This window comes from Dipteris shenzhenensis, chromosome 18, assembly GCF_047967505.1.
Source record: "Dipteris shenzhenensis isolate YYH24624 ecotype China chromosome 18, Dip_SZ_1.0, whole genome shotgun sequence".
Lineage (NCBI taxonomy): Eukaryota > Viridiplantae > Streptophyta > Polypodiopsida > Gleicheniales > Dipteridaceae > Dipteris > Dipteris shenzhenensis.
In genome coordinates, this window is record NC_141613.1 from 43,689,645 (window position 1) to 43,761,733 (window position 72,089).

The window sequence follows — 72,089 nt, forward strand, 5'->3', positions numbered from 1 at the left end:
GAGTAGCCAAGCACTTCTTTGTGGCATTGCAGGTTGGGGCACATGAGCCAGAAGGGAATGAAACTCTTATGCCGTTTGGGTTATGTACCGCATTTGAGTTTCTCTGATTTTGAATTTTGTGAGCATTGTCTCTATGGGAAGCAGACTAAATCAGCCCATAAAAGAAGGGGAAAGAAAGAGTCTGAAATGCTTGATTTGGTGCATTCAGACGTATGTGGTCCCATGCCTACACGGTCATTAGGCGGGGCTGAATACTATGTGACATTAATTGATGATGCAACTAGGAAAATGTGGGCTTATGCTATAGCTCGAAAGAGTGATGTGTTCCAGGTATTTCAGAAATGGCTGGCCTGGGTTGAGAATCAATCAGGTAGAATGCTTAAATGCCTACAGACTGACAATGGTGGAGAGTATCTCTCTCATGACTTTCAGCATTTCTATGATACACGTGGGATTAAGAGGGAGCTCACATCCCCTTGTACTCTAGAGCAAAATCCAGTTGCGGAAAAGATGAACCATACCATTCAAGAAAAGTTGCAATGCATGCTTTCCAATGCAAGTCTTTCTGGTGGTTTTTGGGCTGAGGCAATGAAGACTGTAGTGCATGTGATCAATAGATCACCTAGTAAGAGTTTGGATGGTGGTATTCCTGAAGAGGTATAGAGTAGCAAGAAGCCCTCTTACTCTCATTTGCGTATATTTGGGTGTGCGGCATATACACATGTGCCGAAAGAGCTTCGAAGGAAGCTAGATCCTAAGTCTAGGAAATGCATCTTTCTGGGTTATGGTGAAAGTGGAGAGATGGGCTATCGTCTCTGGGATCCAGAAGCAAAGAAGATCATACACAGCCATGATGTAGTCTTCAATGAGAAGAAGATGCATAAGGCACCCATGAGGGATGTGGAAATGAGGAGAATCACTTTCCAGGATGTGAATCCACCTGCATATGTTGATAGACAGCAAGGTGTCCATGCACCAAATGTGCAAGAAATGGTACCACCAAGTACTCCCACAGGTATACAATCAAGGCTAGATGATGGATCATCTATTGGTGGAAATGATGAGCCAAATGTGGCTGATATGCAAATGGGACAGCAAGCTGAAATTCCCTTGAGAAGATATTCTAGAGTGTCTAGACCGACTGATAGGTTTGTTCCAGGGGTAGACTATGTGATGCTTACTGATTGCGGGGAGCCTTCTTGTACAAAGAGGCTGTACAAAGAGGCTATGATGCGTGAGGATCAATGCAAGTGGGAGTATGCTATATGCAATCAGAGATGAGTTCACTTATGAAGAATAAGACTTGGGACTTGGTTTCTTTGCCACATGAAAAGAAAGCATTGCCATGTAAATGGGTCGACAAGATGAAGGTCACAGGTGATGATGTGCCTAGGTACAAGGCCCATTTGGTTGCTAAAGGGTTCAAGCAAGAGAAGGGTGTGGACTTTGATGAGATCTTCTCTCTGGTTGTGAAGATGACCACACTTAGATGCATGCTTGGACTAGTGGCAGTAGAGGATATGGAGCTTATGCAGATGGATGTCAAGACAGCTTTCTTGCATGGGGATTTGCATGAGGAAATTTACATGGTGCAGCCGGAAGGCTTTGAAGAAAAAGGCAAAGAGCATTTAGTTTGCAAGCTAAAGAAGAGTCTCTATGGTCTTAAGCAAGCACCTAGAGAACGGTATCAGAAGTTTGATGCTTTCATTCGGTCCCAGGATTTTAGAAGGAGTGAAATTGATCACTGCCTCTATACTAAAAGGGCTAAGGATAATAGCCTGATAATCCTGGTACTATATGTGGATGATATGCTATTGGCTAGCAAGAATACTTATGAGCTAGATGCATTAAAGGCCAAGTTGCATGAGGCCTTTGATATGAAGGATTTGGGACTTGCAGGTCATATTCTTGGTATGCGCATCACACGTGATCGGAGTAGGAAACTCCTTTGGCTTTCACAAAAAGAGTATATTACAAAAGTATTCCAGTGTTTCAATATGGAGGGGGGGAAGGCAGTGAGTACTCCATTGCCTCCATATGTGAAATTGAGTCATATAGATAGTCCCACATCAGATGAGGAAAGGGCCATGATGGCCAAGGTTCCTTATGCATCAGCAGTTGGGAGTCTTATGTATGCTATGATAGCTACTAGACCAGACATTGCATTTGCAGTGGGAGTTGTTAGCCGGTATATGGCTAATCTAGGAAAGAGGTATTGGGAGGCAGTTAAGTGCATCATGAGGTACATGAAGGGTACCAAGGAGATGTGCATCTGCTTTGGTAGAGGAGACATGCGTGTACTTGGGTACACAGATTCAGACTATGCAGGGCATGTGGATAGTAGGAGATCCACTTCTGGTTATGTGTTCACCTTTGCAGGTGGCAGTGTCATGGATGTCTCGCACACAGAAGTGCATTGCTTTGTCTACCACAGAGGCTGAGTATGTTGCAACCATAGAGGGTTGCAAGGAGGCTATATGGCTTGATCAGCTAGTGGGAGATTTGGGGATTCATACAGGTGTACCGACATTGCATAGTGATTTCATGAGTGCTATTCAGCTAGCACGAAATCCGGTCTTTCATGCAAAGACCAAACACATTGAGGTCAGGTACCATTTCATCAGGGAGGTACTTGAGGACAAGCGCATAGAGTTTGTCAAGGTTCATACAGATGATAACCCTGCAGATATGCTGACGAAGAGTCTACCTAGTCAGTGGTTTGAGTATTATCATGTATTGATGGGCATTGGATAGTATGCTCACTGGTTGTTCTCCCTTAAAGGCACATTGTCCTTTAAGTGGGAGGTTGTGGGGGTTAAAGGTCACTGTGCCTTTACCCCGGTTATGTACAATACTCAAACACATATATAAATGAATGAAAAAGAAGATTAGGGTGGTTCTGCACCCACCAAAACTTGTATGGCTCTCTGTCTCTCTGTTTCTCTCTCTCCTTCTTCTGTTCTTGCTTCCATTGAGAGCACTCTCAATTACTAAGCTATAACCTACATAAAAGACATATGTAAGAAGGTGAATGATGATCTTTGCAAGATATCCACTCTTAATGCTATGAAAGCTAGCTTAAGAAGAAAAATAGGAGGCATACATGCAAGCTCACATGGATGCAAAAACTAAAGGGAACTACTATTTACAAGCTCACATGCATATACAATTTACAATGGCAAATTGGATGATCAAAATGTAGGGCTTTATGCCCCTATTACGAATAAATTATAAATCTTAGTGAATACACACAAGTCTTCATATGCACTCAAAATTATAGTCTTTTGTTGATTACCATGACAAACTTTTGTTGATTACCATAATGACCACGACAACCTTGTGGAGAATTTGCATGCAAGATATATGAAGAAGAATATACAAGCAAGACTGAAAATGTTAGTAGATCTTCGGCATTGGTATGTCTTGCTTCTATTTCTAGAAACAAACTAATTCATAATGTCTTCTCTCTCACTCAATCCCCAAGAACAGACACAAGAAGCAATAGTCAAGCTATAGTTTGTAATATATCATTTTTATAAGCTATAGCATTCCTTTTATTCAATTGCACTGCATGCCTCCAAGCTTCAAATTACCCCACTTTCAACAATCACCCAAACAATATGCCACACTGTGACATTAGCTTAACAAGGCATGCTCTCTACTATTTCTATAACCTCATTGAATTGGCTTGCATAGCCAACAAGATCAGCTATGCAAGTGTGGTGTCATTGGAGAGATGGCATAATATTTGCTTAGGGCCTTAAAGTACCTTTGGCCCTTCATCACTAGTCTCCCATGATTGCATATAACAAGAGATGTTGAGAGAGAACTCAAAGAGATGAGCAATGAGTGCTATAGATTCATTAGAGCAAGAGAAGTGGTAAAGGATGAGAACACGACCCTTGCTGCCCCAAAAATGTACCCTATAGAGGACCCCATAGCAAAGATCTAGTTTGTAGACTGGCTGATGAAACCCGATCAACCTTTGATTGACATTAGTTCTCTCTACCCCTGGCCTCCATCGAATCAATGCCAGAGGTTCAACTCTTTTGATCCTCCTTCACAAAGACCATCATCTTCTTGACCTCCCGCCATTGATGAAGCTAGGCCATCCTCTACACTAGGTCCATCTGTTGCCCCTCCCCATCATCAAAGACACAATCCCATACGGTGACCCTGGAGTTTCAACCTATGTGCCTCAGCCTTTGAATAGAGGCTGGTGCCAGATAATCCTGAACTATGAGGACCCCAGTTAAATGAAGTAGATGCAAGATGTTCACCCTTGGGTTAGGCCAACACAGGAGTGAGTACGAGTGGGTGACTAGACAACAATAGTCAACAGTGTGTTTGTTAATTTTTCATCAACAACAAGAATCATTGACCCTGAGTTTGAAGCAGAGGTTACTAGAAATTAAGGGAAGTACACCAATGGTACCAGTAGTGGTCCAATGATTTGAGTGCAGAAACTATGGAAGGCAACTCTATAGTAGACTTAGAAAAAGTGTTGTAATAGGCAAGAGGGAGAGCGAGTGACGATCTACTTCATGCTCTCCCTCTCACCTAGCTTGCTAGGTTAGGAAGTTTGCTATCGACGAGTGTACACTCCAAGCTGAGGCAGCTTAGTTGTAATAGATTCTTTAATATACAAGTGTAGTTTTCCTTCCATTTGTATATGTTGTGTATGCCCACTTTGGCGCTATACTTTCTAACCATGTGTATCCCTCGTCATCACATGGTTTTCCCTTAAACAACAACCCCAACCTCCGAGTTATCTTGTTGACATATATTTTTTCACTCATGAGCATGCACAATCAGCACTTAAGGATTGCAAGAGCAAGCATCTTCACCTGAGCAATACATAGGATTGGGGTCTAGTCACGAGCACCGAGCATCTCTGAGTTAACCCATCAAGAGTGAGCCAACAAGAGCATCAACACCAACTATGTGGAAAATTGGAGGGTTAGCAAATTGATGCTTGCCTCATTACTTTCCTTATTGTAACATATTATATGCATGATTGGAATTCACACACCTTTTACTTATGCTATCATGGGGTGCCATCCACCACAAGGAAGTGTGGGAATAAGAGAGGTTTGCCACCTCACTCTAGCTTCCCAATTGCAATCCTATGTGCTTGAGCTTTGCACACCTCCTACTTTATGCCATTATGGAGCCATGCAAATTGGAAGGTTGGGCATAAAGGTAAGCTTTGCCACCTAAACAATAGACCATATGACCTCTCATTTTAAATAAAAGATTTCACTTCATTACCTATTTATCCATACTAGATGGATCAATGAAGTGTTAGGTGGACGGATTAGTAGTGTCCAAGACATGAGGTGCTAAATGCTAAAAAGGAAGTCCAAACATACCTATGGCTAGAGTAGGCAGTCATGCTCTTTGGGCACTTTGTTATTGGTAACACAATTAGTTAGTCGTGGTGGCCGAGCACTTGGTTGAGCACTTGGTTAATGGCAATTAAACTTACAATTGGTTGTCAATTTCTTTTAATTCTGCTTTGGCTTCCCCAAGTGTTTCTCTCACATCCATTCTTTGTTCTCTCTCCCTCTTACCAAGTCCTAGTTGTGCTCTCTCTCTCTCTCTCTCTCTCTCTCTCTCTCTCTCTCTCTCTCTCTCTCTCTCTCTCGCTCTCATTTTGTGCTCTCACTCTTGATCTCTCCTATCGTCTCCTCTCTTTCCTGAGCTCTTTCACCAATGATCTCTCTCATTGTCTCTCCACCTCTCCTCAAGTAATGTGTATAAATTCAATATAAAATTAATGTCTAATCCTCCATGGTCCAACAATTTGATGTTGTTTTGTTTTCCCTCAATTTTATTAAAACAATCAAGAGTGAGTTAGTCAACCAATCCAATGTATGATCCATGCTTTCTATGCGTAAATGTAGACAGAATGATGCAATAGAGAGAGAGGGGGGGGAGAGAGAGAGAGAGAGAGAGAGAGGGGGGGGGAGAGAGAGAGAGAGAGAGGGAGAGGGAGGGAGAGGGAGGGAGGGAGAGGGAGAGGGAGGGAGAGAGAGGGGGGGAGAGAGAGAGAGAGAGAGAGAGAGAGAGAGAGAGAGAGAGAGAGAGAGAGAGAGAGAGAGAGAGAGAGAGAGATGACATTGGAAGAGAGAGTGGAGTTTGAAGATTATTGGTGAGAGTGGACAGCCCTGCTTCACTCCAATTGTGCTCTCAACCCAATCACAGAGAGAGAGAGAGAGAGAGAGAGAGAGAGAGAGAGAGGGAGGGAGAGAGAGAGATAATAATGGAAGTGAGAGTGGGAGAGAGAGAGGAGTGCACACGATATAGTTACCTATATACTAAGTTGTATTGAACATGAGCACGAAGATATACATCTGAAACCCTTAGGGTTAGGGTTTGGCCCTAACGCCCCTCTTAAATTGCAATAGGTAAGTAGAGGGCACATGTACAATATATTTTTGTGGATTTCATTTAGTGCACATATAGCATCCAAAGATGAAAAGAAATTAGAGCAGTATATGCATGCGTGAGCACAGTGACTTTGTAGTAGAAGTATGTACAATGAGTACAACTTACGATCCTATACATAACATGGACTTCCCCCTCTTAAGTTGTGGGTCATCCTTGATGACTCACCTTGGACTATGTAACTGCTTTGTAGAAGAGGCATTTGGATGTGAGGCTAGTTGATGTAGCGATGGAGATGTGATCCGGTAGGTTGTGACAACACTTATTTCATTAATTTTGGACTCATATGTCTACTTTTGGAGTATTCCTTAAAATCCTTCCCAAATGAAAAGTTTACTTTATGAAAATGTCATTCGAGAATCAAAAGTTTACTTTCTGGCACTATCATTTTCACATAATACATTTCAAAATATCTCTCTACAATGTTGTACAAATAATGCAAAAACTACTATTAAATCCTAAATTTGTATTTCTTGTTTATAAGAATCATATTCTTAAAATAAAAAATCCGAGTTATTAGTTTAAATCCATGAAAAACCATGCTATTGAGGATTCACAACATTTTAAAAATGTATACATAAGAGACCTGTAAGACTCTTTTTACTTTCAATGCAGAAAACTATAACACTCTTGAATATTCAAGAAATTAAAAGGTTTATATAGACATGAGACATGATGGAAGCCTCTTTTGTACTCCAAAAAATAGCAATAGCTATGCTTGCAATTTTACATTATCATATCATAAGTTTTACAACAAATATTGCTCTGGATGAGTCTTTGTACAAGATCTCCTGTGGCCTTTTCAATAATTTAATTTTTCCTTTACAATGAGTTTAGTACAAATGGGCAATCCAAACATTTGCTTGTTTGAATGTCCTTTTCTATCATGATCACAGAAATGAGCGATCAAAACATTTGCTTGTTCAGAATGTCCTTTCTGTCATCACTTGTCGCTTGGGTGCCATCTTCATTCACTCTCATCTGACTACCACCACCACCTTCACTCTTTCTCGATATTTGAATGGTGTTATCATAGGCATTCTTCATTTGCGCTATCTCCTTCTATTTCCTCCTGGGCAAGCATCTTTATGAACTCTGTAATGTGCGTAATAATTGGTTGCGGTAATTTTATTTTGTCTTCTACATCATACCCCATGTGCTTCTTTGTTTTCTTTGACCTTGATTTCCAGGATACTATGACTGTCTCTGTGGAAAGTCTTGAAATTGCATCATGGTTTGGGACCCATTCCTTTTTCAGACAACTACTATACAATGTACTGTTATCTTGGTTCTCCTTCCTACCCCTTGGCTCATACCATATCGCTGTAAATGTTGTAGCTCTCCCCCGATCATCCATGCTCATGTCAACTACTTTCGCAACCCAAAACTTTACATTCTCATGTTCATCATCCGATGGTTGACCTGTAACAAAATAATGGACGTCTATGTCTATTTGTGGCATAAACTCTCTCTTCTTGGGTCCATAATATGGACGTTCATTTTCAAAGAGACCACATGCTGGATGCAAGTCATTACCAACATTTGGCCAAAATAAAGGCCGTTTTGCCTTTATATCATCTTCTCGCATTTTTGCAAGGTCCTTTGTCAATTGGTAGTCTTGCTAATTACAACAGTAGTGTGTTCCTTCCAAGAGGGCTTCCAATCAGGAAATCTCCGAAGCATTTCCTCTTTGTATGTAATAAAAGCTTTTAAGCCTTCTATTTCACCTTTGGATTTCTCGCTGAATTCTTTTATAGGAGCCCATGTTGGATGCATTTCTTTGCTCGGGATTGAAGTTAAGAGAGAGTTAGGTTCTTCAAGTTTCCATTTCATATCAAGAGAATAGTGTTTCCATTGCATCACTGGTTTTTCATCCTTTAAGAAAAAGCGAAAATAGTGTGGAGCGCTATGACCTATCAGGGCATCACCACCTTTTTGTATGAAAGGTAGAATAAAGCTCTTCCAATCATACATCCTCTCAACCATTGAGCATATTGTTCCTTCCTTACGGCCACCAACTTGCCTCCCACATTTTCTTATCAAGTCATCCATCATCTCCATGTCCTTGTGTTTTAGTTCTCTTGAAACCGTGCTAAATACTTGATTGATATCCTCATGTGTGTGCCCAACCAACAAAAACCCAACTTTAATCTCATTGAATATTCTATGAGCGATTAGCATTGAGCAAAATGCAAAGAAGAGTATATTCTTATTGTCTCATCTGCAATTGTCTACTTGTACTCTCAAAGTTGCTGATAGGCGACCTTTTTCTGCATGTACATTGTGAATTGCCTTCATAACGGATGTTACAACTTGATTACTATCATGTAGATGCAAGGAATCAATCCATATGTCTGCAAAAAACTTAAATCCGTGCACTAACACTCCACATAGATCTGTCTTTAAAAAGTATTTTCCTTGTAGCTTAGGTGGAGTGTTAACGAATTGAGGTAATGTTGTTGTATTTTGATCCATACCATCTACAATAACGCACACGTACTCATTTGGGTGAGAAATAGCTTGCTCCTTCCAAAATGCATATTTTATTCTAGAATGTCGAACAAGTCCATGATGAAATTCTCTCTTTTTTTTGTAAGCTTCTTTTTGTTCTGGAGATGTTGCACTCTCAAGTGCTCGCTTTAGATCATCACAGTCGTTGCACTTTGACATTTTTTGCCTCTTTGGGATTTTGACATGTCCAAAGCTTTTTTTCCAAAGAGTATACAAAGTATGAAAAGATGCAGGTGCATGCCCTCTTTGCCTCCGTGTTTCTCCAATAGAGTTAAATACTTCTTTTTTGGTCAAACCTATTAGAAGATGCATTTTTGATAGATGGGGTTGCGGTAAAGCATTTTCATAAATGTAATCTTTCAAAATTACTATTGCCACAACCGTTGAGGCTCTTGTTTTGGGCCTTCCTATGTTTCCATGAATGTTAAATTTAACTCCATACTTTGCTTTATTAGCCAAATTCCAATATGTGCCATGTGATAATCCTATAATAATGCGATATGCATTATTGCAAATACTTTTTCCATTTATAAGAGGCCTTATCTGTTGTCCTGAACTTCGCCTTCTCTTATCATTTACAAGAAAGCAAGACAATCTCGTCAGTAGGTATTCATTTCTTCTGCTTCCTTTCCTTTGCCAGACATGTTCTCTACAACCCTTGATGTCATGTAAGTTAATGGATCGCATACATATACGGTTACAACATGTAGATCGCATTGCTTTTAGCATAACATCTTCATTCATTACTCTTATTCTCTTTGGTTGCTTTTCTGGATCTGCATGGACTCGTTGTCTTTTCATGCATTTGTATGTCCGTTTTGGGACCTTTTGTACATTCTTATTTGGAACTAAAGTGGAAGTGGATAATCTTGTTGACTTCTACACATGCTTGAGTGCCATTGTACCAAGGGGAAAGCAGGAAAGAGTAGGGGTGATTACAAGCTTTAAGACAGTAAGGGATAGGTATCAAGATTACACAAGCATACTTTTCCATAGTGATGAAGTTTTTCATCAGATCAAAGATGTGTGTCTTGCATGTGAGAAGGGAGATGTCACATATGAGGCTCCATCATTGATTAAAGACAAGGCAAAGAAGATTGAGAAAAAAGAGATGACAGCTCGGATGTGGAGGACTCTAAGAAACTTACCAGACAAATACACAAGTCTTGCTACAGAGAAATTAATGTCCAAAGAATGGTTTTTTAACAAAAAGGATAAAGATCATTGCATGGAAGATTGCATCATCCAACAGGTCAAGCGTGATGCAGTAAAGAGTGCAATTGAATATTTGTTGGCAGAAAAAAATATTCCAATTAGACAATGTAAAATTGATCGTAGCATTGTGAGGCAAATGGCATCAGCTTTACCGTCGGCTAAACAGAAGGCTTGGGTGCATAAATGGGTGAAGGTAGAAGATGATGGATATGAAATTACTCCTTCTATGACAAGTGACATTCCAGAAAATGTGTATGCATATACACAAAAAGTCATCAATAAGCACACTCTCAGAAAAGAAAAAACTTTGAACAAGGGCTTATGAAATCATTTTAGAGTCTAGAAAGAGTGTTGAGTGCAAGGGAGTTTCATTGAATGATTTTTTGTCCGACAACACTGCTTGGGAGAGGCCTCAGCTTTTCTTTGTCTATGAAATATCACCAGATGACATTCGTCAACTCCTTGACAGAATATTACATACCACCATTGGTAGAGTGGGACTATGTAACAGTCATATTTGCTGATAAAGATGACAAGGAAAAAATGTCTGCTACCCTAGAAAAACAATATGGCAATGAGCTTTAGATTTACAATGGTATATACTCAAGAAAAAGGGACAAGAGAGAATGCGGTCTCAAGATATAGAGTCTTGAAACCTTTTTCTTGTGCATGAAGAGCCCTTACAATGATCACTCCTTACAGAACAACATAAGAGGGAATGCAAAGAGATTGCAACTACTGCTGGAAGAGCATGAAGCTCCAAGTCCCCTCCATCGCAACGCAAATCACTATGAAAGGCTAGCAAAAATTGTTGATCTTTTAATTAGTATGATGGAATTTCTGCTGCCGTCTAGATGGGAAGTCACATTGTGTCAAATGGGACATGTTTTTGAAGCTCTTATCAGAAAAGGACACCATGTAAATATTATTGAGAGCCCTGCTTGCTTGGAATACCTTGATACTGTGGCTTCTCTCACAATAAAGTATGGTAAGAAAGGTCCGATCTCACATGAAGAGGATGCTGACATAGAGATGGCCATGTATGACGAGAGCAAGAAAGATGATGAAAATGCTAAAAGCTCTGGATATGATAATGAGGACACCAATGATAGTAAGGAAGCTGAAGAAGATGGATATGACACTGACCTCAGAAGGTTACATAAAAAGACCACGAAGATATCTAGAGGTATGAAAACTTATGTTTAATTTTCTTTATTCATTTAAAGGCCTTTTTAAATTTATAATTAATTTAAAATTTTGAATCTCATAATTATTTTATCCTTTTATAGGAGAAGGGGAAGGAGGAGGATGAGGAGGACATAGCTGGAGTAGAGGATACAGAAAGCTCATCTCAAGAAAGCAAAGCTGCTTTGGCTATCCATCGGATGACTCTAGAAAATAATCATACCTTGTAACAAATGGAGAAGTCATTTCAAGTTAGGTTTCAAGTTCGAGAACAACCTCTTACTTTTCTATTCGATGAAGAGGACATTTCAATCCTTATAAACTTCAAGAAAGAGGTTAATGACAAGGTCATAATAGCCATCCTCAGGTTTGACACAAACTTTTTATTGACTTTATGCTTTTGTATTTCCATTGGATCAAATGAACTAATATTCTTTTCTTTTTATTGCAGTATGGTTTTAGAATAGCTGCCCCTATATATACAGAGATGTGCATATATGGTCGATCCTCTTGTTTCTAGTGTACTTAGCAATAAGTAGAAGACCATAGATGATGTTTTTAAGTGGTTGCAACCTGTTGATTTGACTGCGGCGTGAGTTATCTTTACTGCATATCATGAGGAGTGAGTATCAATCCCTACTTAGCTTATCTCTTACATTGTGGAGGATTATATCAAATAATAATTATTCTTGATTGATAATGCAGCTCGCATTGGAGCTTGGTGATTGTGGACATCTTAGCCAAGCAATGTTTCTTTGTCAATTCAATAGCATCTATCCATGCCAGTGTGTTAGAGTAAGTATAACCTACTTGTGTCATAATTACGTCAATGAGATGCATCCTATGCAATGCACACATTCATTTATGTTTTCTATTTTGATGTGTAGATCGGCACGAAAGTTAGTAGGTGCTATAGATGCACTTATGCAAATGGAAGGTGACTTAGAAGATCAAATAGAGTATGTAACATGCCCTGCAGATGATGACCACAGTTGTGGGTGGAGAGTCGGATATAACTGCTTTTTGCTCCTTGCTCTAATTTTTAATTTCAGTGGCGGTGAAACCTCATTGTCGACATATATAGACTTGCATCTATATGCATTTATTTCATCTATCATTAAGGCATTTATTGATAACGTGGTGGAGCATCCAGAGGAAACATCGGTTGCTACGCCCATAAGTTGTCCTAATGTAACCGTTGTATTGGACGAAATGGGGAGCGCTTTTGAGGTTAGGGTTATCATTAGCAAGCAATCTCGTGTTTTGACATTTGGTAGCGAGGAAGTTACAATCCTCTCCGACCCTTTGAAAGAGGCTAATGACAAAGTCATGATGGCTATCCTCAGGTTTGATATGAACATCTCTTGGCTTGATACTTCAATCATTTGATTCAATCTGCTTCTAACATTTGTTTATTTATTGCTGTAGTACAGTTATATCTCACTTTCCTAGATCAGTACAGAATCGTGTGTGTATGCTTGATTCTCTCCTTTCAGCTGTACTTAGTGATACCAAGAAGACAGTAGATGATGTTTGTTCAATGCTACAACCTTTAGACTTGGACGGCATGCTAGTTGTCTTTATGCCGTATTATGAGAAGTAAGTATCGTCTCAATCTTTCTTTTACTCTTTTATTTGTAATGTTGTGTCAATTAATACTTAATATTGTGATAAATCTTATCGCTCTTTATTGGTGATGTAGCTCACATTGGAGCCTGATGGTATGGGATCTTGATGACAACCATTGTTGGTTTGTCAATTCATTTACAAGCTTTCACGGGGTGTTCAAGTAAGTGTTCTTTTATCATATCATTATGAACATGCATCTTACTATTTACTACACAAATTCACTTTGTCATATGTCATGATGGACAGGTCTGCAAACAAGTTAGTATCTGCGATTATGAAAATCAGGGAGCATTAAGACCAACCAAATTTCCAGACATGCCTCGTAGTGGAGCAGAAAGACAAGTTTAGTAGTGGGTGGAGAATTGCCTACAACTTCATGTTGTTCCTTAATGAAATTTTTGAACATGTCTCAATAGAAGCATATACAAAGCTCGAGCTACAAGATTTTATGGCTAAGACTGTTCACTACCTAATTGCTACCATTGGGAAACAACATGATGGACTCAATGAAGAACCTGAGGAAGCCAAAGAAAAACAAGAGACAATTCAGTCTCCTTCTGCATCACAGCCTCAAGTAGAAGCATTACAGTCTCCACTTGAATTAGAGACTCAATGCATTCTTCCTACACAAGAAGTAGAGACTCAATGTGCATCTACAACATCACATCTTGCAAAGGAGGAAGAGATTGAGTCTATCCTGATTGCATCAGAAGTAGAATCTCAATGTACACCATCCACACAAGAAGTAGAGACTCAATGTACTCTTAGAGAATCACAGCCTCAAGAGGACTCATCAGACTCTATTCAGTTGTAAAACATGTAGAAAGAAACACAAGTCCTTGAATATTTTTATCTTGTTTGTATTGACTAATGATAGTGTTTTTTTAACTTATGTTAAATGTTACAATACATTAGGATATTTACTTATGATATTTATTCAATTTGTATTATTATTTTATTAGCAATTCTAAAAAAATAAATTGTATTAGCAATTCTAATATAATCTACTCAGCCCTACCAAACTTGTTGCAGAGAATACAAAACTATTACAAGCCATAGAGGCCAAGATCACACTAGAAGATCTCATAATTAGTATCTCTTATCTTCTCAACAATCCAATCTTCCACAGACTCCATGTCCATATCCTCAACATAATTACAATGAAGGAAGAAATTCAAGCAATCATGATGGACAGGCTGCAGACTCCACATCAATATCCTCAATATAATTTCAATGAAGAAATTCAAGCAATCATGATGGACATGCCACAGAGGCCAAGATCACACTAGAAGATCTCATCATTAGTATCTCTTATCTTCTCAACAATCCAATCTTCCACGGACTCCACTTCTGTATCGTCAACATAATTACAATGAAGGAAGAAATTCAAACAGTCACTGGATAGGCCACAGAGGCCAAGATCACACTAGAAGATCTCATCATTAGTATCTCTTATCTTCTCAACAATCCAATCTTCCACGGGCTCCACTTCCGTATCGTCAACATAATTACAATGAAGGAAGAAATTCAAACAGCCACAGATTGTTTCTTTATAATCTCTTTGGGAGGCCTTTATTGTTCTTTCAGCATCCCAATCAAATCGGCCATACCGAGTGCTTCGATAACGTAGGTTGCTTAAGAAGTCCAAGAGATCTTGTCGTGCTTTTATAATACATTATAAAAGTCTTTCGCTCTCTACTATCTTCTGAGTCTCCTCCCTCTCTGTCCGCCTCTGTGCATCGAATTCCTCTCTCTCCATCCGTGTGAGTGAAGAGCCTTGTCGAATTCTTGCATCTCTCCTTGCTCCTTGGTCAGCAACCCATTGTTTGAGACTGTCGATTCCAGACTCCACATCTCCGACGATGCCAAGGACATCCATGGTGGGTGGAGAGATGATAAATTAAGAGTGATAAATGAAGAATGTGCTTGTAGAAGGACTAGGATGGACAAAAGAAGGGAGTCTAATTATATTATTCTTGTCTTCAATCACTTTATTTCATAGATTTAGACCGATTCAAAATCTATCATCTCATGTGTCTCTCACATTTACGATCTTTTATTTTTTACTTCACTCAATGAACAACTCACCTCTCTAAATTTATTAAATTGGTTTTACTTTTTTGAAAGTCTAATTTATTATATACAATAAATATCTTATGATGAGAATCTAATAATTATATCATTCTTATGTTCCATCACTTTATTTTATAGATTTCAATGTACTCAAAATCTATCATCTCACATGTCTCGCATTACGGTCTTGCATCAGCAAGTCTAACTTATATTATATTAAAAAAATATCTCATGATGAGATTCTAATAATTATATCATTCTTGTGTTCCATCATTTTATTTTATAGATTTCAATGTACTGATCACTGTCTTACATGTCTCAAATGTCTCGCATTACGGTCTTGCATCCCATCATTTTATTTTATAGATTTCAATGTACTCACTATCTTACATGTCTCACATGTCTCGCATTATGGTCTTGCATCTGTTACTTCAGATAATCTAGTCATCTCAGCCTCTACTGATTCTTTATTCTAAATCTTTCATCTCACATTATGAGTCTGTAGTTCTATAAATCCCCTAGTAGTCGTTTGTCTTCTATATCTCACCCGCAGCAAACACTTCTTCCACTTTGCTCTTCTTACCTTACTCCTCTCCTCAAGCTTTCTCCTTCCATCTTGCCCGCAGCCTTACCTCCTCTTCTCAAGCATACTCCTTTCATCTTGCCTTACCTCCTCTAGTTACCTTCTTCACTCTCGTTACCTTCCTCCTCTCGTTCGTCTTCTATATCTCACCTGCAGCAAACACTTCTTCCACTTTGCTCTTCTTACCTTACTCCTCTCCTCAAGCTTGCTGCTTTCATCTTGCCCGTAGCCTTACCTCCTCTTCTCAAGCATACTCCTTTCATCTTGCCTTACCTCCTCTAGTTACCTTCCTCACTCTCGTTACCTTCCTCCTCTCGTTTTTATGGATCTTTTTAAGGTAATCGATTCTGTCGAGCAAGCCATTAGCAACATCAAAGTATGGATTGCCGAGAACCAAGGAAAGAGAGAGGAGAGAAAGCGAAATCCAGCTCCATTAACCCAGTACGAGAAGGATGACTTTGCTTGTCAGAAGGGCTTAGAGAAGGAAGAGAAAAGAAAAATAAGTATGGCTACTACTAAAATAGATAAATTGCAGTCATATAGGAGAGAGCTGATAGACTTTCAAAGTGAGATATCTTCGCGTGTGGCTCGTTATGGAAGATTTCCACCCTAGGAAGTGCAAGCCATTTGGAATAAACAAAGTGTTATGCAGGAGAAAATTCATCAATCCTTACTTCTCTTCTATAATTTTAACTACATTGATGAGGATGAGATGAGCTCAGCTCTTGAATGGGTTGAATTTAGGCTAAAGTCTTGAAAATAGAAAATTAATCAATTCTTACTTCTCTTCTATAATTTTAACTACATCGATGAGGATGAGATGAGCTCAGCTCTTAAATGGGTTGAATTTAGGCTACAGTCTTGAAAATAGATTTGCCTTCCAATGAGAGGCTTATTGTAACTTTTGGTGTTTTTCAACACCTTTATAAATATTATGAGAGTTTGCTACTTCCACTTTTAACTTTTGAAAGTGTTTCCTAAACACTACTATAAATATTAAGAGAGTTTACAATTATTGAACCTTATTTTTTTGTGTAACTTATCTCAGGCTTATTGTAACTTTTGGTGTTTGTCAAATTCTATTATAAATATGGTGAGAGTTTCTTTAATACTGTAACTTTTGAAGGTGTTTATTAACACCATTAAATATTAAGAGAGTTTACAACTACTGAATCTTATTTTTAAATGTAATTTATCTAGGCTGTGTTAAATTTTATAATTTTAGTTTCATGTCCTTAAAAAATATATTTAAAAAAGCTTGTTTTTATGTTTTTATATGTGCTTTGAAGATTGGGTTTTTCTTAAATTTTATCTGAAAACTAGTCCAAAAGTATATGTAAAAATGAATTTGTACATTGACAAGTCCAAAATTAATGAAGTAAGTGTTTGACATAAAAGAGTGTCACCAACCCAAAAGGACTGACAACAATGTGTGAGGTATGCTATAGTAAAACTATAATCTCTATTGAATGATGTGGGGTCAAAGAAGACCGGATAGTTGGTGTGGACAGAGTGATCTAGGGGTTAAAAATCTAGGCAGAAGGTGTGAGTGTGATACTTTGCATTGCTGATGAAGAGGCCCATAAAGCTGACAAGATATGGTAACCTATCAGACTTGTATGCTCAACTATCATGAGGTGAAGGTCATCTGTTGTGTGCATGGCTAAACATCCATTGGCATGGGATGTAGCATCTATCAAAGGCTCAAGGTGGAGCTAACAATATAAAGGCCTAGAAGCCTGAAATACAATGGATAATGCATAAGGGCATAAGAGGTGCCGAATGCTAATGAAGGGACTGATTTGAAGTTGTGGATCCAACCACTAATCTGCATCAAGTAAGGAATGTATATAATAGCCATAAGTGCATGATGAAATGCTGAGTCTCCCCAGGTTACAGTATGGCTAAACCTGATAAAGTCCACTACAGTGGGGCAGGACTGTACTAATGCATAAGTATCCTCGTGTTGAGGAATGATCGGTCCATCTGAGGTGGTGGTGATCATTGGATCCAAGGGCGGTGCAATGCGACATGGCTGAGCCGATGTTGGAATGTCCTAAAGACTAATCTGCTGATTTGAACTACTAGTAGGAACCGTGTCCATGGTATGCTCCATGTCAGAGGTGAAAGCATTAGGGATCGATGCTGAAATGAATTCTCCTAAAGTGTTGAATGCATTGTGGCATGTATCTCTGCATGTGGCTAGAGAGGTGAGTGCCTCATACTAAGGACTTACTTGTTGAATAACTGCATGATTACTAGTAAACTCCTGCTGAGTATCTGCATCTGATGTGATAGTAGATGGAGTTGGATCCATGCATGAATGTGATGGCTGTACATCACTGGAACTAGTCTGTGCTGATGTAGATGGGACTGCCTCATACTGAGGGCTTATCATTAAATGTTCCTTGTGTTGAGGGCTTATTATCGAATATTGGCTTTGTCTTTTTGGACCTTCCTCATCAACTATTCCATTTGCTTTTCCAATTTGGATGTGTCTGCCCACTTTTCTTTCTTGCTCTTCTCTTCCTTCATCTTCTAATGCTTTTTCTTGGATTTTGAGGAGGTGTCAAGTCATCGTTGAAATCGATCTCTTCCTCCTCTTCAAATCTAATTGCCTTGGACTCACGATTATAGATGCTTTCATTGGAGAAATCATGCTTCTTCTTCTTCTTTGCATTTGGTTTGTCGATTTTTCATTCAACCACTCTAGCATGAGTCATCAAAGTTTACAAAGGTTAATGCCTTGAAGTCCACTATAGATAGTGCACTTTGGTAAAGCTTTGTGGTGTAGGCCACTCATGAACCACCCATACTAGACTCTAAGGATCGTTGCTTGGTCAGCAATCTATTCCAAAGAATGGTGAGCTTTGTCACATACTTGCTGACTCTCAGCTTCTTTTGATTGAGAGAATGCATCTCATCATTGATCTGTCGGGCCATCTTGGTGGTAGGAAACTCTGGTAGAATGCTTTTGAAGGTAATTCTACCTGGCAAGAATGAGTATAACCACCATAATAGGACACCCAATGTAAGAAGGTTTTGCCGCCTTAAAGGCTATTGCCAAATGTATCTCTCTTCTCTTCATCAAGATTGATGCCTTACTGCCTTCGAATCAGTGAAAGTTGTGTAGGCTGGGAGCTTATTGAGCCATGTGAAGTGTGTGGGCAATGGGAGGGTGGGATGGCATGATCGCAGAGTCTCCGATGTTGCTAGGTTTGCAAATGCCTCTCCTCTAAATGCATTTGTGGGAGTGTTGAGGGTAGCTACCTAGTGCTTTGCATGAGGTGTTTTGTCAGCGTGCACAATGTGAAGACTAAATTATGGGAGGCACTTACAAACATTGTTTCTCTACGAAAGTCATCGTCCGTGCTATTGGTTTCTTTCCTCTTATTGGGTTGTTCTTCTCGCCTATGCGCTATGAAGTGGTGTAGGAGGAGGTGATAAAGTGTGAGTCAGTGCTTATAACCACAAGTGGTCAACTTATTCTATGCAATGCCAAAGATTACGAAGAGACAGAGCCCTCAAAATTTCCCAATTTGTACTTTGTGTTTGGTAACCTGGCACCACAATGCACAAAGGGTTGGCTATTACAAAGGGCCCCACGTGAACATTACTTGTTATATAGAGTATGTAATGCAAAGTTTTATGATATAAATAGAAACCCACTCTCTCACTTACTCTCATATGCTCAATGTCTAGAGAAGGTAACCATGTGTTACTGAAGAATAACAAAGTACAAGGAGAGAAGCACTGTAAGCTCATAGGAAAAGGCAACTCTAAATCTAACCGAACCAAAATATACAACCAAAGGGATGAAGGATTTCTAGAAATAGCCTATCGGCATGTTCAAGAGTTCAATATATTATCCTTGAGAAATATTATCATGCTGCCTTATATAGTAGTGCTCTATTAGTGACCATTGTTGGGGGCTTTGCCTTCCCCATACTAGTTGGCACTCCTCTTCATTCCCCTTAATGGCTTCTATTGTACTTTCTGGTTGTGCCTAACTACCTTCTTGATTGGGTCCTGGCTTGTTTGGTAGCTTTGACGCCTCATAGGCATTTGTTCCCACAAACTATTATGAAGATATCTTCATTTCATGGCTATTAAAGTGATGCTAGTTATGAGGATGATGATGCCTCTATTTGCAATTGTGAACTGATGAGTCTTTTGCCAATGTGAAACAAATTGTTGGTTTATTAACTTTGTCTTCCTATGTGTTTGGGAAAAAGAAGTTCAAAAATGTAATAATTGTCTATGTAGATAGATTTTGGAACCTGATAGAGCAGCTGCAGATCCCAAAATCTTGCCAATTAAATAGATGAGAAGATTGTTGCCTAATGGTATTGTAAAATTTATGCTCGAGGAAAGGCACTGTAAGACAATTAGAAGAAATGTCATGCAACACTTTGCTAACAACAATCAAGTTGATATCAATGTAATTCAAGAGGCACTAGATGAGAGTGGTATCAATAAAAAAGGATATACCTTCATTTTCAAAGCTGTGCGCACTAAAATTGAAAGATAAGAAAATAAGGAGTGTGCTGATCAAGAAAGAAAACAAAGGGTGTCGCCAAAACGTAATGGCAAAACTTTTTTACAATGTACATTGCCTAGATTCTCCCTTTTTTTTGTGGTACTTGTGTTAATAGCCATGGAGCATGTTAAGGTAGACATAAAGCATATTAAGAAATTTAGACTATCCAAACCCTACGGGTTTTAAGCCACAAATGGCTCAATGAGAAATTTTGTTGCAAACAATATTATATGTTAACCTCTCTTACATATAATATTTGTACTACTAGAGAACCTTCTTAAAGTGAAAGTATTCCTATCAAATCGTGGAGACAATTTCCATGGTGAGTAGCAGTTTGAAAGAGCCAAATTTTCTTTATAGTTTACCCATGAAAGTCTATCCCTCGTGCAATTCAAACTTGTGATAATAATCCTATCTCACCTTGCAAATAGACCAAGGTTAAGATGCATGGATGATAGAACAGATAATTGACTCAATTTAAGCAACAAGTCCCATACTAGCATATGATAGACTACATAAGCTTATATTTGTGGCCACCCATCCAATTAAACTAAAGGAGTCACGCCAAGGATAGCATGTTGGTAACATTAATAACCCATGGAATGGTATGAGCAAGGAAAATCTAAAGAGCTCCTTGGCCGAGCCGGAGAAACTGAACCCCATGGATAAATACGAAAAGTACTGCATATAGTCAAACAATGTAGCAGTTTCTGCTTCAGTGGTTCAGAGAATTAGTCAGTCTATCAACTCTCTACATTCCCACTCCATGTGGTTTCAAGCTTACAATTTCACAAAAATTAACCTCCTCACTAGCTTGTGAGAGTCAACACTCGCATTCTATGTGGTTTCAAGCTTAAAATTTCACAAAAATTTACCTCCTCACTAGCTTGTGAGACTCTTATTAGAGGAAGGCTCCTGTGTAAACGAGAAGGTGATACCACAGCTCAGGAGTGTATGCAAAGATTTATGCTTACCCTTGCTTGGGGGGATGTACACTTGCCTAATTTTGTGCATAGGGTTCAAGTACACAGACAGAGGTTAGCCTTCAAATCTCAATTCCTGCGTGTATGGGCATGCTGGGCCAGATTAAACGTTCTCGTGACACCCCCAAAATGCGTAGTATAAACAAGGAAAGCAAGAAAATTAATTTGAATCACTTCCATACTTATGCAATCAAGGCCACAATGTTAGCCCTTCCCGATATTGTGACTGAAACGTATGATGAGGTTGGAAAGACACCTTAACTTTGGCTCTTCATGACAATGAATGCACATAAGAACCTGGAACTGGAAGGCTGCATTACAGTTATTATTTGACCAATGCGCATGCAATAAAAAGTGACAGAAATCATGATCAATGCCTTGATGCTGCTCTTTGCCATCTTCCTCTGCAGCTAGTGAGAGTAACTTAAGGTCTGTTTTTTCTCCCAAAACAAGGCCATAAGTCAAAAAGTACAATGTCCTCACGACGACTCCTGCCTTGGTTGCACACATATTTGGCCTGACAGGCCCAGCAACCTGAGGGGGGGAATACCCTTGATTCGGTGTCCTGAGATCATCATTGTGTTATGAAGCACATTTTTCATGTCTTTGATTGATCAATCTGATTTTTATTACAAGCCACAAAGGGGATGATTCAACATGCTCGGTCTGGATAACAATGAAATAGAGCTCATCTCAGTTGTTGGTACAGAGAAGCCTTAGCAGCAAGCTTGCTCTAGCTTCCCCGAACACATCACAATTCTTTTACCCAGCTGCAGTTCCTTAGCATGTTTGTCCCCCTAAACATTTTGATTGAATCTCCTTTTATATCAAGGTACCGAACATTGTTTGCTGGCATGAATTGTGTATCCCCATTTTGAAATGAGAAAGAAGGGTTTGTATATAATACCACATCACCAAACATCTGTCATGCTACTATGTCATGATCACAAAGCAACACTCTAGACTGTGCTTACAAAATTTGTCATGCGCCTGAGGAACGTACCTCTCCATCCCTGAGTTTCCAAAGTACAGCAAGACTTCTATCTACAGGACATTGGAAACCTCTCAGTGGTTGAAGTTGTCACGGGAATGACAAGGTTATATCTGAATTCCCACCACCAAGCGAGAACCATAATTTATTTCCAGTGGCTTATCTTCTGTTTCTGGGCCTGACACTGTGGAATGGCTTTTGACAATGAAGCAGCTTATCGGTTCCTTTAGGTCCACTCTCTGTATCATGAATAGTAGTCTTCCAGTCCAAAAACCTTGCAATAGCTTGAAATTTGAGAACGCTTTCTTTTCCATCTCGTATAAGAGCAAAGCCCCCTGGTCTTAACAGTCGATCCATTTCCAACACTATGTCACCCATATTGCACCTGCTTTCATATCAGGCATTTATTTCCAGCATTACTGTGGTGTTTTCAAAAAGATAAACGTACCCGAAAGTCATCTGTCAATTGTACCGCATGATAGTAACCTGATTGCCTAAGAACTAACTTGTGGGTTCACAGCTTTTAAAAGCACTTCCCAGATTTCAGATTAGCATGCTTTCCTAACCTCACATATTTCTACCCATTTTTGCATTGGCATAAATAAGCGAATTCCCAGCTTCTGTCCCAAGATCAATTTGAAAAACAAGATCCTGAAAAGACATAAGAAGACAGAATGATGTAAACCATAAATACAACTAAAGATTACAATGCCCATACCTATGATCTGCTGAAAACAGACCAGATGCATGTAGCAAGTCAAATGTTCTTGGATATACATCTAAAGCTTTGCACCTGCAAAAGATAAGAAAGTAAGCCTTTTGTACGTCTGTCTTGTCTACTGTTTCATTCTTTCTTCTTGTGCAACTCATTAAAAAATTCCTTCCCACTTGCCCACACGATATAAGTAGCCAGATCAAATGAGCATAAGCTTTTGAAGGCTTGAACTCACCAATCATGGTAGACTCCAAGAAGCCCACGATCAAATATAACAGGGAGGCGATCTGGCCCAGAGATCGGGATAACATTTAATACCCACCAGTGTTCAGATATACTCTCTAAAGATAAAGCTGCTGCAAAACTGTACACAGACCAAAGTTATGAAGCAGTAATATCTCTCTCTCTCTCTCTCTCTCTCTACATACATATACATATATGTGTGTGTGTGTCTCTCTCCTCCACGTCTGCACTCATACATCCCATTGATTTCACCCATTTTTGAAATCAATAACTTACATAGCCAGGGATTTTTAAAGGTTTGTCTCGACATTTTCAGTCAAGAAGGGGCTTCCTGAGCAAGCCACACTAGATACCAAACAAAGAATATCAACTCAGATTATCATATAGAAGTATGTTGGTGGAGGCTGGTACCATCTTGTGCATGCAGGGTAGCCATGTACCATTGTAAAAGATTTGACCTAAAGCCAGTAAACAAATTTGATCGAAGTAGAAAGCAGATGCACGATGATCAAAGAGAATTACCTGCCATACCCAGCATTCATGTCGATAACATTTCGAATATCTTTGGTCCTTGAATTACCAAAAGATAGCAAGTAAAAGGATGTTAAATATTTCCAATAATTAAGATCAGCCACATAAGCTTCCTCTTTAGCTGTTTGAATGCTTGCCGCTGGTACATATTTCAACCGTATGGGTGGAGCTGTTAGGCGGAGAGGCCAGCTTTTTACAATGGCCTCAATTCGTTCTGTTGCATCTACCAGGCAATGAGTCAACGAAACATTCCTGCCAAAGCCACAACTTACGTTGCTTGTTATACATGTTCAAAACAATCAATTAAGAACAAACTCCCTACAATTTATATTGATATAGCAGACTGTTTTGAATTTAACAGCACTACTTTCTTTGTATATGCAATGTATGCCAGCAAGAATTTTGGAGCGAAACTCTTATATTACATATAAATGATCCAGCATATCAAGAAAGTAAGATCGCATGTGAAGGGGATAGGAATGAAACAAACAGTTTGAAAGAGCACACAGAGGGCAAGCAGGATAGGCTCACTTTATAGACAAAGTGGCAGGGGATGCATACTCACGAGGAGGAGGGGTGTGCATGGCATGAGGTAAAGGAAGGGAGCATGGGGATATACATTCAATAATGGGTGGGATGTACAATGAGCAAGGGGAATTTAAAGGGGGAGGGAGAGAGTGAAGGAGGATAACGAGAGAGGAAAGGGGGGACTCCATAGGGAAGAATTGAGGAGGTCGTAAGCTTAGTGCATTGAAGCTAAGAGGGTATACAAAATGTAGTGAAGTGAGGGTTGCATCAGGCTAGAGTCCCCATTTTATAACAAATTCTCCATCAATGACTTGGCTTCTCACATGCACAAGGTGGGTTGGGGGGTTTTCATGAGCATATGGGCTAAATCCTTTCAATCGGGTGTGACAACCCTTAGCCTCGTTTTCCCATATAAAATCAAGCCCAGCATCATATATAAAGATTGGGTGACTCATATGCATGAACCCTTCCTCAATATTAAAATCCACGAACACCACCTAGGTGGACAAGTGGAGGGTTGGCACAAAGATTGTTGCCATCTCATCCACTCTTTGCCCTTATAATATACTACATGCATGAAATATGCACACTCACCAACTCATGGAACCATCCACATTGGTACGGTGGTCACATGAGAAACCTCAACCATGGGCCATATGCCCTCTTATTCTATATCACTCATGACACAACACACTACACACATTGAAATTAATCGCAATAACATTGGTCATCTTTATCATTCACATTTCCCTCACCCCAAGTATAGGATGCAAAGCATACCTTTGCTGGGTCAATACTGTTCACAAAGAAACTTGAGATTATGTCTATCGAAGATCTTCCTTCCACGTGGTTTTTGGAGTTCTCGGGTCTCAACAAAGCCATTTCCCTATCCTTCCACACCTTTATATCGACCGGTCTATGGTAGCAGGAAGTTCTTGTCTCGCTTGTGAACGCCGGCTGTCAAAGCACATGGCCAGACGTTCTTCATTGAACTGTCGCCCCCAACCTTTGTGAATTTGGGCATCCAAATTGCGTTGTGACGTTGTTAATAGTTATTGGGATTCCATGTAAAGAAGGGCTAGCCTCCTCGTCTCATCTAGCCCTTCTAACTGCATCAACTTACCATTCACTAACGCTGTCACTACTCTGTCTTGTTGCTTTGATACTAGCCTCAAGGCAGGTATTTTAATCTCCATAGGTAGCACCACCTCTGTATCATATACCAACTCAAAGAAAATCTATCCCGTGCAGTCTTGTGTGTGGGGTTGAATGCTCAAAATGCTTTTGAAAACTTTATAGATCCCACTGGCTAGGGTGACTTGCCACAAGCTTCCAAATAGATTTACACAAGATGTCATATGTTCTTTCAACTTGCCACATTGGCAACATGGTAATAGATGCTTGAGATCCTATGTTTGATGCACATATGTTTCATCCACAATTCTGCAACCTCATTACAAAAATGAGAACCATGATCCGACATACTTTCTGAGAACGCACCACAATGAGTGCAAATCGATTTGAAGATGAAATCACTCACCACCTTTTCATCTGGTCCTAGAACAGCCATAGCTTCCACTCATTTAGTTATGTTCTGTGACAATTAAATACTTCTTCTTTCTAGTATTCATAGGAACTGGACCAACAAAACGCACCCCCACTTTTGAAAGCGATGTACAAAAACTATTGGGTCATGTCTGCCTAGGTCAAGATCCTTTTTGCCAAAGAACTAACAAAAATCACATGTTTTATAATAGACCACCACCTTCTTGAAAAGTGTAGGCCAAAAGTAACCAACATGGAATAGTGTAATCGGCTGCATAGTGTCCTCCACAGAATCTATCATGACAATGGCCATGATATGCAACGTGCTGGACTTCATCTGCATCAATAGCCTGCCTTAAAACTCGATCCTCCATGTCCATGTAATGCATGTTATCTTTTCTATTCTTCTTCTAGTCCTGGATGAAACATTTAGAAGGGGGAGAGACAAGTGGTCAAGAACTAAAGTATCCCCCCATACCATGGATTATCAATTGTTATAACCAACAAGACGTTCCCTTTTGGGTCCTCTTCTCAATCGATAAATTCAAAAGTGAAGTCATACTCTTGCAAAATGTTCAACTATTTGGCTAATCATTCCATAGGATTAGGACATTCAAAACTTGTTTGGTGTGACTATTACTAGTGATTATCACAAAAGATCGGCCCATGACATAGTACTTAAATTTTACAATGTAAAATACCAAAAAGAGAGTGTATGCTTATCAGTTTCAGGGTATTGCATCTCAGATCTAGCGTCCTCCTGGAGGCAAAATTGATAGGATACATGAACATTTCTTCACCTTGTTTTCCTGCAAGAGTCCCAAAATTGGGACTGACATAGTAAGTCTTGATCAATCTAGATTCCAAAGAATAGGGGAAGAAGAAAGAGCATCCTTTTTCCTTACTCAAAAGTGTTGTCATTGAAATAGCCATCATGGCATACTAGTCGCTGAACCGCCTACAATATCCTACAAGATTGACGAAGGACAAAACTTGGCACTTGGTGATTGGATTAGGAAGGTTGAAATTGCTTCAGCCTTCTCAGGGTTTAGGTGAATTCATTTGGCTGAAACAATGTCCCAAGAGGCCTTCTTGTGTGGCTCCAATTATACACTATTTGGCTTGATACTTCCTTATGGTTCATCAATCTTTTGAAATGACATTTTGATGTTTGACACTGTTTGCTTAGGGTGGAATAGATGCATTGATCATCGACGAAGACTTCAAGGAATTTAGCTGGAGTTTGCATGAATTCTAAGGAATGTCTACATGGCATTGATGAGACCAAATAGTGTTCTAAGGTGCCCTAAAGGGTTGTAGAAGTAATCTTCATGACATTTTCATCAACAAATCTTATTTGATAGAACTCGGAGTAGCCATCTTCTAGTCAAGCTCGAAAGATTGCACTTGTTTCGAATATAAGCTAACGGCGTAATGCCTTAAACTCATCATTGTATCAGCTATTGTAGGGGACTGAGCCAATAGGTGGTAGATAGGTGGTGTGTATGGTTTGAAGAAGGGTGTGGAAGGCAGTAACATGAAGGAAGTGGGTGTCGGGGTGATCAAAGCAACTCGATCCTCCGAACATGGGATGTCCTCAAGATCTTAGAGCAAGGTAGAGAGGCGGGCGGCATACTCAAGGGATAAACTATGGTCTAAGTGTATATCATGGTATGTGGATTTGTGGATGGTGCCGCGTGTGCTATGTGATGGGGGATGGATAAGCTGAAGAAAAGAAAAGATAAGTAAGATCGGCTCCAAGAGGTGGGGCGGAAAAACGGAGAAGTCAATGATGTGTGAGGTGAAGGCAGGTGATGCCATGAGATAGTAAAACACACTAGAGCCAAACAAGTGGATTCATCGGAGGAAGGCCATCAGTCCAGACCATTATAGATGATGAGGTCATGTATCTTGCCCATGTCCAAGAAGAGTACCCATACATATTGATTGAGCCTCGCCTATTCATAGATACTCGAGATAGCCCAGCCTCATCCAAATTAATATCAAGTAGCAAAATATAATATCTAGAAAGTCAACGAGTGGTACTAGACACCAGATGAGCAATAGTCCTCGAATTGAAGTCCCTAACAAAAGGTCTTCTCCATGGCTCGAAAAATCCGTGATTTTGGATATAGGGTTGTGTATGGGCAGGACTTGGTTCCCTCATGGAGATCCCTAGAGACAAGTGAGATCTCAGGAGGAAAGTTTATACCTTTGTAAGACTAGAATAAGTCCAATCATACAAATTTAGATTTTTTGTTGTTCTAAAGATCAAAAATCTACAAAGAATATAAAAGAGAAAATGAAAGAGAAGAAAAAAGAGGTAAACAAAAACTTTTATGAAAAACAAAAGGAAGACATACTTAGCAAGCAAAGCAACACTTATGTCATCGTCAGTGCCCAAGCATAAGCAGCTATACTAGGTTTCTAAAGACCCGCAGAGTCTCTTGGGCAAACCCAGTGCTTACTAAAATATCAAATAAACAAAAGAGAATGAAAACAAGAAATAAAGAAGAAACGAAGCAGGTGACTACAAAGAATATAAAAGAGAAAATGAAAGAGAAGAAAAAAGAGGTAAACAAAAACTTTTATGAAAAACAAAAGGAAGACATACTTAGCAAGCAAGGCAACACTTATGTCATCCTCAATGCCCAAGCATAAGCAGCTATACTGGGTTTCTAAAGATCCGCGGAGTCTCTTGGACGAACCCAGTGCTTACTAAAATACGTCAAAATAAACAAAAGAGAATGAAAACAAGAAATAAAGATAAAACGAAGCAAGTGACTAAGCAAAAATAAACAAGCAAGTCAAGAAACAAAATCTTCCAAAAAACTAGAAACTCTCTCAGGAGGAAAGTAGCTACACTATAATAAAAAGATCTTGCAGAGATGCACTGTATCTAAATCCAAAGAAACCTGACATGTGTGTCACGCCTCTTATCAAGATTATCCCAATAAGAGATGATCTATATAAAATGGCCACTCCTCCCGATCCATGAACTCTGTGTGCCTCTCTAGTCTCATCACGATATATTGACTCCCACGTGCACCCACTAACGAAGGGCAAAGCACTCTAGAATTTGATGAGCCACTGTGTAAAAAACAATATCTCGTCCTGTGTATGACTCTGAGAAGCTCCCTAGGTCTGACTGTAAGGAACCATTGTAGTTCCAAAACAGTGCAGGTTAGGGTCTCGGTCGTTTGAGTCTCATAGGGCCAATCCCCCTACGCAAGGGTGCCACAGGATGTCCACTTTGGTCATATTAAGAGACACCCATCTCGGACTAATGCTCACTTCCCCTCCCTCTAGGGGACATCAAACTGTTGTAGGAGGGGATGTCTCTCCTCTAATTGCAAAGGTGTGACATCCTCATCCATGTATATCTGCATAGTGTCCCAACGCGGGCATGGGTGTCTCTGAAATGTGTGACCAATGGTTCAGTCCGAGTCGGATCGCAACCTATGCGGCAAGCTCCCTCAATGCCATATTCTTGGATCCCCAAGGTCGATATCACAAAACTAGTGGCATCCGAATCAGCTAAGGAGGTGGTGGAAGTGTGTGGGATCCCCAGGACTCTTATGGTTCTCTGTTGTGCTCAAGTACAATGGCTGAAACGATGGCATTCGTAGGCTCCTGTTTCGTAACATCCACCCACCTAGTGATCTCCTCAATAGCCAACTGCGATTAACATTCAGTCCGGTTGCAAGGATGGCAACCGTAAGAGCAGTCATTGCTATGGCTGCATCAAAGGGATGGTGTTTACATCAGATGGATGTAAAGAATGCCTTCTTGCATGGTGATTTACAAGAAGAGGTCTATATTGAGCAGCCACCAGGTTATGTTCATGCTGTTCATCCTGAGTTTGTTTATAGGTTGAAGATAGCCTTGTATGGCTTGAAGCAAGCACCCAGAGCATGGTCTGACAAGATAGGACATTATCTTGTCACTATTGGCTTTCAAATTTCCAAGGCAGATTTCTCACTTTATGTGAGAAAAACAGAGAAAGGTATTCTGATGCTTGTCATTTATGTTGATGATTTGATCATCACAGTGATAGTGATGAAGATATCCTTCATGTGAAAATGTTATTGAAGCAGAAGTTTGAGATGAAAGTCAGTCTGGAGCCACACATCGTGTCTTCCTATTATTTAGATTGTCAATGGCATCCTGCTGTCCTTTTATATAGGCTTGGTCTCCTTCACTATGTTTTGCTTTCCCTCTAATCCTTTGTCTTTTGCACTCATTTTCTTATCTATTTTGCCTCTTGTCAGCTTCATTGGTGCACGGGGGGGGGGAGCCTTGGGCCCTTCATTTTAACAGCTAGGAAGTGGAAAAGAAGAAGGGGGTAGAGAAACAAGACGGGAAGCAAGGCGGCAGAGAAAGGGGACAGGGAGACAGGGAGCAGGGAGGAGGTAGGGAGTGGGGAGGCATGGAAGCTAGAAGGATATACAAAATGTGACAAAGTGAGGGTAAACATATGTCACATCAAGCTAGAGTTCCCATTTGATAGCCAATTCTCCATCAATTAATTGGCTTCCCACATGCACAAAGTGGGTGGGGGAGTCCTCCATGTGACCATATGGCCCAAAGCCTTTCAATTAGGTGTGACAATTCTATCCTCCTCTTCCATCTAAAATCAAGCCCAACATACTATGTCAAGATTGGGTGACTCATACGCATGAACCCTTCTCAATAAATATTTAGATGCACGAACACCACCTAGGTGGACAAGTGAAGGCTTGGCACAAAGATGCTTGCCATCTCATCCAACTTTCCCTTGTAGTATACTACATGAATGAACTATGCAAAATTACCAGCTTAATGCACGCAAGGTGCCATCCACATAGCAGGCTGGTCACAGTTTGCCACCTCAACCATGGGCCACATGCCTTCTTATTCTATGTTATTCATGACACGCCATACTACACATTCAAATTAACCATAATAACATGGGTGATCCTTTACCGCTTGCAGTACCCATATCATCAAAGATTCGGTTTGCAAAAGCATGCGAAAATGCATACTAAAATCAATTAATCAACCTGAATAAGTCCTACCTTTATAATTGTAGAGTACTATGCTTTCTTTTCTGTATAGATAGGACATAGGCCCCTAGCTCCATGCTCCAATTTTTGCAGATATTTCATCTTACTTGGTCAAGACATGTGATGCTCATATTTTTAATGAGTTATTCCCCATTATTCAAAGTTGTAAACTTCATATCAAGTCATACAATCAGTATTGTTCGTTTCAGTATCAGCATCCAAACTGACAGTCAAACAATAATTTAGAGTTTTGTTCCAATAAGATACCAATACAACTCATTTTAATAAAGATAATCCTAAAGAAAAACAATATACCTAGATGAATCCAGGAACATTCCCAAACTCATCCTCTAAAAACACAACATAGTGCAGCTTCAATCTCACGATAGTCACTCATAAGATTGAAAACCATAAACTCCATCACGCATAGCAGGGACTAGCTACTATGACATCCCCACTGACATCATCAGCGCCCAACAATGGGTGCAGACCATAGTATAAAGATATGCTCTCACACATACAAATCCATACACCCACACATACTTGAGCATCCATTTATACAAAGTCTTTGTGCTGAGTTTCCATCGGCACTCCCGAGGTGAAGGGCAGACTTAGCCATGACGAAGGCTAGCACTAAAGGAGAAGGCTAATCAAAAAGTAGTCCAAAATAAAAACAAAACAAAAAAATGAAAAACAAAATTTCTGGCATTACTAGAGAAGTACAGTTGAAGCAATGTACTTCTGGATTAGAAAGGAAGAGTTTCGCCTTCAATTTTAAACTCTATAAAAATCTCATTGCAGGTATTTTACCAGGCCGAATTGGAAGGAGCAAAATTGTCACATGCATCACGATTAATTGCAGGATGCAATGAATGGCATGTTTTATGCAAAGATTTTTGCCATATTATCAGATTTGCTTGTGTTGTGAGTAACTCCCAGCACATGGCAGAAGTAAGCCTCACAATGCCTGAGAAAACCACAAAGCATGCAAAAAATGGTTTTCAGAAAAGCTATACATTGTCACAAATATAACAAAAACCAATGAAGATTTGGAATTGTCTTAGATTTAAAGGATGAACTACAAACCCGTCTGATATTGTTCATTGGTTGACGTGTTTATAATAATCACAAAACCCCCTGCTCTCACCAGCCGATCAGCCTCAAGCAAAAGCAAACCTCCTGAAATTGGAAAATTAGTTAACAAGGGAGAATATAGTGTTCAAGGTGACTTATCTCAAGTTTAAAACGTTGAAAGTCTACATTTCCAAGGTAAAAACAGATACAGAAAGCATAGTTCCTGTACTTTCAGGCGTCTTCTGTTTTCACATCTATGCTGAGATTGGAATAAGGCACAGAATATTCTTGGTAAGTGGCGCACCATTGTCAAGCCAAGGAATTGAACAATCAGCACAGTGCAATAGATCAAATGCTTGGTCAGGATAAGGCAGACGGTGAGTACGAAGTGTCTGTACAAGGCCTGGAAGTCCTCGCTCGAGTACCAACTGTATTCCATTCTCTGCCGATTCTCTATCTGTGATTGTCATTGTAAGCACTCCTCTTTTATACAATGCAGCACTCAGACTTCCGGTTCCACCTCCAATATCAAGCACAAGTCTTGTTTGTTTTCCAAATTCCAAGGATGGAGCAAGCTGTTGCCATATAATTGCTTAGTTCATGTATAAACTTTCTGATCATTGTCGGAAATGATTCACATCATTTCACCATATTAAAAAATCTTAAACCTGGTCAAATTTTGAACAGTAAAACATACATGACAGCCATTACATACTCTATTTATACATTATTCTTTGTCCTGTACCAAAACAAGCAATAGTAAGGAGCAACACAAAAAGGGAGGTGTATATATAGGAGAAAAAAATCAGGATGATAAAAGAAGGGAAAAGGAGTTGGGCTTTTGGAGTTATCAGGTCCAACATAGGACATGAACTGAAGTACAAAAGGTGCCTCTCACAGATGATCCCGTGTACAGCAAAGTGCTGCTCCACCAATATCAAAGCTGAGGGCAAATGTCTGCCACCCTACTGCTGCACTTTCTTCCTGCATGCTTCACTGTGAAGGTGTCTGGCTTTAGAAGGAAGCCCTAGTGTTCAGCCTATACCAGCCTTGCTGCTGAACTGCAGAGCCATCTGGATGCTCAAAGTTGATTGCCTCAAATAAGGCCTGGGCTTCCCTTTTATAGGAAGGAATCCCCTTATCTGATGGCCAACTGAGAATCGTAGAAACTCCCTTCTTATTGACTGACTGGAGCTGGTGGGGGCCAACCAGATCTGGTCAACCTGAAACAGGCTGACCAGCCTGGTTGGGGGCCGATAAAACCTTCCAATCTACCAGTCCTTTAGCTGTGGGCCTATGACATGATAGAGAACCCTCCTCTCCTGCTATGTGGAAACATGTGCAGCCCGTGTGTGGGCCTATGACATGATAGAGAACCCTCCTCTCCTGCTATGTGGAAACATGTGCAGCCCGTGTGTGGGCACCATGGCCATGTCATGTAGACTGGTCAGGCTTGCAGGGTGTGTAAAAATTAACCATGAACTGTGCGCGGTCTGTACAGACAATTTGCTCAATCTAGAGTTCTAATGTGTGATCTCCTAGGCAATTCAATTTTCCACTGCGTGTTCTACCATGGTACCAAAGGCTAGAACTTGAGCTAGAGGCACATGTTCAGATATTTTCCAACACTTATTACAATAGAATTTATCTACCTACACACACACACACACACACACACACACACACACACGCACGCACAAAGGCTAGAACTTGAGCTAGACGTACATGTTCAGATGTTTTCCAACACTTATTACAATAGAATTATCTACCTATCTATGTATATATATATATATATATATATATATATATATATATAACTTGAGCTAGACGTACATGTTCAGATATTTTCCAACACTTGTTACAATATAATTAATCTACCTATCTATGTGTATATATATATAATATACATAGTCGGTGGCATCAAAGTGTCACTTGGATGAATGTTAATTCACCTATAGTTGGTGAGCACGTTAGCCGTCCTAGTAGAGGGTTGTCACAGTGATGGAATGTAATTTTGCATCTTTGTAGAAAGCGATACATAAGTGTAAGGGATCCATTAGTTTTTTATGTTTTAAGAGAGAAAGAGAGAGAGAGAGAGATCTTTTTCTTGTTTTCTTTCTCTTTTGTTTATTTGACGTATTTTAGTACGCACTGGGTTTGCCCAAACCCAGTATAGCTGCTTATGCTTGGGCACTGATGACGACATAACTATTGCTTTGCTTGCTAAGTATATGTTCCTTTTGTTTTTCAAAAAAGTTTTTGTTACCTCTTTTTTTTTCTCTTTCGTTTTCTCTTATTTTCTGTGTAGATTTTTGGACTTTAGAACAACAAAAAATCTAAATTTGTATGATTGGACATATTCTAGTCTTACAAAGGGGGGAGGTGTGTGTGTGTGTCTCTCTCTCTCCCTCTCTATATATATATATACTCTCTCTCTCTCTCTCTCTCTATATATATATATATATTCAATTTTCCACTGCGTGCTCTACCTTTTGGATTAAAGGCTAGAACTTGAGCTAGATGTACATGTTCAGAAATTTTCCAACACTTATTACATTAGAATTCATCTACATTCTTATAATGTGTAAACCACTATATTCAGGTTGTTCACGTTTATCATATATATCAACCTCTGATCCTACCGTATACCTAGATGAATCCAAGAACATTCCCAAACTCATCCTCTAAAAACACAACATAGTGCAGATTCAATCTCACGATAGTCACTCATAAGATTGAAAACCATAAACTCCATCACACATAGCAGGGACTAGCTACTATGACATCCCCATTATGTCATCAATGCCCAACAGTGGGGGTAGACCGTAGTATAAAAATATGCTCTCAGACATCCAAATCCACACACCCATACATACTTGAGCATCCATTTATACAAAGTCGTCGTACTGAGTTTCAATCAGCCCTTCGGAGGTGAAGGGCAGACTCAGCCATGATGAAGGCTAGCACTAAAGGAGAAGGCTAATAAAAAAGTAGTCCAAAATCTCTTCATTCAAGCTACAGCTGCTTGTGAAGCCTAAACGATTTCGTTTTAGTCTCTCCCAAACAAGCATCTAAATCTAGTTGATAGGGCAACGCACCATTTAAGATAGAAAGAATTATCGCAATACCAGCAAGCCGCAACTTGGACGAAAACTTCACACGTGAAATTTGCATGTCCGCTAATACGGCAGAAGCATATACCTAGATCAAATCCAAGAACATTCCCAAACTCATCCTCTAAAAACACAACATAATGCAGTTTTAATCTCACGATAGTCACTCATAAGATTGAAAACCATAAACTCCATCACGCATAGCAGGGACTAGCTACTACGACATCCCCATTGACATCATCAGCGCCCAACAGTGGGGGTAGACCATAGTATAAAAATATTCTCTCACACATACAAATCCACACACCCACACTTACTTGAGCATCCATTTATACAAAGTCTTCTTACTGAGTTTCTGTCGGCACTCCGGAGGTGAAGGGCAGACTCAGCCATGACGAAGGCTAGCACTAAAGGAGAAGGCTAATCAAAAAGTAGTCCAAAATCTCTTCATTCAAGCTACAACTGCTTGTGAAGTATAAACGATTTCATTTTAGTCTCTCCCAAATGAGCATCTAAATCTAAGATTGACAAAGTCTCTCCCAGACGTAGATTGACAAAGTCTAAGATCTAAGAAAACACAAGAATCCCCTCTTGAAGTGCAGTTCAGTTCACAAGAGTCACGAGGATAGATTCCTTCTCCAAAATCACAAGCGTCTTTGTACATAAAGTCTTGAATGAGCAGCTTTGCCCCCTTCACAGTTACCACACTGGTAACAAATGACTCAAAGCCTAATCTGCTCCTTCCTCCTCCTGCTGCGCGCCTCTGTTGAGGACTTCAGTGGCTATGGGAGGAGCCCAAAAACTCCATCAGCTTCCCTTCTCTACCTCCGTGGTCTGCTCATCACCTAAGCTCCTCATATGTTAGAGTCTGCTACTGCTAGTACCTCTGCTGTACCCTGCAAATACCTGTGTCCACTTTCTCTCGTGTCTTGGAGCAAATTCTGAAGGCTGAAGTGGAAGGTTGATTCTCCGCCTTGTTGTTGCTGCCTTGTACTGCCTCCTCTAGTGTTTGCAAAACACTTCTGAGGTCTGGAATACAGTCTGGTGAAGGACTGGCTGAATGAATGTGTCCCTCAATGGCAGGCTTATATAGGGCAGCAGGCCCCTTAATCTGCTGAACCAGTCTGCACATCTGACTGACTGGGTCTGCTGGCTGACCGACCAGACCAGCACTTGTGGGCCTATAAAATCCCCTTCTGGCTGGGTGCTAGCCCAATCCTGCAAATGGGCTCTTTGCTGAGCCTCGTGTCAGCCCTTGTGCTCTCCCTCCAGGCCCATGAGCAGCCCCAAATAAGGGCAGCTCCATGGCAGTCTCACATGGACTAGTCAACCTCTTGTGGAGGGTACAAACAAACCTAAGAAGGATGACTGCATGCTCTCCGTGTGGCAGCCTGTGTGCCCACATGGCAGCCTCTCTCTCCATATTCCCCCTTCCATGCTATAGGTGTCGCTCCCCCATGCTCTCCTCATTTAGGGGCATACAAATGGGGAGTTGGCCCTAATTTTCTCCTTGGGAAGAGCGCTAAGGAACACATTGAAGGTGTCTTCTGTGTCTGACCCAAACTCTCGTAGATCAAACATCAACATCTGCTATCTAAAGGCATGGTCCATGTCATCTGGAAACCACTCCGCATCATCCATACTCCACCTGCGTCATACTTGGAAACTAGTCCATCATGTCTCCCTCGAAGTGGTAGCGATCATCTCACAAATTCTTCATGGAAATATACATCCAGAGCTCTTCCTGTCTCCGGATCAATGCTCCTTGTGAGAAATCCTCAGGTTCGGATCCGGAGTCTTCCAAGATCACATACATACTCTCTTTTTGCTCTCCTATCTCTACATGAAGTCTTTAACAGAGTCTGCTCTATAACCCTCCAGCATCATGCACCTGAAACCTTTTGGGAAGGCTTCTTTGACAATTGACCTTGACAGCACCGTGTCCTCCACAAGAAGTCCACATCACCACCTTTCTTACTCCTCCAAGAAGTCTAGCATGCCTCTGCTTTGAAACTACCCCCTCTGGCTGTCCGGCAGGTCTCGTCCTGTTGAGAACTCCAAACCAACCAAATATTCCATAGCATCATTAAAAAATAGTGAGAATACATACCCTGGATGAATATACGTGTTTTGCCTGCTTTTGCAGCAAACAGGCACCTATCTTGAGTGCCACGGTCATGTGAGTCTAGTGTCGATGGCCTTGTCCTCAATCTGAGCCCCCCAGCTGTCCTCCCAATCATAATCTAAATTGGTGCACCAGCACTCAATATCTGACATCATGACAGACAACACCCTGCTGGCAAATAATGTCTCAGGGATGCTTAGGGCAATCTTTTTTTCAATTTGCAATCCTTGGCAATGTGTCCAGGCTTTTCTTTGTTTATGTTTCTTGCCTCCATTTTTCGATGAGTCCCCTGCCTCCTTTGAGTCACCGTCCGCCTTGGGCTTACCGTGTCCAGGCTTAACCTTGTTGTTCGTAGTAGCTTCAATCGCTCTGTAATGGTTAGTGTCGTGACCAAACTCCAAAAGTTCTTGGGAAGCATACTGAGCACCATAGTTCTTTCCATACATTTCCATACGACATACGCATACGGGTATGGAAGTATGGACTGAGTATGGAAAAATGCCCCTGGCTGAACCAAAATTTTCATACTTTCAAAACATAAGGCATAGCAAATTTTATTAACAAGTTCAAGTTTCAACTACTTAAGCATTCAAAAAATATAAATTAAACCATAAACACTTATAGAAATTAAAGACTTGTCACTTCATGATTCATTAGTCACCAAATACGTCAATGATCAAGGATTGAAGAGTCATGTGGCTTAAGACTTTAAAAGACAAGTGTAGGAAAAATTTCCAAGTTCCAACTTTCAACTTTCAAGCATCACAGCTGAAAACTCTGAAAGCCTAGGCAAAAAGAAATGAGACTGCAAAAAAGGAATGAGGCTACCAAAGTCAAGACTCAAGCTTTAGTGTGCTAGCTCTAGCTCAAAGGTCAACTTCTTCCTTTTCATCTCCTTTATCATGATCATCAAAAACTTTTTATTTTTTTTAAAAACTTTGGGCTCATGTATGAAATTCCATTTCATGTCTCTTTTTCAGATGTTTGAAAACATTTGGTATCCATACCATACACATACGGAAAAAACCATGTTGAGCACTAACAATGCAGGTTTTTGATCTGTGTCAACAACTGCCAGCTGATCCCTAACAACAAATGCTCACTTACCAAATCTCCTTCCTCTATCTTCATTGTACACAACTGATTCTAGAGTGTAAGAATATGGCCAGTGTTGTTTGTCTATGTACAAGTCTTTCAGGATGGTCCAGGTCTCCTCTGAAGTATCCGTCATCAATTGAATGTGTGGAATTATTGCAGTTGACGCCATGGTAATGATCGGAGTATCTGGGCCAACATATTTCACTAAACTAGCTTCTCCAGTTTCAGTTCTTCGCCTATAGCAACCTTCCAAATCTTTCTAGCCCCCATGTGGCTCCTTATCTTCACCCTTCTAGATTGGGTAGTTGCTCCCGTCTAGCCTACCATTGTCCCAAGTTGGGTGATGGCATCTTTGAAGTCATCGGATCCTGAAAGATATTGGAATGTAAAGTGACAGATAGCAAACTGTGCTTACCTTTTCCTTTCATTATACACAGCCTCTGAGGTGATCTGATCCACTCCTGTGTCGGGGGTCCTTGGAGCTCAATTTGGGCTCTTACACTCTGAATTGTGAATTGGCTCTGATACCATGTTGAAACATATATGATCATGTACGTCTAGCTCGAGTCCTAGCGTTTGGTACCACGTTAGAACATGCAGCGGCAATTGAATCGCCCATGAGATCAAACCTGAAAACTCTAGATCCTCCTCGGGATGTGCACACATACATGTAAATGCCAACCACTTTCAGATCTGGAATAGAGAGCACGACATGACAACCAATACTTGAATAAGAACGTCCAAGAAAGGACCCAAAAATTGTGCACTCACAAACCATACTATGTGCTCAGCGGTGCTGCCCACTAGGGCTGGATCTAAGGCCACTACAATGTTGCCCTAATCTGCCTGCTCTCTCTTTCAGCTGTGCACCTCTCTTCAGGACTTCAGTGGGTATGAGAGGAGCTCAAAAATATACCTTTGTAAGACTAGAATATATCCAATCATACAAATTTAGATTTTTTGTTGTTCTAAAGTCCAAAAATCTACACAGAAAATAAAAAGAGAAAACGAAAGAGAAGAAAAAAGAGGAAACAAAAACTTTTTGAAAAACAAAAAGAAGGCATACTTAGCAAGCAAAGCAACACTTATGTTGTCAATCAGTGGGTATGAGAGGACCTCAAAAACTCTATTAGATTCTCTTCTGCACCTCTGTGGTCTGCTCACCCCCTGAGCTCCTCACAGTGCTAGGGTATACTGCTGCTGCTGTTGCACCCCGCAAATACCTTTGTCCACATTCTCTAGTGTCTGGGAAGGATTTGCTGCTGCTGCTGCTGCTACTAGTGCCTCAGCTGCACCCTGCAAATACCTTTGTCCACCTCTAATTCATTATGAAATACCTTTGTTCCACCTTCTCTGATGATCACATCTGAAGGCTGGAGTGAAGGAGGGCTGGAATACAGTCTGCAGAAGGACTGGCTGAATGAATGTGTGGCCCCCCAGATGGGGGATTTATATGGGGCAGGAAGCCCCTCTAACCAGCTACTGGGGGGCCTATTAAACCTGCTTCTGGCTGGATGTTTGCCCAGTCCTGCAACCCACATAATGGGCTCTTTGTTGAGCCTTGTCCTAGCCTGTGTGCTCTTCCTCCAGGCCCATGAGCAGCCGCAAAGAAGGGCACCTTCATGGCACTCCCACATGGACTGTTCACGTTGTGGAGAGTACAAACAAACCTTCAAGGTATTCTTAGCTTATGGCAAGACTTTTGAGCGTGCAATTAGCATTGGAGGATACCTTCTACCCTTTCTAGAGTGCTCTTCTCAGGCAGCATCTGGACATCTCATTCAACACATGGACATTGGCTCGCATTGGGTCATTGACAAGGGGTTGATAGACGCCCATATGACAAGGACAAAGAGGCTTAACACTTTGGGATTTATTGGTGCATATGATCTGCCAAATGGCAATCATGGCTACTACTATATGGACAGATGCACGCCGCAATCGAATAGGAGAACACATGCCCATGGTGGAATGTGTAGATCCATAGTAGGGTTCGATGGAGCACATGCCCATGGAAGGGTCGTGCATGCTTGTCATACTTTTTAGCAACTATAGTAGTAGTACCAAGAACATCCAAAAACGAGTTCATACTAACAGCACTCTCTTATCCAAAAGCTTTCAACAAGCTTGCATTGAAGCTTAAAATGACTCATATATTCCCCACAATTGGATGGGCATCGTGGAAAATGAAAGCCCAAGGTGTTGCACACAATTGAATAGGTTCGAATAAAATGCCTAAGAGGAAGGGGGGGAGGGGCAGCTGGCTATTAAATGGGCCTGCGTTGATGCAATAGGTATGGCCACTCTGTTAGAAAATAGGAGGGAATGAATCACTCAAACCTCCACCCAAGATCTCTCCAACTCTTACACACTCAACTCAGATAGATGATCACAGATGCAAGTAACACACACTCAGAAATAAATGTAGATGGAGAGAGAGAGAGTATATTCATCCACCGGATGGTGGGCAGAAAATAGCTCCAAGGGAGCAGTACAAAACACAGCAGAGTGCTGGAGAAAACTGATGGACTCTCTCTCTCAAAAACTGCCCCAGATCTGAGTGCTGAACACAGCCTTGGAGAGGGGCATTCAGTTTCGCACTGGATGCTGGGCTGAATGGAGAAGTGGCCCTTTTATAGGCTCTGCCCAGGCCCCTTCAGATGACCGACCAGCAGGGTTGGTACCCTGTCTGGTGGCTATTACGCTCTCTCCTATTCTAGCCTCTACTGCAGATCACGGGAGCAGCACCATGAATCACCTCCCAGCCAATTCTTGCTAAGGCTGACGAGCAGACAGAGATCTACGTTAAAATCTCATGAATCATTATCTTCTCTTCTCTCTCTAGCCTTAGCAAACCCCAATTCCCTAGATAGATCTAGATGCCACATGTCATCTATATAGGGCCTTCCTAATGCAACATTTCACCCCTCTCTTGGGATGCATTTAATTCCTTACCCCTAGGCACAATCTTAGCACTAGGCCCTTGGTCTTAGATCTATCTAGTCTGGTGCTATCAGCCCTCACCTAGGACCTTGACATTAAATCCCTCCCGATCATTTACATGAAGCGCAAACACATATATTACAGTGATAGATCCTATAAGGGAAATGTCGACTGATTCTTCCGAGGTCATGCTACCTCGGCTAGAGCGTAACATTCCTTCCCTCTTCAGACATCAGCGTCCTCGATGATAAAGTCTGGGAACATTCTTCGCAACTGATATACGGATTCCCAGGTAGCTTCGGATAGAGGCTGACCATGCCATGCAACCAACACCGTGGGTATCTTTCGATTTCGTATTTCCATTGTTCCTCGGTCCAGGATTCTTGTTGGTTTGCGCCTTGCAATATCCTCTATCTCCTGAAACAAAACCACACCTTCGATTAGTGAGTCACCTGTATGTAAAAATTTCTTTAAGCGTGAAACATGAAAAACCGGGTGCACCTTACACCCCTGTGGCAATTCTAATTTATAGGCTACACTGCCTATTCTCTTTAGAATTAACCACGGCCCACAGTATCGAGGTGATAACTTAGCACACTCTCCTGAAGTCAACGACTTCGAGTGCGAAGGAATTCTGAGAAAAACTTTTTCTCCTTCTTCAAATACTCTTATAGACCGATTTTCATCCGCATACACCTTGGCTCTATCCATAGCCTGGCGGATATTAGCTCTCGCAAGTGCTAGCATCTCCCGCATCTGAACTACAAAGTTCGCGGCACTAGGCACTTTCTGAGGTACTCCAACTATAGTTGGATTAGCTGGTCTATAACCATAGAGTTTTATGTCGATGTGGATCATGATACTCTGAAACATTTTTGTAAACAGCCTGACTTGAGGGGCCGCCAAGCTAGGTGGGTAGAGCTCATGCAGGAGTTTAATCTAACGATTCGGTACCGAAGAGGAAAAGACAATAAGGTTGCTGATGCGTTGTCTCGCATTATGCACAACCTGAGTTTCACGGTATTAGAGAGTGTTCTAATGACCGAGATTAGAGAAACTCAAAAGGTGGACGAGTTTGTCCAAAGCTTATGGCCTAAGGCTCATGTGTTAAAACCCGGGGAAAATGAAAAGGATGACCTGGCATCCAGAAAAGGCCAAACTTATGCAAGATATACCATAAGGGATGGTATGCTAGTTAGAAATGGCAAGGTTGTAGTACCTGGTCAGAATGATCTCAGGCAGAGAGTCATTCGACAATGCCATGATAGCCCGTGTGCGGGACATCCAGGAGTCGAGAAGACATATGATCTCGTGAAGCGAGATTTCTTTTGGCCAAAGATGAAAAAGCATATTCATGAATATGTGACACGGTGTTTTTCGTGTCAGGTAAGTAAGGCCGAGCGGGTGAAGCCACCCGGACTTTTACAGCCCTTGGAAATACCACTAAGTAAGTGGGAGAGCATTTCCATGGACGTTATTGTAGGGCTACCTGCAACACAAGGAGGATATAATTCTATCCTTGTGGTGGTTGATCGTCTAACCAAGATGGCTCACTTCATTCCGACTAGAGAGTCTGTTAGTGCCCCGCAAGTGGCGGATTTGTTCATTAGACATATATTTCGTCTGCATGGATTACCTAGATCCATAGTGTCAGACCGAGATGTTAGATTTACCGGTCATTTCTGGACAGCGGTATTCGAGACATTGAGGACTGAGTTAGGAATGAGTAGTGGGGATCATCCTGAGACGGATGGTCAGACGGAGAGAGTCAACCAAACTTTAGAAGATATGCTGAGGGCATATGTGTCATTGAGGCAACATACATGGGACAAGTGGTTGCCATTGTTGGAGTTTGCCTACAATGATAGGAAACATTCATCTACTGGGTTCAGTCCGTTTGAACTGACTAACCAAGTCATCCCTTAAGACCCTTGCAGGGCCAAAAACCCATTAAAAATTTAGAAATATCATACAGTCTGACACAATTCCCTATACTAGGGAATTCTTGCAATCCCACATTCACACTGATCAAGCATTTAATACAGGCATATATCACAGATGGCGCTTTTCCCTATACTAGGGAAATTCCTGCAATCTAACTCCGACTGAAGCACACAGGCATATCCTCAAGCATAATCTGTCCTTGCTATAGCATCATAAACTGCGACCTCTGCTAAAACCACAAAAGTCTAACTGCTTCTGACAAAACAGGAATAACGAAAACCAAAAGGGAAAATAGATAAAGTGCTCCCTGGAAACTCCCCGCAATTCGAGTCCCCGCAGCTTGCAGCCTGCACTCAGATCTCGATCGTCAACCTGTCGCCTAGCCTCATAGTCTCACAAGTCATCCGTAATCTCTGACTGTACATGCGCCAGGGAAGCAGTCGACAGCTGTTACCAACAGCTCTCCACGGGCTTCTCTATGCACCGAATAGCCTTCCGCAAGGTCACCTCGACACAGCAACGACACCTCCTACCAACGACCAACGAACAACAAACAGCTGTCGAAGACCTTCGTCACACGAACCTCTGTTAGGCCCGATCATTTACTATGATCAGTGCGGGAGGGCTACGCTCAGACACGTCGTCAAAGTCCACTACGTCCATCGCATGGAGGTCATAAGTAGCAGGACCCTCCTGCGCTCTTCATCCCTCGTTTCGTCGAGTCACGTTACGAGACCCCTCCGCTCCAGCAACAGCACAGACACCTGCGTGTCCCATTCCACGCACGTCACATTTCCGTGTCAGGCTTTCCGTTGATCCGCGGTCAATCACAGACTGCCCACGTCGAAAGACCTGCCTAATTCCGAGTTCCAGCTATGGTTCGTCAACAGTCCTCTTTTCATTTGTGGAACACCTCGCAGATCATCGGCTGTCGACCCGTCACGTACGCTCCCGCCTATCGTTCGTCGTCACGACAGCTCCACTCTCTACGTCCTTTCCACTTCGTAGCCTCGGCTCTGATACCAATTATTACGCTCTCTCCTATTCTAGCCTCTACTGCAGATCACGGGAGCAGCACCATGAATCACCTCCCAGCCAATTCTTGCTAAGGCTGACGAGCAGACAGAGATCTACGTTAAAATCTCATGAATCATTATCTTCTCTTCTCTCTCTAGCCTTAGCAAACCCCAATTCCCTAGATAGATCTAGATGCCACATGTCATCTATATAGGGCCTTCCTAATGCAACATTTCACCCCTCTCTTGGGATGCATTTAATTCCTTGCCCCTAGGCACAATCTTAGCACTAGGCCCTTGGTCTTAGATCTATCTAGTCTGGTGCTATCAGCCCTCACCTAGGACCTTGACATAAATCCCTCCCGATCATTTACATGAAGCGCAAACACATATATTACAGTGATAGATCCTATAAGGGAAATGTCGACTGATTCTTCCGAGGTCATGCTACCTCGGCTAGAGCGTAACAGTGGCCGACCACATGGGCCTCATAAACCGACCAGGGTTGGCCCTGGTTGGGCCGACTTGGCCAGCCACAGGACCTTATATAAGGTCGCCCTAGGCGGCCAGTCAGTGCTGCTCCTGGTGCCTCCATGTGAGGCCTAGAGCCCCTTTTATTCCTGCTGTTGCAGACTGCGACCAGCCCATGTGCTGGTCGCCTATATTTGCCATGGTATCCTCCCTCCGGTTCTGCCTGAGTCTCTCTCCCAGCCCTCCTAGCTCTCACTGCCCCTTGTCCCCTCAAATCGGGGGCTCACAGGTGGGCACAGTGAGAATCTAACACCCCCCCTCAATGTCACAACTGTGGGCCAATCCCCATACGTCTGATGAGGTACTCCATCTATTCTCGAGGGAGTGCCTTCGTGAAGAGGTCGGACAAGTTGTCAGCGGTCGGGCAGTACATGAGCTCGATCACGTCATCGATGATGAGTTCTCAAACAAAGTGGTAATGAACTTCAATGTGCTTGGTCCGCGCATGGTACACTCGATTCTTGGCAATGGCTATGCAACTCTGATTGTCGCACATCAACACTGCTGCGGTCTCCTAACACGCATCCATGTCCTCCAAAATCCACCTCAACCACAGTGTCTCACAAGCTGCTGTACACGCGGCTCTGTACTCTGCCTCTGTAGATGAAAGGGCCACTGTGGGTTGCTTCTTACTTAGCCAAGAGATGGCACCAGATGCAAGTAAGAAGCAATATCCTGTTGTTGATCTTCTGGTGTCAACATCACCCGCCCAATCACTGACACAAAACCCACCTAGTTCGATGCCTTTGGTATAGGTGATCCCATAGGTGCAAGTACCCTTTAGATACCTCAGCACCCGTAAACCTGCATCACAATGACTCTTCCTGGGAGAAGCAGAGAACTGGCATAATAGTCCAACTGCATAACAAATATCAGGTCGAGTATTGGTAAGGTTAAGCAAACTTCCTACCAATCGTCGGTACAAAGGAGTATCGACCGGCTGGGATGTGTCATGAACACTTAGCTTGAGCCCAACCTCCATGGGAGTTACTGCTATCCTGCAATCCTCCATCTGGAATCTCTTCAGAAGTTCTCTGCAATATTTCTCCTGTGAAATGAAGATCCTGTCTTTGGCATGCTTTACTTCTATCCCAAGGAAGTAGTGTAATAACCCAAGGTCAGTCATCTCAAACTCAGACATGAGTAGCTCCTTGACCTGAAAAATCTTCTTGACATGGTCACCTGATCATCAACATAGAGGATGAGTACCAATCGCAACCCCTTCTCAATGAACAAGTAGAGGTTTGCCTCAGAAGGGCTCCGACTTAGCCCTATCTTTTGAAAGAATACATCAATCCTTTGGTACCAAGCTCTGGGGGCCTGTTTCAGCCCGTATAACGCCTTCTTCAACCTGTAGACTTTTAATGGGGACCCTGGATCTTGAAAGCCCGGTGGCTGCTCTACGTATACCTCCTCCTCCAAGGTTCCATTAAGGAACGCAGATTTCACGTCCATTTGAAAAATAGGCCACTTGGATTGGGCAGCAAGGGCAATCACTGTCCGGATAGTAACCATGTACAATTGGGGCAACCTCTTCTACTTCTCAGTGGGAGGAGGAACTGAAACTGCTTCTGGAACAGCCTGCTCTTCCTCACTACCTTGTGAAACATCAGCTTCTGATTTCTCCATCTCTTGGATGGTCAACCTGGGGCGGGGTGGGTTCGGGGGTTAAACGATCTCCTCCTCCTCAATCTGAGGCTCCTCCTCGGGTTCAGGTTCCTTTTCCTCAAAGACAACATCCCGACTGATAAGGACCTGCTTCTTTACTGGATCGAAGAGTCGATAGGCCTTGGGTTCTTCGCTATACCCAACAAAGATACATTTTCTGCTCCGGGAATCAAGCTTGGTCCTATCTTCCTTGTGCACATGCACCCATGCGTTAGAACCAAAATGCGAAGATGAGTGATAGAGGGCTTCTTATCATAAAATGCCTCATATGAAGTCTTGTCCTTGACGGCCTTCGTCTTGGTCCTATTAAGAATGTGTACGGCTGTATTGATAGCTTCACTCCAATAGGCTTTAGAAAGGTTCCTCCCTCGAAGCATAGCAAGCCCTGTCTCTGTGGTGGTTCTATGCTTCCTCTCGGCTACCCCGTTTTGCTAAGAAGTATGTGCTGTGGTGAGTTGTCGCTTGATCCCATGCTTGCGACAAAATGTGTTGAACTCAGTTGAGGTGAATTCTCCCCCCCTGTCTGTACGGAACGTCTTGACATCCTCCCTTGTCTCCTTTTCAACTCTCGCCTTCCAGTCCTTGAACTTCTCAAAAGCCTATGACTTTTTAGCCAAACAATACACCCAGGTCATTCTACTGAAATCATCCACAAAGAGAAGTGAGTACCTGGATCCTGCCCACGATGCTGTAGACATCGGGCCACAAATGTCGGCATGAACCAACTCAAGAGGTTTGCTGGCCAGAAAGGAGGCCTCTTGTGGGAACTTGTCCCTGTGCTGCTTGCCTTCTAGACAAGTCCTACAGACACCATCATTGCCTGTAATAGGTGGAAGTCCATCCACCATCTTCAATTTTGACATTTCAGCCAAGAATCCATAGCTAACGTGACCGAAGCGCTCATGCCAAAGCTTGGACTTTCCCTTGTCTTCATGAACCAACATTGCACTGAGGCGGTACAGTCCATTTTCTTCAACTCCTCTTTTGTCCACAATGTCCTCCGGCTTCATCTCGGTACCAATCACTATCTTCCATAGCTTCCGTGCCACCAGATGGCTTCGGATCTTGACTTTCCAAATTGGATAGTTCGTCCCATCAAGCTTTCCAACTTCACCAAAATTGGGAATGAATGGAGAAGGAAGATGACTGGAGGAGGAGGAAGGACGAGCAATGGGTGTAGAGGCTTCTCAACGCTAATCCATCTCGGTGAATAGCAAACTGAAAAACTGAAGCAAAAAAGATGTACTGACCTCCCGTGCTAGCCTGAGCTAAAAACAGAATCGCCTTTCTGCCAAGGGACTCCTTCCTTCAGAGAGTGCTTTGATGAAGAAGAGTTAAGAGCCTATGGCTCTGATACCATGTTAGAAAATAGGAGGGAATGAATCACTCAAACCTCCACCCAAGATCTCTCCAACCCTTACACACTCAACTCAGATAAATGATCACAGATGCAAGTAACACACACTCAGAAATAAATGTAGATGGAGAGAGAGAGAGTATATTCATCCACTAGATGGTGGGCAGAAAATAGCTCCAAGGGAGCAGTACAAAACACAACAGAGTACTAGAGAAAACTGATGGACTCTCTCTCTCACAAACTGCCCCAGATCTGAGTGTTGAACACAATCAACAAGGTAGGGAAATAAAATTGAGCCATGTCCAACCAAACTACTTGTGAAGGCAACTTGCCATTCTCACCCACAAAGTAGAAGTCTTTTGGCCCTATTCTTGTGATCCAAACCTTATCATCCAGCAAGGTAACCTTGTCAAGAGGTACTTGAAGTTTGGAATAACTTGAGGGAGTAAAGAAGGATGAATGGAGCTGAGACCATCTAAGAGAAGAGGGGGATAGTAAGGATGGAGGAACTTCACATTGAAAACACAATGAAGACGGCAAGTGGTAGATCTAGGCGATAAAAATTATTAGAGACATGCTTCATGATCCTAAATTTCCATATCTAAAGTAATTAACCTTGGCATGAGAGGAATCATATCTCTTAACCGATTGGTTAACAATATGCCACTACTGGTTAATGATGTCATTTGATGGTGGACATTGGCAAGTCCGTAGAGCTAGGATTGTGCCTTGGAGCCAAACAGGCCCAAGATGGTTATAAAAGAATGAGGAAAGAGAGTGGTATAAAGGGAATAGGGTTGGCCCTCCCTTCAAAAGGTGACATGTATAAAAGGCCATGTGGTTGACTTTGGTCTTTATTGTTGGATGCACAAGTTTGGAATACAAGCTCCCTCTTCTCTTCTAAGAGTGTTTTTGGGTGTTCTCTATGTTTCCTTTGTAGCACCTTTGTGTTTGCCACTCCATCCCCATTCATTCTCCTCCCCTTCTCCCTCTCTTCTCCCATTTCCCCTTTCCCTCTTTCTCTCATGGAAACACATTGCAACAATCTGAGAGCCGCTTGAGTGACACTTGCGAATGGCTCGTGCTTTGCATGGCTCTTACAGGGAGTAGCTGGGAGTGGAGCCTCCATCGGCATTACTTCAAGATCCCCACAACACGTGAGTCACCATCGAGACCACACAATATTTGAAGGAATTAAACTTGGCATGCTTCATGATCCTAAACGTTCCGTATCTAAAGGAATTAACCTTGGCATGAGAGGAATCATTCAATAATATTTTGGGAAGATGGAGATAAACCATATCACCCACCTCACATTGAACAATTTGTCTATGCTTGTTGGCTTGATGTTGATACTTGGCTTGTGTCTACTCCAAAGTATTTAATACCCCTGATGAATATCAGATAAATGATTAGAGAAAACCTTGCCTTTTGATATACCTTGAGGAGCCTTGGAAGACGTAGCCTTGAAGGATGGAGCTTGCATGGCTAGATCCAATGGAAGGGCTATTTGATAGCCACAACAACCCTCAAAAGGAATCTTGCTTGTAGAAGAGTGTGGAACATGATTATAGGCATGTTGGATACAAAGAAAATAATTATCCCAAATCTTGAGATGATGTTGGCAATAGATTCTTATCATTTGGACCAACGTGCAAGTAACAAATTTTGACCATCCATTTGAGGAAGCCGTGGTATAATGCTTGAGAGAAGTCTCCATAGTCTACCATTAAGTACTCCAAAATATTGATAAGAATATGGAATCTCTCTCACTAATAGTGGATGAAGGAAGCCCAAAATTGACCCACAATTGGTGAATAAAAGCTTGCATGCTTGAGGGGATGATGAACATGTTTTAAAGTGGCAACGAACACGGCCATTTTGTAAAACCTATCGACCACCACCATAATACAATCATGTCATTTTTTATTTGATGGTGAGAGTGCTCTCAACAGAAGCAGAATGGAAGACGGTGACAGAGAGAGGGAGAGCCAGAAGAGAGCCACACAAGTTGTGATGGGTGCTGAAAACCCTAATCTTCTATGTCATCAATATATATATGTGTTTGAGTATTGTACATAACTAGGGTTAAGGAATCATGGCCTTTAACCCCCACAACGTCCCACTTAAAGGCCAATGTGCCTTTAAGGGAGAAGAACCAGTGGACATACTATCCAACGCCTATCAATACATGACAATACTCAAACCGCTGACTAGGTAGACTCTTCGTAAGCATATCTGCAAGGTCATCATCTGTATGAACCTTGACAAGCTCTATGTGCTTGTCCTCAAGTACCTCCCATATGAAATAGTACCTAACCTCACTGTGTTTGGTCTTTGAATGAAAAGTTGGATTTCGTGCTAGCTGAATAGCACTCATAAAATCACTATGCAATGTTGGATTTTCGCACTGGATGCTGGGCTGAATGGAGAAGTGGCCCTTTTATAGGCTCTGCCCAGGCCCCTTCAGATGACCGACCAACAGGGTCGGTACCCTGTCTGGTGGCCGACCACATGGGCCTTATAAACCGACCAGGGTTGGCCCTGGTTGGGCTGACTTCGCCAGCCACAGGCCCTTATATAAGGTCGCCCTGGGCGGCCAGTCAGTGCTGCTCCTGGTGCCTCCATGTGAGGCCTAGAGCCCCTTTTATTCCTGCTGTTGCAGACTGCGACCAGCCCGTGTGCTGGTCGCCTATATTTGCCATGGTATCCTCCCTCCGGTTCTAGCCTGAGTCTCTCTCCCAGCCCTCCTACCTCTCACTGCCCCGTTGTCCCCTCAAATCGGGGGCTCACAGGTGGGCACGGTGAGAATCTAAGACACTCCTTATTAGCCTCCACCTTGTACATTTTCTCTCCTGCAATACATGCTCTTGCTTCTCCATCTATGAGTCTGTTCCCCCTTTCTCCACTCACTTTCCCTAATGTGTATAGACTACGTCACCGTAACAGCCAAATTTCCCTTCAACCGACTGTAATCTCTGCTAAGCCACCAAAAAACAAAACCCAAACTATATCGGGTTCGGAAGAGAGAACTCCACCAAGCCAAACATGCTTCACACAGCCTACCAGCGAGAGGTCAGTCGTAATGCTAAAAACAGCCAATGTAGAGCATGAAAACCACAGCCCGAATTAAAATGGATAACACATTTCTGTCACCTGCTATAAATACAGAGTCTACTGCTGATGATACAAAGATTCCAGAATGCACTTCACCTAATGCGTATCTCAACAAGACTATACTGTCTTTAATGTTCTTCCATGCTCCGATTGGAAGAATATATTCACTCACCTTCGAAAGATTTTCAATGTATGTATCAGCAGTTGCAGTCAGATTTGGTGCTGCTGGCAAGAAACGGATTATGTCTCCTTCGGTTTTAACCCAGATGTGTGCATTTTTACTCCTGAGCAGGGGCACTAAAGGTACATTGCGGGCCCTGATCTGTTATGAAAAAGTGAGCTTTTTAATTCAGCTTCCACATCCTCAGTGGGCGTTGAATTATGGCCCTTTCAGGAGCCATGTGAACGAATGGTACCATATCGCAAAGACGAGCTTTCGCACTTTTTCGGTTGTAGGTGTATAATTGAGCTAACTCACAAAATGTAAACCGTTCCTAGATCTCATAAACAGGCTACCAAGTAACAAACCTGGTTCTGACATTGGGGCCATCTGAATAAACGCACATAAGTGCTGGGTACAGGTACAATGCAACGGTCATCTTTGTCTGCGTCGCACGGTTTCCTCTTTCCAGAAAAACTTTCTTGGCACGAGATAAAATCTCTCATAGATGGAGGACAAGGAAGATATCCAAATGTGCTTTGTTCAGCTGGCCTGGCAGCCCCACGTGTCTGTGTTTGGCTCCTCGAATCAAGCTCTTCGGCAAAGCCATCTTCAAGCTGAAACGAGGCTACGGTAAGCAAGTCTGGCGATATACTTCCGTCCGAAGCAAGCACAAGGGAGAGAGACCTGCGAGCCAGGCATCTCTTGAGCAAAGAAAACCCAAGGCCGCCGGGTGGAGTGGAAGATGGGTCATTTGGGATATTGGGTGGATCTCGGAGGGTGGATTGTGGAACGAGGAAAAAGTGGGCAGCGAGGAATGCATTGATGGGGAGGGAAGGTGGGTGGGAAGGAGCAAACTGGGTGGAGTGGAGGAGATGGAAAGGGGTGAAGATGTGGGAGTGAGAGATGAAGGCCAAAGCGAGGGAGAAGAGCAAAGCAGCTGCGAGGGTAGACAAGAAGAAGAACAAAGAAGGGCAAGCCATGGCTCAAAGTTAGAAGGTGGTAGTGTGTGATAGGAGGAGATGAAGGTGGCAAGCCTTGAACAGATAGGTTGCATACTCACAAGTTACGCGATCCTCACTTAAGGCAGATCATCATCATCATCATAAACGCCTGCGGTCGGCTGAGCGGTCCCATCACATCCGATTCGGAATGAGAAAATGGCACCCTCGTCAACATTCCCTCCAAAGGGAGGGAGAACAGGAACGATAGACAAGACGGAGAACAAGCAACGGAAAGCCATGGTGATAGGAGGAGATGAAGGTGGCAAGCCTTGAATAGATTGGTTGCATACTCACAAATTATTTGATCCTCACTTGAGGCATATCATCATCATCATCGTCAACGTCTGAGGTCCGCTCAAATGCAATCTTGAGCCATCCCATCACATCAGATTCTAACTGAGAAAATCGCACCGCCGCCAACATTCCCTCTAGTCTCTAGAATCAACTCCAGTTAAGTCACACATTTCACACCTGCAACACAAACCCATACACACACACACACACACATAGAGCGACACGCATCCTCATATACTTGGACGCATGGACTTGGCACATGTCGACATGCGATTCGTCGCATGTATCACCATTATTCCTCCACTCTTCCTCACTAACGCCTCACTCTCCACCTCCAGCATCTTCCTGCTCTCTAGCGTTGTCGTGCTTTACTTCGCCTTCATCCCCTCCAGCACTCTTTTGCTTTACATCGCTTCACCTCGATCACCACCTTCCTCCACTAATATCCTGCAACACCTTCATCTCCTCCAACGCCCTGCTACTTCGTATCGCTTCGCTTCATCTCCACCGTTCAAACACTTCGAGACGTTTCCTCAACGACACTTCAGGTATGCAACTGATCATCCATTTCCTTTTTTTGACCTTGCGTGCCTTTGATATTGCACTCTCTGTAATGCAAACGCCTTTCGTCCACCGCTTCACACAATTCCATTTTACAAAATTTCTAGAACGATGTCGCAACTACGGGGAATCACCATTCATCTCGTTCAATGCTTGATGACGATGGCGTTCGCTTCTTTACTTGATGTAGCTTGATGCATGACGCTTTGTTCTTCCATGTGCCTTATGCTTTATGTGTGGATGCCATGTTCTGTGCTATGGTCATCTCATGCACTTGTGCTTTTGGCATGCTTATAACCGATGTGTGCATTCATGCTTTGCTTTTCCATTTGTTGCAAAGGTCTTACCAATTGATTTCTTTTAATATTGGCAGTGTCTAATTGCTAACAATGATTCTGATTAGACAAGCACGTAGAGCTCGAAGAGACGATCACTTTTCCTTTTTGGAGTGTGTCCAAATTCTTCTTGGATTGGAAGTTACGACTTGTTGATGTTTTGATCAAGAAGAGGGCAATCGATGATGTGGCAGAGGCTGTTCACATGCATCTTGTAGGACTGTGCTTAGTAAGGGCTTTTGTGTGCTTAAGGGCACTATGCCATATGACTCAAGGGTAGATAAACTTAACCATGGTTTGTTGTGGGTTGCTTGACCATTGACCAAGGTTGAACTAACCCTAGTGACTATAAACTCAACCAAGGATGCTTCTAACTAACCCAGGTTAGTTATCATCTTGCCATGTGTCAATTTTTGTAGCAAGAAAAACCTTAGCTGCGTAGGTGCGGTCAGCCTGTTGAGCAATGGTGAAAGAGCCGAGCGGGTGAGCCTTCGTTGACAGAGGTGTGGCTGGGCCGGCTGTGTGTTCGTACAGGTCGGGCCGGGTTGCAGACGGAGCTTTGAGCTCGCAGGTTTGGTAAGGCGCCCGTCGTTTGGGCTACTGGAAGCCCGTCTGGCGTCGCATATGGAGAGCCGTTTGATGTGGCTGTTGGAGCGTGACTCTGGAGCGGAAGGCCCGTGTGCAAGAAGCTATAGAAGTCGGAGGTGTCAGGAGCCGGGAGCTGTCGCTACTCGTTGATGGAAGACTTGATCTGGCTGTAGGTCGCCCTGGAGAGGGAATGTCTTGCAGGAGCAACGTTGAAGGACACGGGAGACTGGAGACTGGAGTCTAGGAGCGCTATTGGAGAGGCATCAAAGGCAACTAGGCGAGGCTGGCTTTTTGTTTGCAGGTCGTTGTGTAGGAGGCGCTGGAGTCGTTGGCAACTATGGAGCTGCGAGCAAGGCGAGCTTGCAGGCCGTTTGGAGGCGTTTATGGTGGTCGCGGGAGCTGCAGCCTGGTTGATGGAGCCTTGGAGTTAGAGGAGAGTGTAGCTGTTGCATGGGCCGGAGGCAGTTGACGGTTCGTTATGGAGGTGGAAGCCCGTCGTAGAGAGCTGTCTGCTGAGCTCTTGGCACTGATCGTTTTGCTGCCTTTGGCACTTCTGCCGTTGAGGGAGGCTGCCACTACTATATTGGCGCTGTGGATGCTCGCTATGTTGGCAGCTGAAGGAGCTGAGTCATGGAGGTAGTACTTTTCATTGCTTAGTGTCGATGGTGTCTGGTGCAGTTGGCTATCGAGAAGTGTAGAGTTCCTTGTGCTACTTGTGAGAACTACTATGATAGTAGATGAGAGTGTTGGAGCTCGCTTCTCTTTGTTGTTCTAGAGTTCCTTGTGCTACTTGTGAGAACTACTCTGATAGTGATGAGAGTGTTGGAGCTCGCTTCTCTTTGTTGTTGATGTTGTTGTTGATGTTGCTTGCCATGAAGCTTTGGTTTTTTAAGGAGCTGCCCTTTGTTACACAGGCTTGAAGCAGGCTTAGAACTCTGTGTCTCTCCCCTTCTCTCTATCTAGAAAAAGTCAAATCTCTCTTCCTCACACAATTGCCTCATAGTGAAGGGAAAGCTTACAAGACTCTTGAAAATAAACCTTCCACATCACTGAGACCCGCTAATCTCTCAATCAATTTCTCACACTCTCATAAGTAGATCGCAATGCCTTAGCGGAAGGCAAGGGAGCTCTGATACCATGAGAAAAACATGCGTGCCTCGGGATCTATGGAGCGCTACTCTAAGGTGGATGGAACCTATGTGGAAACATGATGAAGAGAATGCGCATGACATGTACCTCAAGTCAATTAGGTTCCAAGATAGATTAGCTTGGACTCATAAATAGAATCTTGAGTGAGTGTGCATTTCTCTACTCAACAATACATGATAGGCCTCTTATACAGAGAGTGCCCTTTGAATAGTCAACACATGTGGGATCCTCCGATCCACACCTCTCCTTGTGGATATCCTTGATCCACATTTCCACATCATGTAGTCCACGTCTTAGGGTGGCTACTTTGATTCTTTCCTATAGACTCAGTTCCAACATCCCGTGTTCAATCACTACGTCATCAATTTTGTCTCAAGACCCTCCAAGCTAGACAAAAGATAGTAGCAGCATCCGAATGCAGAATACTCTTCCAATAACAAAAAATTCCAGTCTCTCTTCATAGTTTTGAATAGTAATCTGTCAATGCTTGTAAATAGTTTCCAATACTAGTACATACTTTTGATGCTTCATAACATTGAACTTCCACAATTCTGAAAATGCTACAAATGAATACCATGTTCAAATCTTTGTATTTCAAAAATTTTGGATGACAATTTTAAATAACGTTGAAATATATAATCATCTCTGCTTTCAAACATCTCCTAAATTCTATTCTTTCTAAATGTTTACTCTACAGTGTACTTTCTAACTTGATTTCCAAACATCATGTGTGCTTGACGAATGTGGGTTTGTATCCTCACAACCTTAGCATCTACTATGTCTTTCTTCTTTTAAATCTTACGTGAGTTGGTTGCTCTCTGAGAATCTATTGTGCCTTTCCTTTTCCTAGACCTTGAAGATGTGGCACTATAGATAACTATATTCTAGGCCCAAGAAAGTGCCCATAGATTTAAGAATTGCCACTGTTTCTCCCCAAACTATTCTTGAACCTGTACACCCTACTCCAACAGCTTGCAATTCTACTCTATACTTTGTGCTAAGAAAATCCTCCAAGAAATCCCACTTCATCATCTACATTAGTTGGACTCTACCTCTAGATTTGGCTCAAAGCATGCTACAAATAGAGCATTATTTAGTGCTCAATTGGCTGCAAGACGAACGTCCAACAAATCCCATGCCATCATCCGCATCAGCCAGATTGTACCCTTAGATTCAATAAGTTGTACGCATTTGCTAGAATGAAATAAAACATGCTTTGCCTATACATGTTTCTTCCTCTTTGATGTCATAAAGCTTTACGTAAATTGTTGTAACGACTTGGGAAAACCAAGACATGGACTACGACCAAGCATTTTTTCACGATTATGATATGATTAAACTTAATGAGTTTACTATGCAACACCCATCAAATGCAAGTGTGATTCATAGTGTTAGCATATTTCTCACAGAGTTTTCGTTCAAACAACTTTTTGAATTACTCAATGAAAGTATTAATGAAAGCTGAGCATCTCCTTGGTATAAGTTGCCAGTGCATTATCATGCCCTTGAACCATTGCCTACAGAACGTGTCCTTCAATTACTTGAAACAAGACCGAATTCAAAATTATTGTTATTTTACACTTTGAAATTCTTTTCAACATGATTTGATGTTTCATTTAAGGTACTAAGATACGATGGGAAGACACTCTCGATGATGTTTTTGGTCAAAACGTCCATGCATAAAAAATGCTATCACATAGTAATGGATCAAAGTTCCACACACCATATTATTGCTCTATTGATGAAGCATTAGATAACACGACCATATGTTACATGGGCAAATGAACATGAGGAAGAGTTGTACTCATTAGTTACAAGATATGCCTCCTTGCTTGCTATGCAAATAGCACAACTATATGACAATACCTTTCCCCACAAAGCATACACAATAAAGGCAGTAGAGAGAAAAGTCTATAGAATGCAAAGATTCCTTTCATTAGTACATAATGATGGTAATGGACATGACATAATTTCCACAAATGTTGTGACAATAGAAGTGCTTATTCGCTACCTCACTCAGTCAAGGCGATATCAAAGACAACAAGTGGCCACTCGCTTTAAAGATGAATACCAAAGAGGCATTTAGGAGACACCTCATTTCCCATGTCTTTGTTGTCGGTCGCTCGCGTTTAAATGAAAACTATTTAGGCTCAACAAGCAATTTATTGACTACATCATGCAATTAACAATTCAACCAACAACCCAAATGATAGGAAAATATGCTCGTTTTGTGCAAAACAAATGAAGCAAAATAAGGTACCCATACTTTCGCACGCACACATGAGCCTTGCAAATAAAACAACATACATGTGCAAATTTAATGAAATTGAAGCCAGAGTAGTTGCAATAAGAATTTCATTCACTCAAATAAGGGAGTTATCATATGATGGACAATATGGGTTGTGTGGAAGCATCGTTAATGTTATTGCTGATGTTGATAGAGCACAAAGAGTACTTCGCCACTTCCTCACAGGCGATTTGATAGTTCTAGTTGCAATAAGAAGGAAGCTCAAATACACACATAATTATATGAGTGGCATTGTATATCTAAAAATGTCATACGTGCTTTGAAAGAGCTATTGGAAACACCATTATACAAGTAAAATGATGTCAAATTGAACCCTTTGTGGATCGATCACATCCTTAAATTGCAAGGAAAATGAAGATGAAGTTAAGATAGATACATTAGTACATGGCATATACACTTCTTAGCAAGTTGTTGACTTTGAGGACAAGACAATTATTGTTGCTTCCTCTTAATGTTTCTCACCATCAGTATCTTCAAAGACTGATTCTTGGAAGAGCCACATTTCCAACTTTGTTCTATGGCTAGCCATGGAAATATGTCATCCCTATACGGATAAACTACCAAGAAATAGCATGGTGGGAGCTCATAAACAAGGACCGTCACTTTGCATACTCAATGGAGAACCTGTTCTTTAAGACTATGAAAATCCTAGCTTGACAACTCCTCTATTCCACGTGGTTGCACATGAGAAAAGGTCAACTACAAGGGAGAACACTAAAAAGCAAGAGATACAATAGAAGATGCAAACATCGAGAAGCTCTTACAATCAAACATAGGATTCTGTGACTTCACATGCCTTTGTACATCTCTAGATTATGAGTTTAAGCTAAAGAAGAACTAGTTTGCAATGATATGCCAATTGGGACAGTCAATGTTCTTCATGACCTTCTCTACTGCATAAAATCTTTGGGAATCATTGACTACGCATTTGGAGAAACTTCACAACACTTCACATGGTCCACAAGGCATAAGAGATCTCATCAAATCAGATCCTGTAACCATAATAAGATACTATGTCCATAGGTTTCAAGAAATGAAAAGGTTACTAAAACAAGATCAAACAGTTATTGGAAAAGTACTTGGCTAGCTCTTTGTGACAAAATTTCAAGATCGAGGTAGTCTTCAATAACATCTTGCAAAATGTTGGGCTACAGAACAAGAATACATTGAGTGTTTACATGCAAAAGTAACGCAACTAACAATACTTCTATAGAGACAACCAAAGACTTCTACACATACAATTTCAACCCAAAAATAGCCAACTATGGGGCACAAACATAGACATACAATTTATCCTAAACTCCCACGATGCAACTACATACTACACATCATACAGAGGAAAGTAGAAAAGCAACTACACAAGCGATCGGAGATGTTATGACAATGTGTCTGGCCACCACCACTCCAACATGTGAAATAATACAAAAGGTTGGAAATGCTATACTCAATACATAGCACATTAGTGCATAGCAAGCTGTGTATATACCATTATCTCTACTGCTCACAAGCAGCACCAGAAATTAAACAGATATTTATACAAGTGTTAACCCTATGGCAACAAGGGCCATAAGTGCAACCTAGAGCAACAACGATGAGATCATTGTGTGTGTAGAGTAGCTGCAAAGCTCCACTTGTAACATCTTGAGCCTGAAACACGGTATGATGATAAATAACTATCAACCTTGTGCCAACAAGGGCCAAAAGTGTAGTCTAGAGCAACAACAATGAGATCATTGTGTGTGTAGAGTAGCAGCAAAGCTCCGCTTGTAATATCTTGAGCTTGAAAGATGGTATGATGAATCTTAAATGATGAGGTAATGCAAAACCCTCTCTAGAAAGATCCAATCATACTTGCAAAATCAGGATCTAGAGAGAGAAAGACAAAGCCTACACTTTTTGAGGTCCCCCCACTGTGTGTAGAGACTCAAATGTATGACATAATACATTTGTCAATTCATAACATCATATAAAAGCAAAGAGTTGGAGAAGGATAAGTATGGCACAATAATGTATAAAGAAAAGCCCCCACAGATCTACCTCAATAGATCCACTATGCAAGAAGCTTTCCCAATCCCAGAGGCACAAGAAGAATATCCAAAGAAACATTTGGATGCAATATTCTTTGAGATTCAAGATTTATTCCCACCTAATACAAAGTCACAAAGTGGGGGGATACACCATGATATGATTCTGGATCCCATATGCAAAGAGGCAACCAAGCTTCTAGCATTTTAATCATACATGATTGAGGAAAAATACATGTCAGTAAAAACTCTCACACTCCTTCGCAGGGAAAAACTACAAGACTGGGCTCAACACATATCCTTGCTGCTAACTAATTATGTATCCACTACACATAATGGAAAAAGCTACATTGCCCATCTCTTGGTCATTATAATTGCATTTGTAATACAATAAGAAGAAGACTCTACACCCATCTCAACACAAGACATAGAAGACTTTGAAAATTTGATATTATTTTCGGAATGGGAATTAAAGCCTCCACCTTCTCTCAATGTGGATAATATGGATGGACGGTAATACGAACAGGTTCGAGAGAATGACAATGTGGAACTCTGCCAAAGAATCTTGCAACTCAGTTCAATATTGCTATCGCAATAGAAGGACTCAAGAGTGGAAATCCAAGAGGAGACCATGCCACATAATGAATTTACAAGTGAGCCAAATAGTATGCCTCTTCAAGAATCACAAGAGTCACAACCCACAAATGTCTCTAATGGCACCATACAATAGACCGTTGTTCAAGAAATAGATCAAAATTCCACATGGGCACATGGGAATCAATTGTATGTCAAATACAAGCAAGGTGATATCACATTCCAGATCATACATCATCACAATCAATAGTTGCAACAATGGTCACAGTTATTTGCTACCATGGCATTAGATGAGCAAGAAAGAGAAATGGAAATGCAAATGCTCCCATCACTACAAACCAAGTTGCAAAGTGTCGAGACAAATTCATAAGCTCAAGGAAAGCATGGCAGAGCAAATGCAGTGATAGCTCCTTGGACAAAATGCTCTAGTAGAAAGTAGAAAGGATGCTTTACAAGCCACGATTTCTCTCCAAGAAAAACACCTATAGCTATCTAATTCCTTGAATAGAAAGGAAGAGATCGAGTTATCCCTCTTCCAAATGCAAGTTGCTTGTGATGATTTAAAAAAAGAAATGGTGCACTTAAATGCAAGCCTGCTACTTAAAGAGGATCAGCTCCATGCCACAATAGACATAAACAATGAGTTGCAGAACAATCTCAAAGAAGGTAAACATCAAATTCAAGCACTAGAGAAGGAATGCATAACATCAAGGGAGTTGTGAATGTCAAAGCAGAACTGGATGCTCAAGAGCAAGAGATACTCTAACTCTACATGCTTAATGATCAATTGCTAGGGCAGCCAAAAGCAGCTCAACAATTCAATAGTCTAGCACTTGCATACACCTCAACATTGGCTAAGTATAAAGAAAAGTGCATAGAGGGGCAAAATCAAAAGGCAATAATTTCAAAGTTGGAACCTCAACTACTAAAGTCAAGACGATGATGATGCGGGGGGGATAGCACAAGATCTTTCGCTACAGAGCATCACTACATTATAGCAAGATCTTGTTGCAGCCTCTGGCAAGAGGATCTTCTTGAAGGTAGAATATGCATACCATGGAAACACTTACACTTGCAAATCAAGATGTTACATGTAGTATCTGGCCTTGATTGGACCAAGCGAGTGAGCAAAAAGACTCTCTAGGATCTATGCAAATAGATGGATGAAGACGAGAATAATGTGTTCTGTCTCTCAGTGCATGCAAATCTCATACAATTAAAGCCTGATCCAATACTACTATATGAATGCTTGATGGGAAGCCCCCCTCTTCGAGTAGTCAGTCGAAGAGGGTTTAGTCGGAGGCAGCAAGCATCCAATCTGGAGGAGAAGAAGGTTTAGCGATAGACTGGGGGTAGCAGGTATCAGTTGAAAGCTTCAATTCTGGTAGAGGCTATTGCCATGTATGAGCTACAAACTTTACTTTTTGAAGCAACATAGTTGGGTGATGGTGCACCATGCCATAGCTCGTGGGATCTTCAGCAAGGAAAATTACCAAATCTTGCTGACCTTGAAGATGATCCATATTCATGACAAGTTGAGGAAAGAGTTTTTGGTTTCTCTTCTGCCAGCTTTCAAAGTTCTTGAAGTGTTCATGAGTGCTAAGAAATGGAGCATAAGAAGAAATATGTAGATATTTTTGTGAAGCACGATAAAGAACGATACATTAAAATCTTTACTAAGGTATCTTTGGGAGGAAGAAAGTTGCTACGGGGGGTTTGTTTCCCCATATGATCATCAAAGAGGCTGTTTAATACAAGGAAGATACTCAAGGCATGCTTGGAGAAATTCAATGGAAACAGATAGTGAACAATCTGAAAGAGAGAAGTAGTGAGCTAAGCGGTGTGACATCTCGGGAAACATGATTGGAACTACGATGGAAGTGTGTATTACCTTAGGATTGTTGGTAGTGGAGCTTAGCGACGAGCCTTGGAAGAATCATGTGTGCACATTCAGCTCTAATCCTCAAATCCACACTCGTGTGAGAGGGGAGACTCTGGCCCATTGATATAGATTCACAAAGGCGATGGACTAGAACATAACAATGATTTCCAGAAGGTGTTCAGCACTCTATTGGAGCTTGCCAAGGCTTCCAACTTGTTGCTAAAGAAGATGATCTATTCAGCAACATGAAGTTCGATCAATCCATTCATGGGAAACATACTACATGGTGAAAATGAAGTACAAAGAAGCTGGGTATGGTTCGCCACCTCACATTGTGTTTTGGAATCTAAGAGATAGCAAGAGCATGCTAGTGCCATCAATTTGAGGAGTGGCACTAATGTTTGGATTTTCCAAGAACCTGTTGAAGATTTTCTTAGAGGGTGGGTTGTTAGAGGGCAAGCTGCATGACGAGGAGGAGGGTGGCAGCCATAGTAGACAAGGAGAAGAAAAAGAAGACTAAGATAGATCCCATGCAAGTGATGCATAAAATAAAGTGATTATGCAAGTAGATACATTGGACTACCTCATAGCCATCTCTGCTATAGACAATATATGGCTTGTGAGTTTGTCTTGTATTAGTCTATCAAGGCAGGTAGTCAGCATTCTCATACTAGTTGGGCTCTTTTTGCCTTGTGGATGGTGATTGCAGTAAAATACTATGTGTCAACTTCCATTGGTCGAATTAAAGAGCGCATGCTTGTTCATGTCAAGGGAAAAACATTCTCTACATAATTGGGCTGATCCTAGGAGGATATGTGATGCTTAGACATTGGTATATGCATTCTGACTATGTGTCATGGGTAAATCTTCCACAATAGGAGTTAGTGTGCCCTTCTTCTTTGGCCTAAGAATTATATTCAATTTGGATATTTAAAGATTGTAGCAGATAGCATCAAAGGTGCACATGGGCAATTCTCTTTGGGGAGATATACATAACAATGATACACCATAGGATAGTGGCCTTACTTTACAAAGAAATGTTTTATGGTGTGGAGCATCTTTTGCCATTCTAGATGAGCTAACTAAAAAATTGAGTGATGGCATGTGGATAGTCGACAATATATGGGAAATAGTCAGCTTTTTGAAGGCTCATTTTCTTATAAATGAAATTGCTTGGATGGGCAGATTGCTTGCAAGAGACCAGCTTGGCCATTTTCTTATTGTATGCTAAGGTGAAGAAAATTTGGTTCTAAACTTTCAATTACATTGTGTTATTTGGTGTTGTAGAGAGCATGGATGCAACCTGATGAGCCGCAAATGATTTTCTAGTCCACCTCGATAAGATCTTAGGATGGATGCAGTTGGTGCCTCACATCACCATGTATCGACATAGGCATTTTGAGCTAATTGATTGATTGACACATTTGATCTTTCACTGAAATGGTTGTTGGTGGTGTACATCCAAGATTGAACATGACCATGCCATACCTACTTGGGTTGAAGGTGCACGGTAAGGGAGGCTTGACTCAAATTGGAGATGCCCCATGTGCAGGCGACTTGTGTACATTTGATAATATTCCATCCTTTTAGGCATGAGATGGCCTATTACAATCTTTTTCCCATATATTCATTATGGGAGGCATAGGGAGATTATGGCAATGGTAGTCTACTTCATATAGCATTAGAAAGTGGGATGTAGAGAATGGCTCAATTGAACAAAACTCCAACAAGAATGATGTCTCCCCAAATATTTGGGGAACTAGGTATCCTTAAATACATGGGGTATAGATGGTCTCGTCTTGATCTTATTGTCAACTGTAGGCATGCAGTGCTTGCTTTATGAATCCCAGCTAAGTATAGTCCTATTGCTTATAGACTTTATGTATTCCCTTGCTTTCCTAGTATTTTGTCTTGCTCCTATTGACTATGGGCATGTGGTGCTTGGTTGGCCTCATCCCTCTTGAGTATAGTTATATTGTTTGTGGACTTTATGTATACCCCTACTTTCCTACATAGCCATGAATGGCATCAAAGAATACTCGACTAGCTCCCAAATAAATGGGGGATACAAGGAACAATGTCTTCTTTGATTTCTAGGAATACTATCCTATTTTTCACTTCAAGGCAAATTTTTCTTTAGTACTATGATTCACTTTCATAGAAGCAAATATGTGCTTTGATTACCACCAGTTGCTGCTTCTTGGTGCTTATGCATCATTATAGAAAATTAAAAAGTGGTGACTCAACCATTGCATTACTCATAAATCATCTCTCTCATGTTAAGTGAGAGGGACATCTTCTATACAATGAGCACGATTCAACCAATTCCTCTCCATGGAGATAGACAATTTTCTCTATGATTCTATAAATTCAATATCCATGCTTTCTCTAAACATGGGTTAGTGGGGTATATATATCTTATCTATTGCCTTTATGAGCCCTTTCACAATTAAGGCTTGGTGGGGTGATCATGCTACTTCCCTAATGGACATACATCACATATGAGTTGATGGCCATACAAGACTTACCAAAAAAACCCATGGAACTCTTCTAAATTTTGTCTCATTCTAGAAACTACAAGGTTGTTTCATCAATTGTGGTAAGACATTGGTGAATTAATTTTTGGGGTGGAGATGGTTACAACACTTTCCTCTTACTGAGGGACAATAGTTTGGCAACGAAGTTACCTATGTTATTTGTGATTTTGGCATCACATCCTCCAATTGTGGTAGCTATTATCTATGAAGAATAAATTTTCTACTCATGTTGTAAGTCTCCTTGCCAATCTGTTTGGACGTTCATTAAAAGTAGGTTTTTGTAAGCTTTTAAATTCACCTTTGCGCATCTATTGCTTTGGATATGTGCTACTTGGGGTCCAAACATCCATTGATAGCATGATAGCAAGTCACTTGTCACCACAAAAAATTATAAAATCCTATCACTTGTTGAGTTGAAGGGGGGGCATTTGTTTAAACTAAACGTATGGCTAGCCACTAGCTATATTTCTATAGGATTAAAAACTCGCGAGTGAAAAATTCACAAATTGCCAAGGCCCAACATTTACAAATCCACATGATAAAAAACAATACACCTTCTAAAGGCACTTACACATATGCTATCCAAACTACCCAATCAAATGCACACATACATGGTCGGATATTTCAACATTGACCTAAACGATCATACCGCAAGCGCATTTACACGAACCTCTTTCATGGAAACAAAAAAACTTAAAAAACTAATTCAAATGCTCACAACAATATACAGATCATCTATTGATCACATTTGGACAACAAAGAATAACTTAAGTCCAATGACGAGAACAAATTACATTGACTGGTCTAACCATTCACTTGTCTACACTTCAATTCTTAACACTTAACCCAACCAATTAAATCTTCAACTTCAGGTAGGCCATTTGAATGCAAATAATCTTGTTTGCTTCACAATGCACATGTGTGCCCTAAATTTGGAGCTTCATCACTCTCAATCACAAAAAATCTCCAAAAATCAAAACATTTCAAAATAGTTCATTTTCTTATCTAAGAATGTATTCATTGCTAAGACTTATCTATCAAATAGAGAATTTTAAAACCTACAATGAGAAGGCATGTAAATTATATTTTTGCTTATAACCTTTAAAATTTTAAACTTTAAGGATTTTGTGCCTCTTAAGAACAAGGTGGCAAAATCACAATGGTCTTGCTACTTTAATAAAAGAAAGAGGAGATGAGGTAATATGAATAATTCCTATTATCTACTAAATAGTTCATTTTCCCATCTAAGAATGTAATCATTGTTGCTAAGACTTATCTATCAAATAGAGAATTTTAAAACCTACAATGAGAAGGCATGTAAGTTATATTTTTGCTTGAGGATTTTGTGTCTCTTAAGAACAAGGTGGCAAAATCACAATGGTCTTGCTACTTTAATGAAAGAAAGAGGAGTTGAGGTAATATGAATAATTCTTGTTATCTACGAACACAAAACAAAATTAACCTGATTGACTTGCATTTTTCTACAAAGTGTAGCTAATTAGTAGGGTAATCTCATCCAATTTTGGTACACAAATAGTTAAGTTACATGTGCATGGAGATAGAAATGTGGGTAGATTGACGAAGATAATAGACTCTAGGAGGTATCGGTAGGATTTTGACAACATTGAAGATGACAACTGTGAAGGTCCATCTCAACAAGGAGTGAAAGGTTTCCTGGTTCTCATATTGGGTTAAGGAGTCATGTGGTTATTGTTTGTAATCATGTGAGAAGGCAACAAGTGAGACCTGCAGGGCTAGCCATGGACATGGCAAAGAGGGTCCAAAGAGTTTATCATGGAGGAAGAACACAAGAGCAGGCAAGGTCGAGGAAGGAGGATATGGTAGAGGAAGCCAAAGGTAGAGGGAGGGCATAAGGCGATGAGCTCTCTAGCAAAGGGAGTGGAAGCTACCTTGCCATGACAGATCAACTACTACTCGATGAAAGAAAGGTGAGGTGATTTAAATATGAGCAAGGTTGCTATGGAGTGTTTGAGCTCACAGATGCAAGAAGTTTTAAGAGACACCAAAACATATGGCTATAGAAAAGGCTTCAAGATAATGCTTGAATTATTTTAGGCCTCACAAAAGTTGATGAGGAACACAATCTTAAATGCCCATTAACAATTTAGTTAGTAATTATAACTAATCCCATGTGCTAACATGGTAACCTTGACTAAATACAAACAAAATCCAACAAGCACTTAAGAGGCCATCCCCATACCCTGGATAGTTGGTGTGCGGGGAGCATGGGAAGAAGTGAGAAGATGGTGAATTTAAAGATGGTGCTATCCCCATACCCTCCACAATAGCCCAGTGAACGGATGACCACCCCCCCCCCCTCAAAATGAAAATTTGATTAAATCATCCCTATCATCACATAAGCAGAAAAAATTACACCAAAACACAATTTGTAGCTTCACACCATATGCCTCCCTCCATCCCTTCTACACTAGCTACTCTTCCTTGTATTGCTTTCCTCCTTCCATTTAATCCTCTCCTACTTCTTGCTACTTCATCCCTCTTCCTCCCGGTCCTTTCTCTTCCTCTATGCACATCAATGACTCCTCCTCGTCCTCCCCAATAACATCCCACCTCCTCCACAGCCTCTTTCCTTCACTAGGTTTATCAACTTCATCCTCAATAGCCTTCTCCTCTGCCTGCATGAGCTCCTCTCCTCCATGACCACTCTACTCAATAGCCTAACTCCTCTAGGAGCTCATCCCCTCTCTTCATCATCCTCTTCTTCGTTCACCTCCTTTACCATCATTCATTCTCCTCAACCTCCTTCTCCTCCCTTCCTCATCAACCATTTCCCTTCCTCATCAACCATTTTCTTCTCCTCATCAATTCTCTCCTTTAGTCTCCCTCTCCTCTATTGGCTTCATCTATCCACTCCATAAGTGTGTGCAGCCATGGAATTTGATGACAATGGTTTGCCTACACTAGTCGCATTGCTCATTGCCTCCACAACACAGACAAAGGCACCCCTACGAGTTGCTCTCTTTCAATACATGAGAGATAGGGCTCATGTGAGCCTCGGCATTTGTATCTTCAACCACTTTCCTTTGGTGCATTTGTATCTTCAATAATGGTTGATAAAGTTATTAAATGATCTCATGGTTTTCCTGAGCTATGTATGTTTGTATATTTGTATACATTCTTGTGTTTGCATCTACCGTGTATATACAAGCACGTCATATGCATATGTGTGTGTGTGTGTGTGTGTGTTTAGATCTAATAATCCCATCAATAAATTAACCATACAATAAATTCAATCATTTGAATAATTATAAAAAGATGGTATATGAGAAATGTATTGAAATTCTTTAAGAAAACTAAATTGACATAACTTTTGACAAAACTATAATCCAAAAAATTGGAACGGGAAACATAAGATGAAAAAGGAGGTAGGAGAAAATAGATAAGGGCAGCAAAAAGCACTAACCAAATTGCAAGGAAAAGGTGGCTTAGTGGTGGAAGAAGGTCATGGGTGGTGGAGAGGGGGGTAAGCATGGTGGGAAGGGGGGTAAAGAGGTAGCACAAAAGGCACGTGTAGGGAGAAAACTTGTGTAGAGCGGGAAAGGGGGTTAATCTCAGTGTAAGGGAACTATCTATTTAACCAAGGCAAGGGGAAAACAATTGGTTAAAAATAACAAGGGAAAGTGCCCAAACTTAGGAAACAATAAAGTGGAATGTCTATTGCAGTCTATCATTCTATAGTTAGGTATCTCTTGGGGAAAAAAAATTTATATAATAACGAGAGGTTTGGATTAGATTAAAGTTTGGGAACTAGGCATGCCCATTAGAAAAATTAAAAGAAAAATAATCCGTGTGCAATTGTAGCTTATCTCAGTTTAGAATAAAATGATAACCATTAACTTAATTTAGAAAATCCACAACTGAAAAAGAAGAGACTAAAAGGTTACGTAGGGAGGACAAGATTCAAGTAAGTAAAGAAAAAATGAGATTGAGAAGAACATAATAGAACTAGAGCAAGGAAAAAATGAGATCAAATGAAATTACTTTTGTGAGTGAGTATGAGCAATGAGTTTCTTATGTGTGTGTAAGTGAGAGGGTATGCATTAAACCTACCATCCCAATAGTGTGAGTTAATCGAAAAAATGTAGAAAATGTAGTTTAAGTCACAAGTGGAGTAAGGAGCGAATGAGTGCATGGGTTAAGAAGGGATTTAGAGGAGGTATGGGATGATTAGTGGGCTTGGTATGTGGGATGGTTAAAAAGAAAGTGTAAAGAAAAGATTTCACGAGGATACATAAAACAATAATTCATAGTTAGGAAAGTATTCGTGTGTGTATGTGAGTGAGTGTGTGTGTGTGAGTGTGTAAAGAAATAAGTGTCTGTGTGTGTGAGATACAGTTACTAATCAAATTATGTGTGTGTGTGTGTGTGTGTGTGTGTGTGTGTGGCCCACCCCCAACCCAGAGGGTAAGACCACATAATGGGGAGTAAGGCCACCATGTGGAACTTACTCCCCACCTACTGATAATAAGTGAATAAAAGTCTATATGTATGATAAGTGTCAAAATGAAAAAATAACACCAATACTACATGCGTAAACCACTTCTGCAAAGTAGATATAAAAGTTAGTAAAAAAAAAGGTGGATCACAATATGACTAGGGATTATACATGCTAAGGAATTATCCAATGGATCTGAATTTATTGTATGGCACTAGCCCACCAAAGGCTAGTTGGGAAATCAAAGTGTGTGTTTAGATTAAAAAGTCCCATCAATAATTGAAAAAGTTAAAAAAGAGAAACATATAAGGAAAAAATATTTGAGACATCTAAGTTGAAAAATGCAACTAGAGTTTGTAAAAATTTTGTTCAAAATTAAGAAATTTTAATAATATTGAGTTTGACAATATTGAAAAAAGATGTCGAATCCTCAGGCAATCTAGGTTCTGGGGTCGGGGTCCACTTACCTGCCACCATCTAAACAAACTAGGTGTTAGAACATCATAGTTACGTTTGGGAAGATAGATAATGCATGTTTTCCCCGACTTGTTGCCACTTTACCTAGGAATATAGACAACCATATGGATTCTTAGATAATTTAAAAAATAATTCAGCCACAAGTGAAGTTTAAGTCACAAGTGGAGGAAGGAGCGAATGAGTACATGGGTTAAGAAGGGATTAGAGGAGGTATGGGATGATTAGTGGGCTTGGTATGTGGGGTGGTTAAAAAGAAAGTGTAAGGGGAAGATTTCACAAAGGTACATAAAATAATGATTCATAGTCAGGAAAGTATTCGTGTGTGTGTATGTGTTTGTGCGTAAAGAAATAAGTGTCTGTGTGTGTGAGATACATTTACTAATCAAATTGTGTGTGTGTGTGTGTGTGTGTGTGTGTGTACACTTATGGCATATCCAAAACAAGTTTTGATTCATGTGTGCGTATATGCAATGTAGATATATCTACACACATGTGTATGCAATGCTTGATATACTCGACTGCTTTATATACATGATTCATTGTTGGTTGACATACATGATTGATTGCTTGATATACATGATTCTTTGCAATGTACATACATCATGATGGAATGCAAGAGACAAATGTCAATCTACATGTGATTTAAATATAAGCATCTTACACAAATAAGAACAATGCAATGTAATATACATACACTTGGGTGAATGCAATGTAATAGCATGGATGGGATTGCAATAAAATACACTCGTATGAATGCACTGCAATATAAGTAGACACATAATGGTAATGCAATGCAATATATGTAGACACGTAATGGCAATGCATTGTACACGAATGATTGCAACATGTGTGAATGCATTATTAGACATGTTTGAGTGCAATACACACATGTAGATGCAATGCAATATACACGAATGAATACAATATGTGCAAATGCAATAGACACGGATGATGCAATGCAATATACATATGAGGATGCTTGATGCACATATAAAGGGAATGTACATGTCAATGCAATGCAATACACATGTGACACGGATGAGTGCAATATGTGTTAATGCATTGGACATGTATGGTGCAATATACACATGTAAATATAAGGTAATATACATGGAAGTTGCAATGCAATATACATAAGCGAATGCAATGCAATATGCACAGGTGAATTGAATGCAACATGCATGTGTGAATGCAATGCAACATGCATGCGAGGATGCAATGCAATGTGCATGTGTGAATGCAATATATGTGCAAATGAATTTGTGAATACATACATGGGCTTAATTGAATGCAATGCATTAGACATGTTTTAGCGCAATGAACACATGTAGATGCGATGCGATGCAGTATATACATATGAATGCAATGGCATATGCATGTGTAACGCAATGCAACACATATGTGTGAATGAAAATGCAATGCAATACACATAATAGGTGAAGATGCATTGATCATATGTGAGTGCAATGCATTATGCATGCGCAAGTGCAAGGCAATATGCATGTGTGAATGCAATGCAATATAAACTGCAACAATGTGCATGTATGAAATGCCATATGCATGTGTGCGGTGCAATGCAATGCATATACATGATTGAGTGCAATGCATTGCAACAATATGCATGTGTGCAATGCAATGCTTCATATATACATATTTGAATGCAATACAAATATCATTGCAATATGATGAATGTAACATGCACATGTTAATGCAAGTCAATATACCTATGAATGCAATGCAATGTACGTAGGTGAATGGAATATACAACTATGAATGCAATATCCAAATACATAGTTGAATGAAATACACTACCCATAGGAAGAATACCACCATGATATAAAAATGTTTTCGCATTTGTAAGATGATCTACGAGCCTTGTGGCTTTCACTCTTCCTTTCCCCTTCTTTTGAGCAAGTTCATGTATAGTCCCAAAGAGCTAAGGTGGGCAATTGTCCAAATAAAATGTTTTTCATAGCGCTATCCTCTAGCCCAGGTTCAAATGCAAGCATCATACCAAACCTCATGTGCATGTACATGAGGCAATTGTCAGTCTAGATGCTTACATAGGAGCCCCTATAGGCAACTTGTCAAAATGTTGCGTTACAAGTAAGGCAATGGTGTTGCATTGTAATGCAATGAATTACGATGCTAATATTGTAATGCTTGGACATATGGCCATTTTTAATTTGTCATACAGTGTTGCACCGGACCCATGAGTGAAATCCAGCTTGTGTCAACCTGCTTCATGAGCTTCTTAGCTTCATTAATTCCATCTGTAAAACATATTAAACTCATTGAACTGTTTAGGAGTCTCATATGCCTTGTGCAGAAAATCCTCTAGCTTGTGTGCATGATCAAAAGCGTTGAGAATCTTATAAGCCAAGTTTGTGCAATGAGACCTCGAAATGTATCCACCAACATGTATGGACCATAATGGTACTTCAATTGAACACAAAGTGTAGCTTGATGCCCATGCATTACTAAGTAGCCCATCAACACCCACATAGGCAATGTTTTGAGACATATTTTTTAAGCTCATACCACCATCTATTATCATGCCTTCACAAACCAATATCACTAAAGTATTTGAATCTACACTACTTTGTAATTTGGAGATACCCCCACAAAGCACATGTCTCACATGTTCCTTCACAAAATGTGCATTGATGCACACCCATGAGCTATTATCATGAATGGTTACTTCATCAAGAAAGATAGAAATAAATGTGGCATTTGCTAGTTCTCTTGTACACTTCCCTTGACCCTCAATGCATGCCCATGAGCTATTATCATGAGTGGTCACTTCATCATGTGAGATACTAGTAAACGTGGCATCTGCTGGTATCTCTTGTAAGCTTCCCTTGACTATCTCTACCATGAACATAGCGATTCCCCAACCATAAGGCTCGTTCCAATAATATGTCAAAAAATGTGGAACATGAAGTC

At 41.0% G+C, this 72,089-nt stretch overlaps 1 protein-coding gene across 1 annotated transcript; it reads right to left on the minus strand.

Moving 5' to 3' along the window:
- Positions 1-21,389: 21,389 nt before the first annotated feature.
- LOC147891267 (putative methyltransferase PMT12) lies at positions 21,390-52,171 on the minus strand. Its single transcript, XM_087389785.1, has 9 exons — positions 51,282-52,171; positions 50,926-51,075; positions 32,146-32,416; positions 31,854-31,946; positions 31,578-31,734; positions 23,641-23,901; positions 23,111-23,239; positions 22,879-22,953; positions 21,390-22,545 (listed from the first exon to the last, which is right to left on the minus strand). Exons 1-9 carry the CDS (start codon positions 51,894-51,896, stop codon positions 22,320-22,322), a joined length of 1,977 nt encoding a protein of 658 aa, XP_087245911.1. The 5' UTR covers positions 51,897-52,171; the 3' UTR covers positions 21,390-22,319.
- Positions 52,172-72,089: the final 19,918 nt, after the last annotated feature.

Excerpts from the sequence above, each read along its gene's own strand:
- LOC147891267 (XM_087389785.1), bottom strand. The coding sequence starts at position 51,896 with ATGGCTTGCCCTTCTTTGTTCTTCTTCTTGTCTACCCTCGCAGCTGCT. Across the intron at positions 31,947-32,145 it reads AATTCCTTGGCTTGACAATG|GAGGTTTGCTTTTGCTTGAG; the intron begins GTGCGCCACTTA and ends TTCCAATTTCAG. Across the intron at positions 22,546-22,878 it reads CTGTTTTCAGCAGATCATAG|GTGCAATATGGGTGACATAG; the intron begins GTATGGGCATTG and ends ATATGAAAGCAG.